Source organism: Hypanus sabinus, unplaced genomic scaffold, assembly GCF_030144855.1.
Source record: "Hypanus sabinus isolate sHypSab1 unplaced genomic scaffold, sHypSab1.hap1 scaffold_151, whole genome shotgun sequence".
NCBI lineage: Eukaryota > Metazoa > Chordata > Chondrichthyes > Myliobatiformes > Dasyatidae > Hypanus > Hypanus sabinus.
In genome coordinates, this window is record NW_026779585.1 from 587,126 (window position 1) to 650,101 (window position 62,976).

Below are 62,976 nucleotides of genomic sequence, written 5' to 3' on the forward strand. Positions count from 1 at the left end.
TTAGAAGGGATGGGCTGAAAGTAGAGAGGGGGTCGAAGGAGTTTGACGAAGATCATCCCAGGATTGTATGGCTTGCCGTATAAAGAGCGTCCGATAACTGTCACGGCGTCTGTAATCGATAGAATTCAGAAGAATTACGAATTACATTGAAACCCATCGAATGGTGAAACGTCCAGACCGAGTGGATGTGGAGAGGATGTCTCCTGTGATGGGAGAGTCTAAGATCAGGGGACACAGACTCAAAATAGACTTTAGAACGGAGGTGAGGAGGAAGGGCGTTTTTTTTTAAACCAGAGAATGTCAAGTGCGGAATATTTTGCCACAGGCAGCTCTGGGGGGGTGGGGAGGGGGGCAAGCCTTTAGGCGTATTTAAGTCAGAGATTCTTGATTGGTCAGAACATGAAGGGATACGGAGAGAAGGCGGGAGGTCGGGGCTGAGAGGAAAATTGGATCGGCCATGATGAAACGGCGTAGAAGTCTAGATGGGCCAAATGGCCTAATTCTGCTCCGATATCTTCTGATTTTTTTTTTGTTCTAATTCCAACAGATTTTTTTTTTAAGATAAGGGTCCTAAAACTGCTCACAATATTCCAAGTGCAGCCTGAGACCAGTGGGTTGCAAAACCTCAGCGTGACATCCCTGTTTTTGTCTTCTCTTCCTCGCTGACTGAATGCTAAACGTTGCGTTTACCTCTCTTACCACCGCCTCAACCTGCAAATTAATCTTTAGGGAATCCGGCACAAGGACTCCCAGGACCCCTCGCAGCTCCGTATCTTTGTGAGAATCCCCTCCCCACTATAATCAGTCTTCCCATTTCTCCCATCATGCACTTCCCGACATCGTATTACATCTACCACTCCCTCCACCCGTTGCCCTTGTCTGTCCAGGTCCTTCTCTATCCTCTCTGTCCTCAGCACTCCCTGCCCCTCCACCCTATCTTCCCGTCATCCGCAAGCATAGCCGAAAGGCCAGTAATAGTTCCATCCAATTTATTGACGTGCAAGGTGAAGAGAAACGCTCCCAACACGGCCAGTCAACGGCAGCCAACCGGAAAATGCCCCTTTTACTCCCACTCCTTGCCTCCTGCCTGCCCGTCAATCTTCTATCTGTGCTAGCGCCTTTCCTGTAACCCCGTTGCTCTTCCCCTCGTCAGCTGCTGCTTGAACCGAACCTCTCCTCTGTCCACCCAAGGCATCTCTCAGACTAGACATGGGTGCAACGTTCCTGTCTGGTTGGAGTGCAACTGATGATGTTTTCTTTTTCCTTCTCTTTACAGCAAATGCGAGCTTTTGGCTGCGGGTGTTTCCCAAGGGAATACCCGGGGGCAACAGGTTCCTCAAGGCCGGGATTCTCCTTCAGCTGCTCCTCTGCCTGATCCCGGTGGCCCTGTGGAGCAGAGAGAGGAGCGGCGGGAGCTTCCGGCCCCGCTGCCCCTCGCGGCTGAACGGCACCTCCTTCCTGACGCGGCCCGCCGGCCGGTGCGACGACAGCGCCCCCTTCCTGGTCCTCCTGGTGCCCAGCTCCCCGGATGAGTTCGAGGCTCGCTCGGTCATCCGCCAGACCTGGGGGAGCGAGCGGCGGTTTGGCGGGGCCAGGGCAGTCACCTATTTCCTTTTGGGACACGGGAGGGATCGGCAGGACTCGATCCGACGGGAGGCCGCAGAGCACCGGGACATCATCCAGGGTGATTTCTCTGACACGTACTACAACCTGACCCTCAAGGTGCTGCTGGGCTTGGAGTGGATCTGCTGTTACTGTCGCTCCCCCTCCTTCGTGATGAAGACGGACACCGACACGTTCGTCAACACCGACTACCTGCTGGAGCTCCTGTCCCGCGCTCCCCGCAGCAACCTCCTCACCGGTCTCATTCATAGAGGCGCCAAGCCATACCGCGGGACAAAGAACCGGTGGTACATCAGCAAGGAGGAGTACCCTGGGAAAACGTACCCACCTTACTGTGCCGGAAGCGGCTACGTCCTGTCCACGGACTTGGCTTGCCGCGTGTGGAACATCTCCGGGACGCCGCCCCTGTTCAGACTGGAGGACGTGTACGTGGGGATGCGCGTCGCGGAGCTGAAGGTGGAGCCGGTGCCCATCCACACCGAGCGCGTCTTCTCCAGCTACAGGGAGCCGTTCTCCATCTGCTCCTACCGGCGGCTCGTCACCTCGCACCACGTCAGAAACTTCGAGAAGCTGCTCTACTGGAAAGCGCTGCAGGACTCGGTCGGAGAGGGTTGCCCCGGAGACCCCTGACGGAAGCTGGCATACCGACAGTGGCATGCAAAAGTCTGGGCACCCCGATCGAAACTTCTGTTGCTGTGAATAGTTAAGTGAGTAGAAGATGAACTGATCTCCAAAAGTCATTAAGTTAAAGATGAAACATTATTTTCTACATTGTAAGCAAGATCAGTGTATTATTTTTGTTTTGTACAATTTTAGAGTGAAAAAAAGGAAAGGAGCAACATGCAGAAGTTTGGGCACCCCAAGAGATTTGAGCTCCTAGATAATTTTTACCAAGGTCTCAGACATTAATTAGCTTGTTAGGGCAATGGCTTGTTCACTGTCATCATTAGGAAAGGCCAGGTGATGCAAATTCCAAAGCTTTATAAATACCCTGACTCCTCAAACCTTGTCCCAACGATCAGCAGCCACGGGCTCCTCTAAGCAGCTGCCTAGAACTCTGAAAACTAAAATAAATGATGCCCACAAAGCAGGAGAAGGCTACAAGAAGATAGCAAAGCGTTTTCGCGTAGCCGTTTCCTCAGTTCGTCAGGTCATTAAGTAATGGCAATTCACAGGAACGGTGGAGGTCAAGTTGAGGTCCGGAAGACCAAGAAAACTTTCTGAGAAAACTGTTCGCAAGATTTCTAGAGAGGCAAATCAAAACCCCCGTTTGGAAAATCTGAAGATGAAAAGAGGATGGTTTCTACAACAGGATAATGATCCTAAGCACACCTCAAAATCCACAATGGACTACCCCAAGAGGCGCAAGCTGAAGGTTTTGCCATGGCCCTCACTGTCCCCCGACCTAAACATCATCTAAAATCTGTGGCTAGACCTCAAAAGAGCAGTGCATGCAAGACGGCCCAAGAATCTCACAGAACTAGAAGCCTTTTGCAAGGAAGAATGGGCGACAATCCCCCAAACAATAATTGAAGGACTCTTAGCTGGCTACAGAAAACGTTTACAAATTGTAATACTTGCCAAAGGGGGTGTTACTAAGAATTGACCTGACAATGTGCCCAAACTTTTGCTTCGGGCCCGTTTCCTTTCTTGTTATTTTGAAACTGTAAAAGATGGAAATTTTTTAAAAAAAGTAATCTTGCCGGAAATATTGAAGAAATGCGTCATCTTTAACTTTTTACCCTTTGGAAATCAGTTCATCTTTTACTCGCTTTGCTATTCACAGCAAAATAGATCTTGAGCGGGGTGCCCAAACTTTTGCATGCCACTGTATATCTTGATAACATTTTGTTCCATTCATTGAATTGATTTTGGTTAATCTCTATTGCTAGGGTCTGAAAGAGAAATAATGGTCTGCCCAGACCTTTGCGTGAGAGGGAGAGAGGGAGGAATATTTTGACGAGGTTCATAAGGATGAATCCAGGAATGAAGTGGTTAATAAAGAAGGGGAACCTGACAGCTTCGGGCCTGAACACACTGGGATTTAGAAGAATGCAGAAGGATCTCATTGAAAACTACGGAATGTTGAATGTATAGGCTGGATGTGGAGAGGATGTTTCCTATCACGGGGATATCCAGAACTAGAGGGCACAGCCTCAAAACTGAGGGGCGACCTTTTCTGGACAGAGGTCAGGATTTTTTTAGGGGTTACATAAGGGATGTTTACTGCTCCCAAGCCTTTTCAATGACAGTTATTGAAAAATAAATAATTGTAATATATATATTCCAGGATTAGGGTCGGGAGATTGATGAACGCGAAATTGAAAACAAATGACCTCACTGATCGTTCGAAGATATAATGATTTTAATAAATTTTTGGACGGGAAGTCTTCATTGGTTGGTTTTTTGAGATCGGCCGCAGAAACAAAGAAAAGAAAATCTGCCGTTGCCGGAAATACGAGCATCACGCACAGAATGCTGGGGGGACACCGCAGGTCAGGCCGCGTCTACAGAAAAGAGCTAACTGTCGACGGTCCGTCCACGAAACCCTGGCCCCCTGAGTTCCTCCAGCTTTTTGTGTGTGTGTTGCACGGTTACAGGCCTTTCCTGCCCAATTACACCCATCAGCCTCCAGCATGAACATTGATCTCTGGAACTTCCGGTAATAACTCCCTCATTCACCCTTCCCCATCCCCTTAAACTTCTCTCACCTTATCTCCTTGCCAACCCAATGCTTCCCGCTGGTGCTCCTACCCACCCACCCCCCCCCCCGCCACTTTTCGTTCTGCCGTGGCCTTCTGTCCTCTCCTATCAGAATCCCCCTTCTCCAGCCCTGTATCTCGTTCACCAATCACTTCCCAGCTCTTCTATCAGACTTCTGTCCTCTCCTATCAGAATCCCCCTTCTCCAGCCCTGTATCTCGTTCACCAGTCACTTCCCAGCTCTCCTATCAGACTTCTGTCCTCTCCTATCATACTCCCTTCTCCAGCCCTGTATCTCATTCACCAGTCACTTCCCAGCTCTCCTATCAGACTTCTGTCCTCTCCTATCAGACTCCCCCTTCTCCAGCCCTGTATCTCGTTCACCAATCACTTCCCAGCTCTCCTATCAGACTTCTGTCCTCTCCTATCAGACTCCCCCTTCTCCAGCCCTGTATCTCGTTCACCAATCACTTCCCAGCTCTCCTATCAGACTTCTGTCCTCTCCTATCAGAATCCCCCTTATCCAGCCCTGTATCTCGTTCACCAGTCACTTCCCAGCTCTCCTATCAGACTTCTGTCCTCTCCTATCATACTCCCTTCTCCAGCCCTGTATCTCATTCACCAATCACTTCCCAGCTCTCATATCATACTTCTGTCCTCTCCTATTAGACTCCCCCTTCTCCAGCCCTGTATCTCATTCACCAATCACTTCCCAGCTCTCATATCATACTTCTGTCCTCTCCTGTCAGACTCCTGCTTCTCCAGTCCTGTATCTCGTTCACCAATCACTTCCCAGCTCTCATATCATACTTCTGTCCTCTCCTATCAGACTCCCCCTCCTCCAGCCCTGTATCTCATTCACCAATCACTTCCCAGCTCTCATATCATACTTCTGTCCTCTCCTGTCAGACTCCCCCTTATCCAGTCCTGTATCTCATTCACCAATCACTTCCCAGCTCTCCTCTCAGACTTCTGTCCTCTCCTATCAGACTCCCCCTTCTGCAGCCCTGTATTTCATTCACCAATCACTTCCCAGCTCTCATATCATACTTCTGTCCTCTCCTATCAGACTCCCCCTTCTCCAGCCCTGTATCTCGTTCACCAATCACTTCCCAGCTCTCCTATCAGACTTCTGTCTTCTCCTATCAGACTCCCCCTTCTCCAGTCCCGTATCTCGTTCACCAATCACTTCCCAGCTCTGCTATCAGACTTCTGTCCTCTCCTATCAGACTCCCCCTTCTCCAGTCCTGTATCGCATTCACCAATCACTTCCCAGCTCTCATATCATACTTCTGTCCTCTCCTATCAGACAACTCCTTCTCCAGTCCTGTATCTCTTTCACCAATCACTTCCCAGCTCTCCTATCAGACTTCTGTCCTCTCCTATCAGACTCCCCCTTCTCCAGCCCTGTATATCATTCACCAATCATTTCCCAGCTCTCCTATCAGACTTCTGTCCTCTCCTATCAGACTCTCCCTTCTTCAGCCCTGTATCTCGTTTACCAATCACTTCCCAGCTCTCCTATCAGACTCCCCCTTCTCCAGCCCTATATCTCATTCACCAATCACTTCCCAGCTCTCCTATCAGACTCCCCCTTCTCCAGCCCTATATCTCATTCACCAATCACTTCCCAGCTCTTCACATCATCTCAACCAACCCCGCCACCGCCTCATCCCCCTCCCTGGATTCACCTATCAGCTTGTGTTTCTTCCTCCACTCTACCCCAACCCCCTCCCCAACTTTTAAATCTACTCTAGAGCTATGTTTCTGCTGAAGGGTCTCTGCCCGAAGAGTTCCCACGGATGCTGACTGGCCTGCTCAGTTCCTCCAGCAAGCATTTCGTGTGTCGCACCGAGTAGAAGGGAGAGGCTGGTTAAGGAAGTGATGGGGGGAGGCGGGAGGGAGGGAGGGAGGGACGGAGGGAGAGAGGGAGAGAGGGAGAGAGGGAGGGAGGGAGGGGGAGAGGGAGGGGGAGGGGGAGAGGGAGGGGGAGAGGGAGGGGGAGAGGGAGGGGGAGAGAGGGAGAGAGAGAGACAGACATTATCGCACATTTCCCAGCATTCTTTATTTTCATATCTCACCGCCCCCCCCCCGGTACGCACAATCCCACGGCTCTTATTGGTCTGCGGTGCTCAAAACTCCCCGACTGGCCCCGGGAGCTTCTTTGCAAATCTCGCTCCTGCTAGGCACAAAGCAATAGTTCACAGGCATATGCGGTGCATGGGATGCCCTCACTCCCCCACACCCCCTCCCGGGACACAACCCCCACCCCGGCGCTCTCGACTGCCACGCGCGATTCACCAACTCTCACCCGGCCGCGCCCGCTCGCTTCCCCAGAAAGTCTCGCTCCCCCCGCGCACATCTCGGCGCGATCTGCCGGGCGCAGAATTTCCGTCGCCGATCAGCGACGCAACAGCCGATCACGCGAATGGTCGGCGTCGCCCACCCGAGCGCAATCTCTCACCGTCTGGCGTTTGCTCGAGCCTCTGCAATCCGCAGGTCAGGGTTCCTCAGGGCCGCAGTTCCACCTCCTGAATCGCCTGGGGCGCTATCCCTCCAGTCTGAACCGGGAGGGGGAAAAGAAACCTGATTCAAATCCCCAGATCCACCAGGATATGAATCACATCACGCAGAGGCCGAGCAATTCATTCGATAAAGAAGTGTCGCTGCGTCGCCTGCAAGGTCGCCGCAATCTCAATCCCTGTCGTCTGGAAAACATTTGGCGTGCGCGGGAGTGCGTGCAAGTCTGGACGGAGTGTGGGGGGCGGGGAGGGAGGGGGTAGCATTCACCTGGAGTGGGAGAGTCACCCACCCGTGAGACATAGGAGCAGACTAACAACTCCCCACTCGAGCACTGGTCAACTCCCAGAATGGCCGCTCCGCTTCAGTCCAACTTTGTTTCATTGGCCATTGCCAAGGACTTAATTTCCACAGAACTCCTACGCCCAAAAGCCCAAAGGAGCGGAATAAGGCCATTCAGCCCATCGAGTCTGCTCCGCCACCCCTCAAACCCATACACCTACCTTCTCGTCATTTCCTTTCAGGCCGTAATCCGTTCAACTTCCGCCTTAATATACCCACGGATTGGGCCTCCAACGCAGTCTGTGGCGGAGCATTCCGCAGATTCACTACTCTCTGGGTTAAAAAAAAAATCATCCTTACCTCCGTCCTAAACGGGAGCCCTCAATTTTGAGGCAGTGCCCTCTAGTTCTGGATACCCCCACCAGTGGAAACATCCTCCCTACATCCAGAACATCTCGTAACCCACAACGAGGGGTGGGAAGAGGGACGGACTCGACAACCCCATTGCAGGATTGGGAGGGGAAAGGACACAGCGGACGGGGCACAAGAAAGAGTGTCATACCCACCCGGAGCCATGTTACGGTACTCTGGAGTTGCGGGAGGAGTGGAGAAAATGGTCAGGGCATCAAAGGACATGGCGAGAGGCAAGGTGCATGGGGTTGATTGGGAGCCGGGATGAGTCGTGATGGAAATGGGGGTGCGGATTCGATGGGCTGAATGGCCTAATTCTGTTCCTATGTCTCATAGACGGAGACAGACAGAGAAAGAGACCGAGACAGACAGAGACGGACAGGGAGAGCGAGAGAGAGACAGACAGACGGACAGACAGACAGACAGATAGATAGACAGAGAGAGACACAGAGATAGAGACAGACAGACAGATAGACAGAGAGAGACAGACAGACAGACAGATAGACAGAGAGAGAGAGACAGACAGACAGACAGAGAGAGACAGACAGACAGACAGAGACAGATAGAGAGAGAGTGAGACAGACAGACAGACAGACAGACGAATAGACAGAGAGAGACACAGAGATAGAGAGAGAGACAGACAGATAGACAGAGAGAGAGAGAGAGAGAGAGACAGAGATAGAGACAGACAGACAGACAGACAGATAGACAGAGAGAGAGAGAGAGAATGGTGGGTTGCTAAGTGATCACAGTTACACAGCAGAAGGGGGGGTGGGGTGTTGCCTCCGAAGAGGGAAATATTTTATGTTACCTCAACCCCTGGCACGTGTGCAGCCCGGGTCCCAGCCGGTGGATTCATTCACACTGAATGTGGCAGTTCTGCAGGTCGAGGAGTTTCATGGTATCTTAGCCCCCGACGGCATGAGACAGGACCGCGCAGTCTATCGGGGTCAGTCCCCGTCCACCGAATGAAAGCGCTGCCACAGGCCCCAGGCGAGGCCCGAGCCAGCCCCGGATTCAGAGACTTATCCAGGTCGCGCAATGTGCTCAGGGGTCTCATGGATCACGTGTCTTCCCCATTCCGGCGTTCGGGCTGAACAGCAACTGAACCTCTTGCCCATGTCACCGTGCATTCATGCACTGAGCTGCTGCCACATGCTGGGCCGATTAGATATTTGCATGAATGATCGGTGCGATCCCGTACCTATTAAAATCGCCATTTGTTGTTGTCCGTCCGCAGAGGTGGAGAGGGAGAAAATGAGCTTTCAGTATAAGTGAACCCGATAAAGCGGCAATGGAGTGTGTGCGTAATAAGCAGAAAGTTCTCGGACCCATGCACACTTTCAGATTTTACCGTCTCGTTTTCAAAGATTGAAATAGGATTTTAAGCTGCAAACCACTCTGCACCATTTCATATCAAAGATAAATTTGAAAACCTGTCTGCAATTCACTGACAACTGAGCATCATAAATTACGAGGCTCAAAGTGATTCGACCCCTTTCCAATTACTGGGTGCAATATGCCGCATTACCTTCACGACTCTGCAAAATTGGAGGAGCACGTGTTCTCAATAAATTCGCCAGAATAAATACCCCATCTCTGTGTGAGGTCCAACGATCTGGTGGATGTTCGACAGACCAAACCAAACTGAAGACAAAGGAGCATTTTAAACAAGTCAGGAAAATGATAAAATAGATTTTTTTTCTGCCGAGATGAGAAGACCTTATCAAAGGCATTGAGCACAGCAGTGCAGTCCATCGTGAAAATGTGGGGGGAGGGGGGGGAATACGAAACCACAGCCAGACTGCCGAAGGTCAGTCCCCCTCTCTGAACCCTGGACAGGAATGGTACGAGAGGCGACGGTGACGCCAACAGTCACGCTGAGTGAACTGCAGAAGTCCGTCACTGCCGCCGGCGATGAGGTCCGTGGCTCCACGACCTCTGAGGCCTTGCACAAGCAGGGTATTTCAGGAAGAGTGGCAAGCAAGAAGCCTTGGCCAAAAGAAAAACATGTCAGGACTTTGGAACACGTTAATTGGAAGAAAATACAGTAAAGAACCGGAAGAAGGTCTTGAGCTCGGATGAGACTAAAGTAGAACTTTGTGGCCTCGACACGAAGGGTACGTGTGCCGTAAATTTAATACTGTGCAACAGCCCGGTAAGACCATCCCTACTGTAAAGTACAGTGCAGGTATGGTGAGAACGCTTCTCGGCACCAGGGGCTGGAAATCTGGACAGGATAGATGGGAAGATAGACGCCCGCAATCAAGACAGAGAGATCCTGAATGTTGAAAATCTGCTTTCTTCTGCCAGAAAGCTCAAATTGGGGAGGAAGTTCGTCTTTCAGCAGGACAACGACCAGCACGCCGACAGAGCGACCATGGGCTGGCTTCAAATGAGGAACATTCCCGTTCAGAGACCTGACCTCGCCCCGATCGGAAAAAAACTTCAATACTGCCGTCCGCCACCGCCCTCCCAATTTTCCCAGGAGGAGTGGACAGACCTTGCTCCGCCACGTTTCGCGAAGCTGAGAGAGACTTATCCAATAGGTTTGTGCGTGTTATAAATGTCCTCAGGTGCGAACTGAAGAGACTGGGGAAGAGTCACCTGGCTCTCAAACAGAGAAAGATAGGAGACAGCGCGTGAGGGAGGATAGGCAGGTGAAAGAGCAGGGGCGCGCTCAGGCCGGAGGTTTGAGGTGCATCTATTTTAACGCGAGGCGTGCTGTGAACAAAGCGGATGAGCTTAGAGCGTGGATCAGTACTTGGGAGATATGACGTTGTGGCCATTACAGAGACCGGATGGCTCAGGGGCAGAAATAGATGCTTCAAGTGCCGGGTTATGTTTCAGAAAGGACAGGGAGGGAGGCAAAAGAGGGGGGGCATGGCACTGCTGCTCAGAGATAGTGTCACGGCTGCAGAAAAGACGGACGTCATGGAGAGATCGTCTACAGGGCCTCTGTGGGTGGAAGTTAGGAACAGGAATGGGTCAATAACTCTACTGGGTGTTTTTTATAGGCCGCCCAGTAGTAACAAGGACATCGACGAACCGATAGGGAGACAGATTCTGAGAAGGTGTAATAATAACAGGGTTGTCGTAGCAGGAGTTTTTAATTTCACAAATGTAGATCGGCATCTCCCTAGAGCAAGGGGTTTAGATGGGGTGGAGTTTGTTAGGATTGTTCAGGGGGGGGTTTCTTGCCACAATATGTAGATAAGCCGAAAGAGGAGAGGCTGTACTTGATCTGGTATTGGGAAACGAACCTGGTCAGGTGTCAGATCTCCAAGTGGGAGAACATTTTGGAGATAGTGATCATAATTCTATCTCATTTACCATAGCATTGGAGAGAGATAGGCACAGACAAGTGAGGAAAGCGTTTAATTGGCGTAAGGGGAATTCTGAGGCTGTCAGACAGGAAATTGGAAGCTTAAATTGGAAACAGATATTCTCAGGGAAAAGTACGGAAGAAATGTGGCAAATGTTCAGGGGATGTTTGTGTGGAGTTCTGCAGAGGAACGTTCCAATGAGACAGGAAAGTTATGGTAGGGTACAGGAACCGTGGAGTGCAAAGGCTGTAATGAATCTGGTCAAGAAGAAAAGAAAAATTTTCAAAAGTTTCAGAGAGCTAGGTAATGTCAGAGATCTAGAAGATTAAAAGGCTAACAGGAAGGAGCTTAAGAGTGAAATTAGGAGAGCCAGAAGGGGTGATGAGAAGTCCTTGTCGGGCAGGATTAAGGAAAACCCCAAGCCATTCTACACGTATGTGAAGAGCAAAAGGATAAGGTGTGAGAGAATAGGACCTATCAAGTGTGACAGTGGGAAAGTGTGTATGGAACCGGAAGAAATAGCAGAGGTACTTAATGAATACTTTTCTTCAGTATTCACGATGGAAAAAGATCTTGGTAATTGTGGTGATGACTAGCAACAAATTGAAAAGCTTGAGCATGTAGATATTAAGAAAGAGGATCTGCTGGAACTTTTGGAAAGCATCAAGTTGGATAAGTCGCCGGACCCGGATAAGATGTACCCCAGGCTACTGTGGGAGGCGAGGGAGGAGATTGCTGAACCTCTGGCGATTATCTTTGCATCATCAATGAGGACGGGAGAGTGTCCGGAGGATTGGAGGGTTGCGAATGTTGTTCCTTTATTCAAGAAAGGGGGCTGAGAGATAGAACAGGAAATTACAGACCAGTAAGTCTTACCTCAGTGGTTGATAAGTTGATGGAGAAGATTCTGAGAGGCAGGATTTATGAGAGAGGTATAATATGGTTAGGAATAGTCGGCATGGCTTTATCAAAGGTTGTAGCTAAACATATTGATGAAGGAAGAGTAGTAGATGTAGTGTATATGGATTTCAGCAAGGCATTTGATAAGGTACCCCATGCAAGGCTTAGTCAGAAAGTACGGAGACATGGGATCCAATGGGACCTTGCTTTGTGGATCCAGAACTGGCTTGCCCACAGAAGGCAAAGAGTGGTTGTAGACTGGTCATATTCTGCATGGAGGTCGGTGACCAGTGGTGTGCCTCAAGGTTCTGTTCTGGGACACTTACTCTTCGAGATTTTCATAAATGAACAGGATGAGGAAGTGGAGAGACGGGTTAGTAAGTTTGCTGATGCCACAAAGGTTGGAGGTGTTGTGGATAGTGTGGAGGGCTGTCAGAGGTTAACAGCGGGACATTGATAGGATGCAAAACTGGGCTTAGCAGTGCCAGATGGAGTTCAACACAGATAAGTGTGAACTGGTTCCTTTTGGTAGGTCAAATATGATGGCAGAATGTACTGTTAATGCTAAGACTCCTGGCAGTGTGGAGTATCAAAGGGAACTTCGGGACCGAGTCCATAGGAACTCAAAGCAGCTGTATAGGTTGACTGTGCATTGGCCTTCATCAATCGTACAATTTAATTTAGGAGTTCATGGGTTCAGGGTGAAAGGGGAAACGTTTAAAGGGAGAGTGGTGGGAGTGTGGAGTGAGCTGCCAGATGAAGTGGTGAATGCGGGCTCACTTTTAACATTTAACAAAAACCTGGACAGGTACAAGGATGGGAGGGGTGTGGAGGGATATGGACCAGGTGCAAGTCAGTGGGACTAGGCAGAAAAATGGTTCGGCACAGCCAAGAAGGGCCAAAAGGCCTGTTTCTGTGCTGTAATATTCTATGGTTCTATGGTAAGTTTTTTTTACACTGAGAGTGGTGAGTGAGTGGAATGGGCTGCCGGCAAAGGTGGTGGAGGCGGATACGATAGGGTCTTTTAAGAGGCTATTGGATAGGTACATGGAGCTTAGAAAAATAGTGGGCTCGGGACGTGTTCGGCACAACCTTGTGGGCCGAATGGCCTGCATTGTACTGCTGATTTTCTACGTTTCTATGTTTCTATGACTACTGACTGCCCTAGTGCGAGAGGCGGTTCAGGAAAGAGGGACGAATCCTTCTGAACCGCCGATTATTTTTTGTTTTGTAAATTTCTCACGCTTTACAATGTGCCCTCTTTTTGGAGCTCGACGTGTGAAAGAAGGAGCAAGCGATCCTCATTTAAGTGAACAGAGTGTTTTTTGGGGGGGGGAGGGAAGGTGCTGAATACTTTTACAGGGGCACTGTAGATCGGTCAAGTGTCCATAAAGTGGCGAGAAGCACGGGAGTTTCCGTACAGAAGACGCCAGACTGCAAAGAGAAGCGGTGGGTGCGGAGAGGGGGGGAAGGTGGTGCAGTGGGGGTGTGGATTGGCGGGTGGAAATATTGATCATCCTCACTGCTTGGAGAAAGTAAATGTTTTTCAGTGTGCTCGTCCTGCCGTGGATGTTTTCTCCCTTCCTCCCCCTCCTGACAGGACCGGGGGCAAACAGTCCATGAGCAGGGGGTAGGTGCTATTGGCTCCCTTCCTGAACCACACAGTCCCTAAGTTAAAATATCCCGCGCTTCATCTCTAAGTAGATCATAAGCACTTGTAATTATTATTTTTTTAAACTAAACTGGATGGGCAACAGGTTCGGATGCGTTTTTTTAAAAAAAAAAGCCTATCGAATAATTAAAGGAGCGGATGTTTCCTGCAGCTGGGGAGTGTAGTACCGGAGGACCTGGCCTCCGATTGGAAGGACACCTCTTCCGGGGCAGAAATGAGGAGGAGTTTTTGCAAACAGAAGGTGGTGATTCTGTAGAATTCATTGTCACCGACGGCTGGGGTGGTGAGGACATTGGCTATACTTAAAGCGGTAGTGAGGGCGTCAAAGATTACGGGCAGACGGCAGGAGAATGGGGTTAAGGAGGAATGACGAAGCGGCCATGACGGAGCGGCAGGGACCACTCGCCGGGCCGAATAGACTGTGCGTTACGGCCTTTACAAAAGGCCCGATGCCGCGATTAATATAAATGTACGGAGAGTGGGAACCTGCAGGGGGACGAATCCCAAAGTCAAGTGGGGAGCAAATTACGTTCAGGTCGGAGAGTTCATCGCCATTCCCCCCCCCCCAAGAGATTAACAGCGGACTGTGACTCTCGACAACTCAGCGGTTCAAAGTCTGTATGGAACTGATGTAAGTTATATGGCGGGCAATAAAACTCAGAACAGCGCACGAAACCCTAATCAGCTCGAACTTCGCCCAGGGTTCGTCAGAAGCGCGGGTGGACGGGCTGGGACAAGCTCAGCGAGTGTGTGCGGCTTGAATCCGTGCGTTGTCGTTGTTTTTTTTTGTCTTCTTTGCTTTGCGAACAATAATATTACTTGAATAAGAAGCGAGCAGTTTAAGTGAAAGAAGGCCAACACGTCAAGACAGGTGGGCGGAGGATTCGGCCGAGGAGAGCGGAGGTGCGGAGTTAGTTTGTTTTTCGCTCCGAGCGCGGTCTTTAACGCAAACTTGCTTGGAACTTCCCTACTCCGGTGGGGGGAGGGGGGGGGGTCTCAGCGCACGGTGAGTGTCTGGAATATTTTGAGGAATGTTACTGTGTTTCACCTCACCAGTTGCCTCCGGGAGTATTCGTAGCCCGAGTTCAAATTTATCGTCGTTCAACCGTAAAACCTTTAAACAGCTCAGCGAAGCAACGTTCGTCTGCGTCTGTGGTGGAAGACGCATGCGTGCAAGGGGTGATCGATAAGTTCGTAGCCTAACGGAGAAGGAGTCAATTTTAGAAACCCGCCTGGCACATTTACTTTCCTACGTTTACACACTGAGTCCAGCTGTCGTGGAGCGTACGGATCCCTTCTTTGTAGAAGTCGGCGTCTCGGGCCTCCAGAGGTGGTCCACAGGATGGTATGATTGATAAGGTCGTGGCCTAAGGCGGAAGGAGATGAGTTATTAACTTCAAACTCTCTACATGATCAATTCGAAGAGTTGAACTGCACGAGCACGTGACGAGAGCTGTATAATTCATCTCCTTCTAGCGTAGGCAATTAACTTATCGATCACCCCTGCTGTGGATGACCTGGAGGTCCAAGACGCTCTCACTGCACGCACCGTACAGCTCAACTCTTTGACTGATAATGCAGAAAGTCTGAAGTTAATAACTCATCTCCTTCTACCTTAGACAATAGACAATAGGTGCAGAAGTAGACCATTCGGCCCCTCGAGTATGCACCGCCATTCTGTGATCATGGCTGATCATTCACTATCAATACCCAGTCCCTGCCTTGTCCCCATATCCCTTGATTCCCCTATCCATCAGATATCTATCCAGCTCCTTCTTGAAAGCATCCAGAGAATTGGCCTCCACCGTCTTCCGAGGCAGTGCATTCCACACCTCCACAACTCTCTGGGAGAAGAAGCTCTTCCTCAACTCTGTTTTAAATAACTGACCTCTTATTCTCAATCCATGCCCTCTGGTACTGGACTCTCCCAACATCTGGAACATATTTCCTGCCTCAATCCTATCAAATCCTTTAATTATCTTAAACGTTTCAATCAGATCCCCTCTCAATCTCCTCAATTCCAGCGTGTACAAGCCCAATCTCTCCAATCTCTCTGCGTAAGACAGCCCTGCCATCCCAGGAATCAACCTAGTGAATCTACGCTGCACTTCCTTAATTGCCAGAATGTCCTTCCTTAAACCTGGAGACCAAAACTGTACACAATATTCCAGGTGTGGTCTCACCAGGGCCCTGTACAAATGCAAAAGAACATCCTTGCTCTTGTATTCAATTCCCCTTGTAACAAAGGCCAACATTCCATTTGCCCTCTTCACTGCCTGTTGCACTTGCTCATTCACCTTCATTGACTGGTGAACTAAGACTCCTAGGTCTCTTTGCATTTCTCCCTTACCTAACTCGACACCGTTCAAACAATACTCTGCCCTCTTGTTCCAGCTTCCAAAGTGGATAACTTCACATTTATTCACATTGAATGACATCTGCCAAGTATCTGCCCACTCACTCAGCCTATCCAAGTCTCCCTGTATTCTCCTAACGTCCTCTTCGCATGTCACACTGCCACCCAGTTTAGTATCGTCAGCTAACTTGCTGATATAGTTTTCAAAGCCCTCATCTAAATCGTTGACATAAATCGTATAGAGCTGTGATCCCAATACAGAGCCCTGTGGTACCCCACTAGTCACCTCCAGCCAGTCTGAGAAGCACCCATTCACTGCTACCCTTTGCTTTCTATCTGCCAACCAGTTTTCTATCCATGTTGAAACCCTGCCCCCAATGCCATGAGCTCTGATTTTACTCACCAATCTCCTATGTGGCACCTTATCGAATGCCTTCTGAAAATCTAGGTACACAACATCTACTGGCTTACCCTCGTCTAACATCCTTGTTACACCCTCAAAAAACTCCAACAGATTAGTCAAGCATGATTTGCCCTTGGTAAATCCATGCTGGCTCGGCCTAATCCTATTTCTGCCATCTAGATGTGACACTATTTCGTCCTTAATAATGGACTCAAGCATTTTCCCCACGACTGACGTTAGGCTAACAGGGCGATAGTTCTCCGTTTTCTCCTTCCCTCCCTTCTTGAAAAGTGGGACAACATTAGCCACTCTCCAATCTTCAGGAACTGATCCTGAATCTAAGGAACATTGGAAAATGATTACCAATGCATCCGCAATTTCCTGAGCCACCTCTTTTAGAACCCTCAGATGCAGACCATCTGGACCCGGGGATTTATTAGCCTTCAGTCCTACCAGTCTACTCATCACAATTTCTTTCCTAATGTCAATCTGTCCATCCATACATCTGGGAGATTGCTTGTGTCCTCCCTGGTGAAGACAGATCTAAAGTATGCATTAAATTCTGTTGCCATTTCCCTGTTTCCCATAACAATTTCTCCCAACTCATTCTTCAAGGGGCCAACATTGTTCTTAACTATCTTCTTTCTCTTCACATAGCTAAAAAAAAGCTTTTGCTATCCCCTTTTATATTCCTGGCTAGACTGAGCTCATACCTGATTTTTTTCTCTCCGTATTGTTTTTTTAGTTAAGATCTGCTGTTCCTTAAAACTTTCCCAATCATCTGTATTCCCACTCATCTTAGCCCTGTCATACTTCTTTTTCTTTAATGCTATACAATCTCTGACTTCCTTTGTCAACCACTGTGGCCCCTTCCCCCTCTTTGAATCCTTCCTTCTCATTGGAATGAACTGCATTTGCATCTTTTGTATTATGCCCAAGAATATCTGCCACTGCTGGTCCACTGTCTTTCCTGTCTTTAGGACAGGAACGTATCAATGACCCCGGCTGCGGACCACTTCTACAAAGGAGGGATCCGTATTCTCCACGACGGCTGGACTAAGTGTGTAAATGTTTGTTGAAAATTTAACGTGCTAGGTTTTCTAAAATTGACTCCTTCTGTCTTAGGCCACGAACTTATCAATCACGCACCTGGAAAAGTAATATTATCCATTTTAAATAAAGGTAATTTGACATAAATGTTTACAGATAAAAGGGGTATTTTGGCTTAAATATTAGCAGATTTTTTTTTTAAAAAAAAGGAAGTTCGACATTAACGTGTGTAGCATCCGTTAGTCTCGCGAGACCGTGGACCTTCGCCTGGGAAGTCTCGGCGTGTCCTCTCCAGGGCGCAGGCCTGGGTGGGGTTTGTATGGGAGACCGGCAGTTGCCCATGCTGCTCCTCTCCCCTCTCCACGCCACCGATGTTGTCTAAGGGAAGGGCATTAGGGCCGATACAGCTTGGCACCAGTGTCATCGCAGGAGGTGCCTGAACGAGGCTGAAGGCAACGTAGAACTGCCTTAGGGACTCAGGGTTCACTCCCGAAGCCTTTCCCATGAGTGGGTACGGCCGCAAGGCAGCGGAGGTTTTCCCTCTCCTAGATGGACTGCCTTCCCAGGCTGACGAGCTCCATCTACCCGAAACACTGGTTTTAAGGCGCCGGGACCCGCCTTCGCCGCTCCTCCTGTCGGTAGAAACAGTTCCGCCGGGCTTAGAGGCGAAGCCACGCAAGAAGGCCAGGAGTTGGACTTGGTTGTCAGAGGCTATTTGAGGCGCATGCCGTGAGGAACACTTCTCAGTAGTGGCAGCTGGTCCCCACCACCACTCCTCGGCTTGACAACTTGACATGAATATCAACAGCAGAAGAAGTAATTTGACATAAATGTTAACAGATTATAAAAGGTAATTAGGCTTAAATATTAACAGATATAAAAGGTAATTTGACATAAATATAAACAGATTAAAAGTTAATTTGATATAAATATTAACAGGTAAAAAGGGTATGTTGACATGAATATTAAGAGTTAGAAAAGGTATTTTGACATAAATTTCAACAGATGGAAAACGTATTTTGAAATAAATTAAGAGATAAAAAGGCTATTTTAACATAAATATTAACAGATAAAAAGGTAATTTGGCAAAAATATTAACAGATAAAAAGGTATTTTGACATAAATTTTAACAGATGGAAGACGTATTTTGACATTAATGTTAACAGATAAAGTGGGTTTTGACATAAATATTAACAGATTATAAAAGGTAATTTGACATAAATATGAACAGATTAAAAGTTAGTTTGACATAAATTTCAACAGATGGAAAACGTATTTTGAAATAAATTAAGAGATAAAAGGGTATTTTGACATATATATTAACAGATAAAAAAGGTATTTTGACTTAAATTTTAACAGATGGAAGACGTATTCTGACATTAATGTTAACAGATAAAGTGGGTTTTGACATAAAATTATAGATAAAAAAGGCATTTTGACATAAATATTAACAGATATAGAAGGTATACACAAGGAAATCTGCAGATGCTGGAAATTCAAGCAACACACTCAAAATGCTGGTGGAACACAGCAGGCCAGGCAGCGTCTATAGGGAGAAGCGCTGTCGACGTTTCGGGCCGAGACCCTTCATCAGGACTAACTGAAAGAAAAGATGTTAAGAGAGTTGAAAGTAGGAGGGAGAGGTGGAAATCCGAAATGATTGGAGAAGACTGGAGGGGTTGGGATGAAGCTAAGAGCTGGAAAAGTGATTGGCAAAAGGGATACAGAGCTGGAGAAGGGAAAGGATCATGGGACGGGAGGCCTCGGGACAAAAAAAGGGGGGGGGCACCAGAGGGAGATGGAGAACAGGCAGAGTGATTGTAAGAAGGGCAGAGAGAGAAAAAAGGGAGGGGAATAAATAAATAAATATGGGGTAAGAAGGGGAGGAGGGGCATAAACTAAAGTTAGAAAAGTCAATGTTCATGCCATCAGGTTGGCAGACGGTATATAAGATGTTGTTCCTCCAACCTGAGTTTGGATTCATTTTGATAGTAAAGGAGGCCATGGATGGACATATCAGAATGGGAATGGGACGTGGAATTAAAATGTGTGGCCACTGGGAGATCCTGCTTTCTCTTTCTCTGGTGGTTTCTATCCATGGCCTCTTCTACTGTCAAGATGAAGCCACATTCAGGTTGGAGGAACAACAACTTATATACCGGCTGGGTAGCCTCCAACCTGATGGCATGAACATTGACTTCTCTAACTTCCGTTAATGCCCCTCCTTCTCCTTCTTACCCCATCCTCTATCTATCTATCTATCTATCTATCTATCTATCTATCTATCTATCTATCTATCTATCTATCTATTATTCTCATTAACAAACACACACGCACGCACAGACAGACAAAACGTTGGAGGAACTCAGCAGGTCTAACAGCATCCGAACAAACAGTCTCGGTTCGAAACGTCGGATCTTATTCCTCTCCGAGGATGCTGCCTGACCTGCTGAGCTCCTCCATCATTTCGTGCTGGAAGGCCTCGTCCGTCTGTATTCGAGTGATATTTCACTCCCTCAGGATAGAAAGTGAATGGCGCCCCCTCTGTTCATACTCATCTCAACTATAGACTGGACTGGGGAGCATGCCCTATGAGAACAGGCTGAGTGAACTCGGCCTTTTCTCCTTGGAGCGACGGAGGATGAGAGGTGACCTGATAGAGGTGTACAAGATGATGAGAGGCATTCATCGTGTGGGTAGTCAGAGGCATTTTCCCAGGGCTGAGATGGTTGCCACAAGAGGGCACAGGTTTAAGTTGCTGGGGAGTAGGTACAGAGGAGATGTCAGGGGTAGGTTATTTACACAGAGAGTGGTGAGTGCGAGGAATGGGCTGCCGGCGGCGGTGGTGGAGGCGGATACGATAGGGTCTTTTAAGAGACTTTTGGATAGGTACCTGGAGTTTAGAAAAATAGAGGGGTATGAGTAAGCCTGGGTAATTTCTAAGGTAGGGGCATGTGCGGCCCAGCTTTGTGGGCCGAAGGGCCTGTACTGCGCTGTGGGTTTTCTATGCTTTTGCCATCTCTTCATTCCTGTCTTTTTGCTGTCTGTGTCGGCCTCCCGCCTGACAGGGACGACCTTGGCAAATTGTGGGGCTGGGGGGTGGGGAAGGGGTGGCAATGCCAGAACTTCCGTTTCCCCTAAGAGCCCCGGACGTGCGAGCAACGTTAGTCCCGTCGGGTCTGCTCGGCCATTCCGTCGTGGCTGATTTATCCTCCCTCTCAAACCACTTCCCCTGACTTCTCCCCGTACCCGAATCGACGACCCACCAAACCCCGCTCTAATTGTACCCAGTGACGTCTGTGGCGATGAATCCACAGGTTCACCCCTCTCTGGATGAACAAATTCCTCCTCATCTCTGTTCTAGAGGGACCTCGTCCTAATCTGAGGCGGTGTCCTCCTGTCAAGACTCCCCACGTCCACTCTACATCGGCCTTTCAAAGGTCGGCCCGTTCCGATGAGACCCGCCCTCGTTCCCCTGAACTCCGGCGAGGGCAGCCTCGGGAGCGTCAAAGGCCCCGGAATCCTGGTATGGAAACCGAAGAGCCCCCTCCGGTTCAGTACGCTCCCCTGCTTGAACCCAGTGAACCTCGGCCCATTCTGCAGTTTATTCCCAGATAACGGACCGAAGGCGAAGTCAGCAATGAAACCTTCCAGAATTCATGGCCAGATAATAACGAGCCGTCGACGAGAGTCAACAGTGACATGTTAAGTGAGGGGCGCGGGAGCCCGGGACGTGGTTCCCCGCTGGGAGTGTGTGACCCGAAGGGGGGGAGGGGTGGAGCCAGGGGGGAGGGGAGAGGGTTGGCGGGGTGGGGGGCGGGGTAGGAAGATAGTCACTGTTATTCAGTACGCTGCAACTTGTGTGAAAACCCAACCAATCAGAATGTCGTCATTACGATGATGCGCTTCAGCGCGCGATGGATGGTCAGGATTGCGCGATGTCGTTACAGGTCGCTTTTATGGCACCGATATTCCACGTCAGACAGCGCGTTGCGGTAACGGGAGCCCCCGGAGAAGGAGACAAACGGAGAACACACCGGGCATAATTCAATGTGGATCCTACTGATGCACCATCAGTAACTCCCCGAGACGTGAGGCGAGATATCGGCTTTTATTAGCCGGAAGAAGGAACAAGCAGCAATTGACCACCATGCTGCATCCTGGAGACTGAGGCCGGGGCTCAGGCTCCAATCGCCTTTATACCGGGGTCCGTGGGAGGAGCCACTGTCTGTGGGAGGAGTCACAGTCAGTGGGAGGAGCCACAGGAGCAGTCAGCGGGGGGGGGGGGGGCGTCCAGACAGGAATACCTAGTTCAGCACACCTACAATAGTAAGTCCCAAGTGTTTACCGCTGGAAATATGTCTGAGTACGCTACGCTGTGAGGGGTATAGACGCTGTAGACACAAACACCCTCTTTTTTTTATTTCCACCGAGGTTGGGTGAGACCAGAACTGGAGGGCGTGGGTTAAAAGGGAAAGGTGAAATGTTTTAAGGGGGGGGGGGCGTGAGGGGCAAAGCTCTCCGTCCGGCCGGTGCTGCAGCGGAAGTGGCGGACTGGGGTTCGATCGCGACGTTTCAGGGAAGGTTGCCACCGGACACAGACGGGGTGCAGAGCTGGGCTGACGAGTGTCGGATGGAGTTCAGCACCTCCTGCCTCGTACACGGGGTTGAAGCGTGAGGAGCGTTTGCTGGCTGCGGGCTACGTGACCCACCGGCCGCATGCGCGCTGGCCGCACTCTCGTGAAGGATCCCGGACGGTTGACCCGCTCCCTTGTCCTCACAGACAGTCGGGAACAGCGGGCAATGGGGACTCCTTGGTAATATTCTCGTTGTCGTCCGCTTGCCCTTTCTCCTGGCTAAGAAGCGCTTGCATATCATGTTTCCTTCCAGAACTTCAAGATCCGTGACCGCTCTTGGCAAAATTAGCTGATCGTGCCATCGGGGGGAACAGCGGGGAATTTCGGGGAGCGAACATGGCCACAGGTACGACGGCGCATTTCTGTAAACGCACAGTGCCCGTTCTTGCTGGCACTTAGGAGAGGGAGTGGAGATCTCACTGAAAACTGTGGGACTCTGTAAAGCCGAGACGGAGTGGATATGGTGAGGACGTGGCGCCTGGAGGGTGAAACAGAGGGCAAAGAGTAGAGGGTCCTCCCTTTACAGCAGATATGAGGGATTTCTTAAGCCAAAGGAGGGGGTGGGGTGAATCTGTGAACTTCGTTGTCACGGACGGCTGTAGATTGACATGTCATTCGGAATGTGTAACGCTGAGATCCACAGATTCTTGATTAGTTAAACGCGCCAAATGTTTCGGGGGAGGGGGTAGGAGAGGGATAATAAATGATCCGTGGTGAAACGGCGGAACGGGCTTGAAGGGCCGAACGGCCCACCTCTGCTCCAAATGGCTGCTGGTCTGTTAATCATAAAAGACCATGACACCATAGACATAGGAGCAGAATAAGGCCATTCAGCCCATCGACACTGCTCCGCCAATCCACTCTGGCTGATCCCAAATTCCAAGTCAGCCCGGTGCACCTGCCTTCCCGCCATTTCCTTTGATACCCGGACCGATCAGGAAACTGTCAATTTCCGCTTTAAATATGCCCACGGGGTTGGCCTCCACCGCAGGAGAGCATTCCACAGATGCATTGCTCTCTGCAATTTGAGGTTGTGCCCTCTAGTTGTGGATACCGCCACCAGGGGAAACATCCTGTCCATATCCACCCGATCACTCAGTGGGTTTCAATGAGATCCGCGCACGCAGTCTTCTAAATTCCAGCGAGTCCAGGCCCAAAGCTGCCAAGCCTTCTTCTAATGTTAACCCCTTCTTTCCCGCAAACATCCTCGGGAACCTCCCCTGGACCCCCTCCAATGGCAACACATCCTTGCAAGGATATGGGGCCCAAAACTATTAGCAATACCCGAACTGCAGCCTGACTAGTGTCTTATAAAGTCTCAGCTGTGTCTCTTTGCCTTTACACTCCATTTCTCTTGAAATGACAGCCAACATTGCATTTGCTTTCTTTACCACAGACTCATCCTGTGAATTAACCTTCTGAGGATCCTGCACGAGGACTCCTAAGTCCCTCCGCACCTGTGACGTTAGCACCTCCCCCCCCCCCCCCACTGTTTAGATAACAGTCCGCACTATTGTTCCTCCAGCCAAAAGGCACCGTCAGACATCTCACACCGCTGCATTCCAATGTCTGATGGATTTATAATACTATAAAACGCGTTGGAAGACGAGTTTCAGGCGGGTATCTGGATTTGTCAAGGGAGTTTCGGAAAGCAGCCTAGGACCTTGGGGTTCCCGTAGCTGGTCAATCTCGCAGCGTGATTGCGTCATTACAGAGCCACACGGGTCACGTTATGGTGAGATTGTATGAGACATTGGTGAGGCCGAGTTTGGAGTATTGTGTGCAGTTTTGGTCACCGAATTACAGGAAGGATATTAATAAGATTGAAAGAGTGCAGAGGTTTACAAGGATGTAGCCGGGACTTGAGAAACTCAGTTACATAGAAAGGTTGAATCGGTTAGGACTTTATTCCCTGGAGCGTAGAAGAATGAGGAGAGATTTGGTATATAACTGCGGTATATAAAATGATATAAAATTACGATGGGTATAGTTAGAGTGAAAGCAAGCAGGCTTTTTCCACTGAGGATAGGGGAGAGAAAAAAAAACAGAGGACATGAGTCAAGGGTGAAGGGGGAAATAGTTTAAAGGGAACATTAGGAGGGGCTTCTTCACACAGAGAGTGGTGGAAGTGTGGAATGAGCTGCCAGATGAAGTGGTAAATGCGGGCTCACGTTGAACAGTTAAGACAAACTTGGACAGGTACGTGGATGAGAGGGGTATGGAGGGATATGGTCCGGGTGCAGGTCAGTGGGACGAGGCAGAAGAATCGGCACAGCCAAGAAGGGCCGATGGGCCTGTTTCTGTGCTGTGATGATCTATGGTTCTATAAGACACGTTGTAATACGAGTTTCAGGTGGGTGTCTGGGTTTGTTATGGGACTTTCGGAAAGCAGCCGAGGACTGCTGGTGAGTTAACGACTTCAATCGGCAGTCGCTGATACATTTCTTCCGCATTTATCCCAAAGACTCAAAAACGGCAATCGCGGAGCTCCTGTCGAAATGGGACGGCCGTCAGTTGTTGCGGTTGTCGAAGTTTTACCGGGAGAGGCTGGAGCGGGCGATTGAGGGCGAGGTGGAAGGAGTCAGCTTCTTGCTGACCTACAAGAGGCACATCAGCAGGCAAGAACACCGGGTGAGTGGCAGGAGGGGGGGGGGGGAGAGGTGATGTTCCTTGAATGACATAAACCCAGCAGCGCAACACATGCACTGAGCAAACATGAGCAACACATGAGCTCTGAGCAAATCAGCTTCAAGGCGGGCGTAGCCTTTGTCGCGGCGCCTCAGCGCCTCCCGTTTGTATGTTCTGACTGTGACCGCGTAACAGGTTAGTGTGTGTGCGTGTGTGTGTGTGTGTGTGTGTGTGTGTGTGTGTGTGTGTGTCTGTGTGTGTGTGTCTGTGTGTGTCTGTGTGTGTGTGTCTGTGTGTGTGTCTGTCTGTCTGCATGTGTGTGTGTCTGTGTGTGTGTGTGTGTACTTGTGTGTGTGTGTGTGTCTGCATATGTGTGTGTCTGTGTGTGTGTGTGTGTGTGTGTGTGCGTGTGCCTGTCTGTCTGCGTGTGTGTGTGTGTGTCTGTCTGTCTGTCTGCATGTGTGCGTGTGTGTGCGTGTGTGTGTGTGTGTGTGTGTGTGTGTGTGTGTGTGTGTCTGTCTGTCTACATGTGTGTGTGTGTGTGTGTGTGTGTCTGTGTGTGTGTGTGTGTGTGTGTGTCTGTGTGTGTCTGTGTGTGTGTCTGTGTGTCTGTGTGTGTGTGTCTGTGTGTCTGTGTGTGTCTGTGTGTGTGTCTGTGTGTGTGTGTGTGTGTGTCTGTGTGTCTGTGTGTGTCTGTGTGTGTGTCTGTGTGTCTGTGTGTGTGTGTGTGTGTGTCTGTGTGTCTGTGTGTGTGTCTGTGTGTGTGTCTGTGTGTGTGTGTGTGTGTGTGTCTGTGTGTCTGTGTGTGTCTGTGTGTGTGTCTGTGTGTGTGTGTGTGTGTGTGTGTGTGTTCTACGACGGCGTCTCGTGCTAGCCATTTCAGCCCTGGGAAAAAGCCTCTGACTATCCACACGATCAATGCCTCTCATCATCTTGTACACCTCTATCAGGTCACCTCTCACCCTCCGTCGCTCCAAGGAGAAAAGGCCGAGTTCACTCAACCTGTTCTCATAAGGCATGTTCCCCAATCCAGTCTATAGTTGAGATGAGTATGAACAGAGGGGGCGCCATTCACTTTCTATCCTGGGGGAGTGAAATATCACTCGAATACGGACGGACGAGGCCTTCCAGCACGAAATGATGGAGGAGCTCAGCAGGTCAGGCAGCACCCTTGGAGAGGAATAAGATCCGAAGTTTCGAACCGAGACTGTTTGTTCGGATGCTGTTAGACCTGTTGAGTTCAGCCCTGGGAAAAAGCCTCTGACTATCCACACGATCACCGCCCCTCATCATCTTGTACACCTCCATCAGGTCGCCTCTCATCCTCTGTCGCTCCAAGGAGAAAGGGCCGAGTTCACTCAACCTTTTCTCATAAGGCACGCTCCCCAATCCAGGCAACATCCTGGTAAATCTCCTCTGCACCCTTTCTATGGTCTCCACATCCTTCCTGTAGTGAGGCGACCAGAACTGAGCACAGTACTCCAAGTGGGGTCTGACCCGGGTCCTATATAGCTGCAAGATTACCGCTCGGCTCCTAAACTCAATCCCACGATTGATGAAGGCCAATACACCGTATGTCTCTTAACCACAGAGTCCAGCTACACAGCAGTTTTGAGTGTCCAAGATCCCTCTGATCCTCCACACTGCCAAGAGTCTTACCATTAATGCTATATTCTGCCATCCTATTGGACCTACCAAAATAAACCACCTCACACTTCTCTGGGTTGAACTCCATCTGCCACTTCTTAGCCCAGTTTTGCATCCAATCAATGCGTCGCTGAAACCTCTGACAGCCCTCCACACGATCCACAACACCCACGAACTTTTGTGTCATCAGCAAACTTTCGAAGTAGAGACAAGGAGGAGTCCCCTGCCCGGCCACGACGCCGCTTTCACGAAAAGGCCCTTGAACTTCCCGGGCCCTCAGTTCTATCACACTCCCCGGTGACGCGCTATTCAACGGATCAGTCCAACGGGTGGGTGGACTTTCCAGAATACGTCACCTCACCCTTACTTGTATTGAAATCCGTTCGCCAGATTGCCTCCCAACTTCCCGGAATACGAGGAGTGATGTATAGGTTCGTGGGGTAAGGTAGATGGAGATGAGTTATTAACTTCAAACTTTCCGCATAATCACTCAAACAGTTGAACTGCATGTGCGTGTATCGAGAGCACCTTCTGCCTTAGGCCACGAACTTATCAATCACCCCTGCCGTGGGCACTTTCTGGAGGTCCATGACCGCTGGACTAAGGGTGTAAATGTAGGAGGGGACTGTTTTGAAAAATAAATGTGCTAGCTTTTCTAAAACGGACTCCTTCTACGTTTGGCCACGAATTTATCAATCCCCCCCCCCCCCCCCGGTATGTAGGCATCCGTTAGTCTAGCGAGACCATAGATTTGCACCTTGGAAGGTTTTTCCAGGGCGTATGGGAGTATGGGAGACCGGCAGTTGCCCCAAGCTGCAGGCCTTCCCCTCTCCACGCCACCGATGTTGTCCAAGGGAAGGGCACTGGGACCCATACAGCTTGGCACCGGTGACGTCAGGAGCAACGTGTTGTTCAGTGCCTTGCTCAAGGATACAAACACACCGCCTCAGCTGAGGCTCGAACCAGTGACCTTAAGACAACTAGACCAACGCCATATCCACTAGGCCACGCACCAACATATATTCCCCGTATATCTTCCGTATTTTGCTATTTCTGCACTAATATTTTTTTTTACAAATTATATGTATATATATATTAATATATACTGAATGTATTTTATTGTACATGGAATGTACATATTCTATAGGGGATTCCAGGACAAGTGGGCCCGACATCAGGATTGAAGGGTGTCCTTTTGGAATAGAGACGCGGAGAAATTACTTTAGTCAGAGGGCGGTAAATCTGCGGAATTTCTTGCCACCACCGGCTGTGGAGACCAAGTCATTGGGTGCACTGAACGCAGAGATAGGTTCTGTGAGACAGTTAAAGGTTAGAACCCCAAAGTCACCCCCCCCCGCAGCTACACCACCCACGCGTATGTAGCAGCAGAGCAACAAACCTCCCCGCTCCTCCACACACCAGGGGGATAAAAGAAGCCCCCCCACCTCACCGAGCCCTCAACCGTGCAGCAGATTCTATTCCCTATCGTCCCGAAAGAGCGAACGTGGCTGATAATGATCAGCATCGGGACTATAATCACGACACGTGTCGTGAAATCTGTCGCTTTACGGCAGCCGCAGGACGCAATGCATACACAGGTCGCTATAATCTACAGTAGGAAGCGCATAACGAAGAAGTAAGCAATGGACGGAGAGGGCGAAGCAACGGGGCGGGGTTCATGGCAGAAAAGAGAAAAAAATAATTCCAAATGCTGGAAATCCAAAAGAAAAGAACGCTGGGGGAACTCGGGAGGTGAGGCAGCCTCTGTGGACAGTCGACGTTGCGGGCCGTGACCCTTCATCGGGACGGGTAGTGTTCACGAGCTCATGGACCCCTTCGAGATCTGATGGTGGAGTGGGGTGGGGTTGGGGTTGGGGAAGGGGGGGGGAAGAAGCGGCTCCCGAAGCGCTGAGCGAGTTTCTACCCTTTGCAGGAGGTCGTTAAATCCCGGGAGGAAGGGGGCCGACGGGCCGCCTCGGAACTCCTCCTCGGCCTAGCGATGGCGAAGGAGCCCCGCGCCCACAAGCGGATATGGGGGTCCCTCTTGAAACTGCACCACATGTCGCCAGAGCTGGAGGCCCTGCTGAAGGAGCTGCAAGAACTCGGTACGTAAAAAAAAATCAAGCAGAGGGTTCAATACCGGATCCGATTTCGGCTCCTGTCCCCTAAAGGTCGCGCTGGCCTGATTTTAATCCCCCTCGAAGGGCAGTTTCAAAATGCTGTGGGCATAATCCAACATGCCCCTTACTCTGGCAGCCTGGGAGGCAACATCACATTTGGGTGTCCCGTTCACGTCCACGGAATCTCCTGCCTGTTCCCCTGACTATTGAGTCCCCTATCACTTTTGTTCCCTCTTTACCTTCTGCACCGCGGGCCCATGCTCGGTGCCGGTAACCCGGTCTCCGTGACATTCCCCTAAGACATAGGTGTCAAACTCAAGGCCCGCGGGCCATATCCGGCCCGGCGTACAATTATACCCGGCCCGCGAGATCATTTTAGATAGATCTATTATTTTACTTATCAATGGCCCGGCGATACGAAGCCTATGTTAATACCAATCATAAAAATAATGCTTGCTCAGCAGTCTTCTTCATAAGAAACGGCATTTGCGAAGTGAAACACTTTGTAGTTACAGCAGAGACTGAGACACATGAGAACAGGCTGGAAAAAACGGAGGCAAAGAAAGCCGCGTTCGCCCGCGTCCGACTGATCCGCCCCGCGTGAAGCTGCATTTTGCCCCATCCGGCCCGTGACCTGAAATGAGTTTGACACCCCTGCCCCCCACGACAGTATCCAAAACTTAACCGGCAGCAGGGCGTTAAGACGTGGGACATCCCGGGAGAAGGAACTGTCGCCAACACGTACTCGAATCATTGATCTCCTTGTCGGTTGCATTCTAAGAATGGATGGGGGACGGGCGCTGGCCTTGGCATGGCTGGGGATTGATATGGCGCTGGCCGATGGTTACCCTTCGTCCGTCTGTGTGCACAGTTCCCGGTCCCGCCATCTCCGAGCTCCTGGCGCAGTGCGGCGACTACCAGCTGCTGCAGCTGACGAACTTCTACCGGGAGCGGCTGAAGCCCGCGATCGAGGAGGGGCTGGAAGGGCTGAGCGGGGCGCTGAAGGAGAAGGGGCAGCTCAGCGGCCGGGAGCATGAGGTGAGCGGGAGGAACAGGGTGAATGGGGCCGGTGATCCGCTGAGGAGAGATCAATCTCATATCCGTGCGAGTTTAGGAGTGACCCGGTTGAAACGCACTAGCATCCAAAGAGGCCTTGATCAGGCAGAGGTGGAAAAGAGGTTCTCCTTTAAAAGGCGACATTCAGAACCAGGCGGCACTGACTAAAGTTAGGAGGGAGGGCGTCGCCTTTTGGGTGGCGGGAAGGAGAAACGTCTCCGCCAAAGGAATTGAAAGGAGCCCCTTCCGTCCGCCAGCCTGCAGGCCACCCTTGGGCAAGGCGCAACGCGACTTCACCCCAACCCACCCCGCCCCCGCGGATCAGGGTCACGTGAGGTCACGGGGTGAGGTGGCGGATGGTCGCATGCACATCACAAGTCCTGGTTATGCGACCACTGACGCAGACAATCTCTGAGGTGTATTAATCTCGGCGGGGGTCACCCATCTTGTTAAGGACCCCACCCAGCAAAAGACAATGGCAAATCAGCTCTGCAGAAAAAGTTTTTTTGAAAATTATTTTTATTGAACAAAAACGGAAACTCTAAACTTGTGCTAACAAAGCCAGGGAATCACACATAAGCAACAACAAATATATAACTATTAACTTTAAATATACAAATAAACAAGAAAATTCCACTCTAAATACTGTTGGACAGAAGGAACTATACCTAAAAGGAGTCGCAAAATAGACACATTTACAGAGATGTTGCTGAGAGCGATCTTGGTCATAGACAGGATCGCCTACGTCATAACTCACGTCACGTAATGAGGGTGACGATGAGGCCCTTTCAAAACAGCGGTGGGATCAATCATTCCTCTCGCCGTGTGATCAGTCATTTGGATTCTCTTCCTCAAACATAGAACACAGAAGAACATAGAACAGTACAACACAGTACAGGCCCTTCGGCCCACAATGTTGTGCCAACCCTCATACCCTGCCTCCCATATAACCCCCACCTTAAAGTTCCTCCATATACCTGTCTAGTAGTCTCTTAAACTTCACTTGTGTATCTGCCTCCACCACTGACCCAGGCAGTGCATTCCACGCACCAACCACTCTCTGAGTGAAAAACCTTCCTCTAATATCCCCCTTGAACTTCCCTCCCCTTACCTTAAAGCCATGTCCTCTTGTACTGAGCAGTGGTGCCCTGGGGAAGAGGCGCTGGCTGTCCCCTCTGTCAATTCCTCTTACTATCTTGTACACCTCTATCATGTCTCCTCTCATCTTCCTTCTCGCCGGAGAGTAAAGCCCCAGCTCCTAGCCCTGACTCAAAGGGCGATCAAAGAGGAGATTGGTCCGTTGTTAAGTCAGAAGGACACAGGATTTTGATAAGCAAGTGACTACTGTGAAACAGACAGGAATGTGAAATGCAATCGGACCAACCCGTCCTGAACCAGTGAACGTCTTGCGCCTGCCCCCTTGTGGAAACAGCGAGCAAATCCGACACAAACAAAATGCTGGAGAAACTCGGCAGGGCAGACTGAGTCAATAGACAATAGACAATAGGTGCGGAAGTAGACCATTCGGCCCTTCGAGCCTGCACCGCCATTTTGAGATCATGGCTGCTCATCTACTATCAATACCTGGTTCCTGCCTTGTCCCCATATCCCTTGATTCCCCTATCCATAAGATACCTATCTAGCTTCTTCTTGAAAGCATCAAGAGAATTGGCCTCCACTGCCTTCCGAGGCAGTGCATTCCAGACCCCCACAACTCTCTGGGAGAAGAAGTTTTTCCTTAACTCTGTCCTAAATGACCTACCCCTTATTCTCAAACCATGCCCTCTGGTACTGGACTCTCCCAGCATCTGGAACATATTTCCTGCCTCTATCTTGTCCAATCCCTTAATAATCCTATATGTTTCAATCAGATCCCCTCTCAGTCTCCTTAATTCCAGTGTGTACAAGCCCAGTCTCTCTAACCTCTCTGCGTAAGACAGTCCAGGCATCCCAGGAATTAACCTCGTGAATCTACGGGGCACTTCCTCTACAGCCAGGATGTCCTTCCTTGACCCTGGAGACCAAAACTGTACACAATACTCCAGGTGTGGTCTCACCAGGGCCCTGTACAAATGCAAGAGGATTTCCTTGCTCTTGTACTCAATTCCCTTTGTAATAAAGGCCAACATTCCATTAGCCTTCTTCACAGACTGCTGCACTGCCTGTGGAAAGGAAGAAAGAGTCGGCGTTGTGGGCCGAGAAAGGAAGAGGGGAGAGGCTAGAATAAGAGCGGAGGGGTGAGGGGCAAAAGGGGTACAAGCCCAGAAGGCGATAGGTGAAGCCAGGTGAGGGGGGGGGGGAAAGCGGTGTGTGGTAAAGGGAGAGGGTGGGGCGAGAAGATAGGAGGTGAAGCGTGAAAAGGGTAAAGAGCTGGTGGACAGTGAATCCGACATGAGAGAAGAGTGGACCATGGGAGAACGGAAAGGGGGAGGGGCACAGGAGGGAGGTGATAGGCCGGCGAAGAGAAGAGGTATGAGGGGTGGCAGAATGTGGGGATGGAGTAGGTCTTGTCCTGCCCATACTGCACCAACCTCCGCCACTGGGCGAGGAAACGTGCAGGGGGAGTGTGCGGTTAAGTGCCTAGCTCAAGGACACACACACGCTGCGGCTCGAACAGGCGACCTTCCGACCGCCAGCCCAACGCCTTCACCACTTGGCCACGGGCCAACGCGTGGAAAGGTGGAAGGGGGAGAAATGTTCGCCATCGGCACTTACACGTGCTGGGAATTTGCTGCGGTTCGTCAGCGCGACCTGCGCCAAAATAAACACGATCCAACAACGCTAAAGAATAATGAATTACACAAAAGTAGGGTAGAGGTTGCAGTGTAAATATGGAATACAGTGTACATATATACATCAATGCCACCAATCCACTCATAATGTGAAGAGCGCGATAAAAAGTGAGGGAGGTGATTGATAAAGAGGGGAGGGGAGGGTTAACTGGAATGGTTTACCAGATTTACTGACTGCGGGAAGGAACTTTTAAGATGCCGTGAAGTTCTTGTTTTAAAAGCCCCGTAGCCTTTCCATAAAGGAGATTTCGGGTCGGGGGTGGGGGGTGGGGGTGGGATAGAGTTTAAAAAAAAAGTTGTTTGCTGGTTGGGTAGTGTCATGGTTTCTTGAAATAACCAGGAGACGCAGAAGATTCTTCGAGAAATTTGAGCCTTTATTTGCAAGCAAAAACTGAGACAATTAATGAACGTGTCACTAATTGCCCGCCGAACCTAGTAAACAGTATTCTTTATAGTAATTTCTTATCGTACTTTCATTAGCATACCCCGTCTCCTATCTCAGTTGCGTTAGCACACCCTATCCGCTTGCAACACTTATCAACAGCACATTAGCTTCTCCATTCGCCACCAATATTTCTGCTCAGTAGCCCATACTTGCTCTAGTCTACTCCCTGCAACCCGCGTCCCCCTGCCCGGCCTTGACTGGTCCCCATACCATCACACAACCCCATAGCCCATACTCGCTCTAGTCTACTCCCTGGAACCCGCGTCCCCCTTCCCGGCCTTGACTGGTCGCCATACCATCACCCCACTCCATAGCCCATACTCGCTCTAGTCTACTCCCTGGAACCCGCGTCCCCCTTCCCGGCCTTGACTGGTCCCCATACCATCACACCACTCCATAGCCCATACTTGCTGTGGTCTACTCTCTGGAACACGCGTCCCCCTTCCCGGCCTTGACTGGTCCCCATACCATCACACCACCCCATAGCCCATACTCGCTCTAGTCTACTCCCTGGAACCCGCGTCCCCCTTCCCGGCCTTGACTGGTCCCCATACCATCACCCCACTCCATAGCCCATACTCGCTCTAGTCTACTCTCTGGAACACGCGTCCCCTTCCCGGCCTTGACTGGTCCCCATACCATCACACCACTCCATAGCCCATACTTGCTCTAGTCTACTCTCTGGAACACGCGTCCCCCTTCCCGGCCTTGACTGGTCCCCATACCATCACACCACTCCATAGCCCATACTTGCTCCAGTCTACTCTCTGGAACACGCGTCCCCCTTCCCGGCCTTGACTGGTCCCCATACCATCACACAACCCCATAGCCCATACTCGCTCTAGTCTACTCCCTGGAACCCGCGTCCCCCTTCCCGGCCTTGACTGGTCCCCATACCATCACACCACTCCATAGCCCATACTCGCTCTAGTCTACTCCCTGGAACCCGCGTCCCCCTTCCCGGCCTTGACTGGTCCCCATACCATCACACCACTCCATAGCCCATAATTACTCTAGTCTACTCCCTGGAACACGCGTCCCCTTCCCGGCCTTGACTGGTCCCCATACCATCACCCCACTCCATAGCCCATACTCGCTCTAGTCTACTCCCTGGAACACGCGTCCCCCTTCCCGGCCTTGACTGGTCCCCACACCATCACCCCACTCCATAGCCCATACTTGCTCTAGTCTACTCTCTGGAACACGCGTCCCCCTTCCCGGCCTTGACTGGTCCCCATACCATCACACCACTCCATAGCCCATACTTGCACTAGTCAACTCTCTGGAACACGCGTCCCCCTTCCCGGCCTTGACTGATCCCCATACCATCACACCACTCCATAGCCCATAATTACTCTAGTCTACTCTCTGCAACACGCGTCCCCTTCCCGGCCTTGACTGGTCCCCATACCATCACCCCACTCCATAGCCCATACTCGCTCTAGTCTACTCCCTGGAACACGCGTCCCCCTTCCCGGCCTTGACTGGTCCCCACACCATCACCCCACTCCATAGCCCATACTTGCTCTAGTCAACTCTCTGGAACACGCGTCCCCTTCCCGGCCTTGACTGATCCCCATACCATCACACCACTCCATAGCCCATACTTGCTCTAGTCTACTCCCTGCAACCCGCGTCCCCCTGCCCGGCCTTGACTGGTCCCCATACCATCACACAACCCCATAGCCCATACTCGCTCTAGTCTACTCTCTGGAACACGCGTCCCCTTCCCGGCCTTGACTGGTCCCCATACCATCACCCCACTCCATAGCCCAACTTGCTCTAGTCTACTCCCTGCAACCCGCGTCCCCCTGCCAGGCCTTGACTGGTCCCCATACCATCACACAACCCCATAGCCCATACTCGCTCTAGTCTACTCCCTGGAACCCGCGTCCCCCTTCCCGGCCTTGACTGGTCGCCATACCATCACCCCACTCCATAGCCCATAATTACTCTAGTCTACTCTCTGCAACACGCGTCCCCTTCCCGGCCTTGACTGGTCCCCATACCATCACCCCACTCCATAGCCTATACTCGCTCTAGTCTACTCCCTGGAACACGCGTCCCCCTTCCCGGCCTTGACTGGTCCCCACACCATCACCCCACTCCATAGCCCATACTTGCTCTAGTCTACTCTCTGGAACACGCGTCCCCCTTCCCGGCCTTGACTGGTCCCCATACCATCACACCACCTCATAGCCCATACTCGCTCCAGTCTACTCCCTGGAACCCGCGTCCCCTTCCCGGCCTTGACTGGTCCCCATACCATCACCCCACTCCATAGCCCATACTTGCTCTAGTCTACTCCCTGCAACCCGCGTCCCCCTGCCCGGCCTTGACTGGTCCCCATACCATCACACAACCCCATAGCCCATACTCGCTCTAGTCTACTCCCTGGAACCCGCGTCCCCCTTCCCGGCCTTGACTGGTCGCCATACCATCACCCCACTCCATAGCCCATACTCGCTCTAGTCTACTCCCTGGAACCCGCGTCCCCCTTCCCGGCCTTGACTGGTCCCCATACCATCACACCACTCCATAGCCCATACTTGCTGTGGTCTACTCTCTGGAACACGCGTCCCCCTTCCCGGCCTTGACTGGTCCCCATACCATCACACCACCCCATAGCCCATACTCGCTCTAGTCTACTCCCTGGAACCCGCGTCCCCCTTCCCGGCCTTGACTGGTCCCCATACCATCACCCCACTCCATAGCCCATACTCGCTCTAGTCTACTCTCTGGAACACGCGTCCCCTTCCCGGCCTTGACTGGTCCCCATACCATCACACCACTCCATAGCCCATACTTGCTCTAGTCTACTCTCTGGAACACGCGTCCCCCTTCCCGGCCTTGACTGGTCCCCATACCATCACACAACCCCATAGCCCATACTCGCTCTAGTCTACTCCCTGGAACCCGCGTCCCCCTTCCCGGCCTTGACTGGTCCCCATACCATCACACCACTCCATAGCCCATAATTGCTCTAGTCTACTCTCTGGAACACGCGTCCCCTTCCAGGCCTTGACTGGTCCCCATACCATCACCCCACTCCATAGCCCATACTCGCTCTAGTCTACTCCCTGGAACACGCGTCCCCCTTCCCGGCCTTGACTGGTCCCCACACCATCACCCCACTCCATAGCCCATACTCGCTCTAGTCTACTCCCTGGAACCCGCGTCCCCCTTCCCGGCCTTGACTGGTCCCCATACCATCACACCACTCCATAGCCCATAATTACTCTAGTCTACTCTCTGGAACACGCGTCCCCTTCCCGGCCTTGACTGGTCCCCATACCATCACCCCACTCCATAGCCCATACTCGCTCTAGTCTACTCCCTGGAACACGCGTCCCCCTTCCCGGCCTTGACTGGTCCCCACACCATCACCCCACTCCATAGCCCATACTTGCTCTAGTCTACTCTCTGGAACACGCGTCCCCCTTCCCGGCCTTGACTGGTCCCCATACCATCACACCACTCCATAGCCCATACTTGCACTAGTCAACTCTCTGGAACACGCGTCCCCCTTCCCGGCCTTGACTGATCCCCATACCATCACACCACTCCATAGCCCATACTTGCTCTAGTCTACTCTCTGGAACACGCGTCCCCTTCCCGGCCTTGACTGGTCCCCATACCATCACACCACCCCATAGCCCATACTCGCTCTAGTCTACTCCCTGGAACCCGCGTCCCCCTTCCCGGCCTTGCCTGGTCCCCATACCATCACACCACCCCATAGCCCATACTTGCTCTAGTCTACTCCCTAGAATACGCGTCCCCATACCCGGCCTTGACTGGTCCCCATACCACCATCCCACTCCATAGCCCATACTCGCTCTAGTCTACTCCCTGGAACACGCGTCCCCCTTCCCGGCCTTGACTGGTCCCCACACCATCACCCCACTCCATAGCCCATACTCGCTCTAGTCTACTCCCTGGAACACGCGTCCCCCTTCCCGGCCTTGACTGGTCCCCACACCATCACCCCACTCCATAGCCCATACTTGCTCTAGTCTACTCTCTGGAACACGCGTCCCCCTTCCCGGCCTTGACTGGTCCCCATACCATCACACAACCCCATAGCCCATACTCGCTCTAGTCTACTCCCTGGAATCCGCGTCCCCCTTCCCGGCCTTGACTGGTCCCCATACCATCACACCACTCCATAGCCCATACTCGCTCTAGTCTACTCCCTGGAACCCGCGTCCCCCTTCCCGGCCTTGACTGGTCCCCATACCATCACACCACTCCATAGCCCATAATTACTCTAGTCTACTCTCTGCAACACGCGTCCCCTTCCCGGCCTTGACTGGTCCCCATACCATCACCCCACTCCATAGCCCATACTCGCTCTAGTCTACTCCCTGGAACACGCGTCCCCCTTCCCGGCCTTGACTGGTCCCCACACCATCACCCCACTCCATAGCCCATACTTGCTCTAGTCTACTCTCTGGAACACGCGTCCCCCTTCCCGGCCTTGACTGGTCCCCATACCATCACACCACCTCATAGCCCATACTCGCTCCAGTCTACTCCCTGGAACCCGCGTCCCCCTTCCCGGCCTTGACTGGTCCCCATACCATCACACCACTCCATAGCCCATACTTGCTCTAGTCAACTCTCTGGAACACGCGTCCCCCTTCCCGGCCTTGACTGATCCCCATACCATCACACCACTCCATAGCCCATACTTGCTCTAGTCTACTCTCTGGAACACGCGTCCCCTTCCCGGCCTTGACTGGTCCCCATACCATCACCCCACTCCATAGCCCATACTCGCTCTAGTCTACTCCCTGGAACACGCGTCCCCCTTCCCGGCCTTGACTGGTCCCCACACCATCACCCCACTCCATAGCCCATACTTGCTCTAGTCTACTCTCTGGAACACGCGTCCCCCTTCCCGGCCTTGACTGGTCCCCATACCATCACACCACCTCATAGCCCATACTCGCTCCAGTCTACTCCCTGGAACCCGCGTCCCCCTTCCCGGCCTTGACTGGTCCCCATACCATCACACCACTCCATAGCCCATACTTGCTCTAGTCAACTCTCTGGAACACGCGTCCCCCTTCCCGGCCTTGACTGATCCCCATACCATCACCCCACTCCATAGCCCATACTTGCTCTAGTCAACTCTCTGGAACACGCGTCCCCCTTCCCGGCCTTGACTGGTCCCCATACCATCACACCACTCCATAGCCCATACTTGCTCTAGTCTACTCTCTGGAACACGCGTCCCCTTCCCGGCCTTGACTGGTCCCCATACCATCACACCACCCCATAGCCCATACTTGCTCTAGTCTACTCTCTGGAACACGCGTCCCCTTCCCGGCCTTGACTGGTCCCCATACCTTCACCACCCCATAGCCCATACTCGCTCTAGTCTACTCCCTGGAACCCGCGTCCCCCTTCCCGGCCTTGCCTGGTCCCCATACCATCACACCACCCCATAGCCCATACTTGCTCTAGTCTACTCCCTAGAATACGCGTCCCCATACCCGGCCTTGACTGGTCCCCATACCACCATCCCACTCCATAGCCCATACTCGCTCTAGTCTACTCCCTGGAACACGCGTCCCCCTTCCCGGCCTTGACTGGTCCCCACACCATCACCCCACTCCATAGCCCATACTCGCTCTAGTCTACTCCCTGGAACACGCGTCCCCCTTCCCGGCCTTGACTGGTCCCCATACCATCACACAACCCCATAGCCCATACTCGCTCTGGTCTACTCCCTGGAACACGCGTCCCCCTTCCCGGCCTTGACTGGTCCCCATACCATCACACCACCTCATAGCCCATACTCGCTCCAGTCTACTCCCTGGAACCCGCGTCCCCCTTCCCGGCCTTGACTGGTCCCCATACCATCACACCACTCCATAGCCCATACTTGCTCTAGTCAACTCTCTGGAACACGCGTCCCCCTTCCCGGCCTTGACTGATCCCCATACCATCACACCACTCCATAGCCCATACTTGCTCTAGTCTACTCTCTGGAACACGCGTCCCCTTCCCGGCCTTGACTGGTCCCCATACCATCACCCCACTCCATAGCCCATACTCCCTCTAGTCTACTCCCTGGAACACGCGTCCCCCTTCCCGGCCTTGACTGGTCCCCACACCATCACCCCACTCCATAGCCCATACTTGCTCTAGTCTACTCTCTGGAACACGCGTCCCCCTTCCCGGCCTTGACTGGTCCCCATACCATCACACCACCTCATAGCCCATACTCGCTCCAGTCTACTCCCTGGAACCCGCGTCCCCCTTCCCGGCCTTGACTGGTCCCCATACCATCACACCACTCCATAGCCCATACTTGCTCTAGTCAACTCTCTGGAACACGCGTCCCCCTTCCCGGCCTTGACTGATCCCCATACCATCACCCCACTCCATAGCCCATACTTGCTCTAGTCAACTCTCTGGAACACGCGTCCCCCTTCCCGGCCTTGACTGGTCCCCATACCATCACACCACTCCATAGCCCATACTTGCTCTAGTCTACTCTCTGGAACACGCGTCCCCTTCCCGGCCTTGACTGGTCCCCATACCATCACCCCACTCCATAGCCCATACTCGCTCTAGTCTACTCCCTAGAATACGCGTCCCGCTACCCGGCCATGACTGGTCCCCATACCATCACCCCACTCCATAGCCCATACTTGCTCTAGTCTACTCCCTGGAACACGCGTCCCCCTTCCCGGCCTTGACTGGTCCCCATACCATCACACCAACCCATAGCCCATACTTGCTCCGGTCTACTCTCTGGAACACGCGTCCCCCTACCCGGCCTTGACTGGTCCCCATACCATCACACCACCCCATAGCCCATACTCGCTCTAGTCTACTCACTGGAACCCGCGTCCCCCTTCCCGGCCTTGACTGGTCCCCATACCATCACACCACTCCATAGCCCATACTCGCTCTAGTCTACTCCCTGGAACACGCGTCCCCTTCCCGGCCTTGACTGGTCCCCATACAATCACCCCACTCCATAGCCCATACTTGCTCTAGTCTACTCTCTGGAACACGCGTCCCCTTCCCGGCCTTGACTGGTCCCCATACCATCACACCACCCCATAGCCCATACTTGCTCTAGTCTACTCTCTGGAACACGCGTTCCCCTTCCCGGCCTTGACTGGTCCCCATACCATCACACCACCCCATAGCTCATACTTGCTCCAGTCTACTCTCTGGAACACGCGTCCCCCTACCCGGCCTTGACTGGTCCCCATACCATCACACCAACCCATAGCTCATACTCGCTCTAGTCTACTCCCTGGAACCCGCGTCCCCCTTCCCGGCCTTGACTGGTCCCCATACCATCACACCACTCCATAGCCCATACTCGCTCTAGTCTACTCCCTGGAACACGCGTCCCCTTCCCGGCCTTGACTGGTCCCCATACAATCACCCCACTCCATAGCCCATACTTGCTCTAGTCTACTCTCTGGAACACGCGTCCCCTTTCCGGCCTTGACTGGTCCCCATACCATCACACCACTCCATAGCCCATACTTGCTCTAGTCTACTCTCTGGAACACGCGTCCCCCTTCCCGGCCTTGACTGGTCCCCATACCATCACACCACCCCATAGCCCATACTTGCTCCAGTCTACTCTCTGGAACACGCGTCCCCCTACCCGGCCTTGACTGGTCCCCATACCATCACCCCACTCCATAGCCCATACTCGCTCTGGTCTACTCTCTGGAACACGCGTCCCCTTCCCGGCCTTGACTGGTCCCCATACCATCACCCCACTCCATAGCCCATACTTGCTCTAGTCTACTCTCTGGAACACGCGTCCCCCTTCCCGGCCTTGACTGGTCCCCATACCATCACACAACCCCATAGCCCATACTCGCTCTAGTCTACTCCCTGGAACCCGCGTCCCCCTTCCCGGCCTTGACTGGTCCCCATACCATCACACCACTCCATAGCCCATACTCGCTCTAGTCTACTCCCTGGAACACGCGTCCCCTTCCCGGCCTTGACTGGTCCCCATACCATCACACCACTCCATAGCCCATAATTGCTCTAGTCTACTCTCTGGAACACGCGTCCCCTTCCCGGCCTTGACTGGTCCCCATACCATCACCCCACTCCATAGCCCATACTCGCTCTAGTCTACTCTCTGGAACACGCGTCCCCCTTCCCGGCCTTGACTGGTCCCCATACCATCACACCACCCCATAGCCCATACTTGCTCCAGTCTACTCTCTGGAACACGCGTCCCCCTTCCCGGCCTTGACTGGTCCCCATACCATCACACCACTCCATAGCCCATACTCGCTCTAGTCTAATCCCTGGAACACGCGTCCCCATACCCGGCCTTGACTGGTCCCCATACCATCATCCCACTCCATAGCCCATAATCGCTCTAGTCTAATCCCTGGAACACGCGTCCCCCTTCCCGGCCTTGACTGGTCCCCATACCATCACCCCACTCCATAGCCCATACTTGCTCTAGTCTACTCTCTGGAACACGCGTCCCCTTCCCGGCCTTGACTGGTCCCCATACAATCACCCCACTCCATAGCCCATACTCGCTCTAGTCTAATCCCTGGAACACGCGTCCGCCTTCCCGGCCTTGACTGGTCCCCATACCATCACCCCACTCCATAGCCCATACTTGCTCTAGTCTACTCTCTGGAACACGCGTCCCCTTCCCGGCCTTGACTGGTCCCCATACCATCACACCACTCCATAGCCCATACTCGCTCTAGTCTACTCCCTAGAATACGCGTCCCCATACCCGGCCTTGAATGGTCCCCATACCATCACCCCACTCCATAGCCCATACTCGCTCTAGTCTACTCCCTGGAATACGTGTCCCCCTTCCCGGCCTTGACTGGTCCCCATACCATCACACCACCCCATAGCCCATACTCGCTCTAGTCTACTCTCTGGAACAGGCGTCGCCCTTCCCGGCCTTGACTGGTCCCCATACCATCACCCCACTCCATAGCCCATACTCGCTCTAGTCTACTCCCTGGACTACGTTTCCCCCTTCCCGGCCTTGACTGGTCCCCATAGCATCACACCACCCCATAGCCCATACTCACTCTAGTCTACTCCCTGGAATACGTGTCCCCCTTCCCGGCCTTGACTGGTCCCCATACCATCACACCACCTCATAGCCCATACTCGCTCTAGTCTACTCTCTGGAACACGCGTCCCCCTTCCCGGCCTTGACTGGTCCCCACACCATCACCCCACTCCACGATCCCGTCTACCCCCGTTATCTCTACATGCTTACTTTCACTGTTAGCTACATTCTCAGGGCACTGATGCGTTCAATAGTACAGAGACAATACAGAGATTACATTCTGGCCAATAAATTGGACACATAGCAAACACAAGGCTGGCCGCATAGTTCTGGCCACACGGCAAACGTTGCAACTTTATTCTCCAATAGTAGTACCCGCAATGATTTCTTTGAAAGTTTATTTATTGAGACACAGGGCAGCATCGGCCCTCTCGAGCCGCGCCACCCAGCAACCCCCACGATTTAATCCTTAGTGTAATGCTGGGACAATTTTACGACGGTCAATTTAACCTTTTAACTGGTGGGTCATTGGACTGCGGCGGGGGGGGGGGGCGTGAAGAAGGTGCATCCGGAGGAGACCCACGCAGTCACTGGGAGAGCGATCGAACCCTTTACAGGCAGCGACGGGGAACGCAACCCGGGTCGCCCGTACTGCTAACCGCGCCGCGCCGACCCGCTTCCTTGTCCGAGGCACCCGCCAAGTATTGAAGTGATGGCCGACTGTAGCCAGCGACCTTTTCTCTGCGGACCTGAGGATTCAGTGCCGTTTTAGTGCACCCAGAGCAAACCACAGTCACTTTAGATACGTCCTCTAAGTTTAGAGGTTCCTCACCAGGGCCCAAGATAGACGAGGGGGCCGGTGGCTGCGCAACTCGCGGCTGGGACGTCCCATTACCGGGAGGGTATTTTTTTCCCCGCCTGCTGGACTGTGCCTCGATATATTCACAATCGTTCTTCGCAGAGAGTCACCGAACTCGCCGAGAGGGGGCGCCGGGCCGAGGGCTCAGCTCTGCTCCTCAGTCTGGTGACGGAGAAAGGGGCGCCGGCCCGCCGGGTGATGTGGGAATCCTTCGGGGAAATCCGCTACGGGCTGCCCAAGCTGGAGAAGATTCTGAAAGAGATCCACGAACTCGGTAGGTCCGATTTCCCCCCCCCCCCCCAACGGTCACTCACTGTCGGAGGGGTCATTGAGTGCGGCGGCGCCGAAACGGGAGGCTCTTCGGCCCATTTAGTCCGTGCCGCACTGCTTTTGCCGATCCCCATCGAGCCGCAGCCCTTCGTGATTCCCCCCCCCCCCGCGCCCCCTCCCCCCGTCCATGTACTTATCTACACCTCTCTTCAATGTTGCAACGTAACTCACACGCCCACCACAGTCTCAGTGGGTGGGGACGGGGGACACCTGTTTGCGTTCATGCCATCTATGCCACCTTACAGTTTTGCATATGCCCCTATCGAATTTCCCTGTTCATCGAAATGCTATTCAATTCTGCCCCTGCGATTAGCTTCCAATGACGTATGCACTATCGACAGGGTCAGTGACCGAATTGAAATCTCCCTGCTTATTCTCGGACCTCATCTTGATCAAACAGACAACGTCATCTATCCTCCAATCCTCCAGCACCGCACCCGTGGTTAAAGACGCGTTAGATATAGAACCATAGAAAATTACAGCACAGAAACAGGCCCTTCGGCCCTTCTTGGCTGTGCCGAACCACTTTTCTGCCTCGTCCCACTGACCTGCACCCGGACCATATCCCTCCATACCCCTCTCATCCATGTACCTGTCCAAGTTTTTCTTAAATGTTAAAAGTGAGCCCACATTCACCACTTCATCCGGCAGCTCATTCCACACTCCCACCACTCTCTGTGTGAAGAAGCCCCCCCCCCCATGTTCCCTTTAAACTTTTCCCCCTTCACCCTTAACTAACCCATGTCCTCTGTTTTTTTTTCTCCCCTGGCCTCAGTGGAAAAAGCCTGCTTGCATTCACTCTATCTATACCCATCATAATTTTATATACCTCTGTCAAATCTCCCCTCATTCTTCTACGCCCCAGGGAATAAAGTCCTAACCTATTCAACCTTTCTATGTAATTCAGTTTCTCAAGTCCCGGCAACATCCTAGTAAACCTTCTCTGCAATCTTTCAACCAAAACTGCACACAATACTCCAAATTCGGCCTCACCAATGCCTTATACAACCTCACCATAACATTCCAACTCTTATACTCAATACTTAGATTTATAAAGGCCAATGTACCAGAAGCTCTCTTTACTACCCTGTCTACCCGTGACACCACTTTTAGGGAATTATGTATCTGTACTCCCAGATCCCTCTGTTCTACTGCACTCCTCAGTGCCCTACCATTTACCTTGAATGTTCTACCCTGGTTTTTCCTTCCAAAGTGCAATACCTCACACTTGTCCACATTAAACTCCATCTGCCATTTGTCAGCCCATTTCTCCAGCTGGTCCAGATCCCTCTGCAAGCTTTGAAAACCTTCCTCACTGTCCACTACACCTCCAATCTTTGTATCATCAGCAAATCTGCTGATCCAATTTACCACATTATCATCCAGATCATTGATATCGATAACAAATAACAATGGACCCAGCACTGATCCCTGTGGCACACCACTAGTCACAGGCCTCCATTCAGAGTAGCAATCCTCCAATACCACTCTCTGGCTTCTTCCATTGAGCCAACGTCTAATCCAATTTACTACCTCACCATGTATACCTAGTGACTGAATCTTCCGAACTAACCTCCCATGTGGGACCTTGTCAACGGCCTTACTGACGTCCATGTAGACAACATCCACTGCCTTCCCTTCATCCACTTTCCTGGTAACCTCCTCGATAAACTCTAATCGACTGGTTAAACATGACCTACCACGCACGAAGCAGTGTTGACTCTCCCTAATAAGTCCCCACCTATCTAAATACTTGTAGATCCTATCTTTTAGTATTCCTTCCAATAATTTACCTACTGCTGACGTCAAACCTACCGGCCTATAATTCCCTGGATTACTTTTAGAGTCTTTTTTAAACAACAGAACTACATGAGCTATCCTCCAATCCTCTGGCAACTCACCCGCAGACACCGACATTTTAAATAGATCTGCCAGGGCCCCTGCAATTTCAATACTCGTCTCCTTCAAGGTCCGAGGGAATACCCTGTCAGGTCCTGGGGATTTATCCACTCTGATTTGCCTCAAGATAGCAAACACCTCCTCCTATTTAATCTGTATAAGTTTCATGACCTCCCTACTTGTTTGCCTTGTTTCCATAGACTCCATTCCAGTTTCCTTCATAAATACAGACGCGAAAAAAACCATTTAAGATTTCCACCATTTCTTTTGGTTCCATACATAGCCGACCTCTCTGATCTTCAAGAGGACCAATTTTATTCCTTACTATCCTCTTTGCTCTTAATATACCTGTAGAAACTCTTTGGATTATCCTTTGCTATCCTCTTGGTATTCTCCTTCACCTTGCTTGCTTGAGCAAACTCACCCTTTCTTCTGGACCGTCTCCATTCTCTCAACTGTTCTCTTGCATTCCTGCCTACTCTTCAAGCACCTCGTGTGTTCCTCACTTCCTACACGCGCTATTCCCCTCCTTCTTCCTCTTACCCAGGGCCTCGATACCCCGGAAACCATTCAATGTGATCATGGCTGATCACCCACCATCAGTAACCCGTTCCTGCCCTCTCCCCATATCCCTTGACTCCGCTATCTTTAAGAGCTCTATCTAACTCTCTCTTGAACGCAACCAGAGAATTGACCTCCACTGCCTTCTGGGGCAGAGCATTCCACATATCCGCCACTCTCTGGGTGAATAAGTTTTTCCTCAACTCCGTTCTAAATGGCCGACCCCTTATTCTTAAACTGTGGCCTCTGGATCGGGACTCACCCATCAGCGGGAGCATGTTTCCTGCCTCCAGCGTGTCCAATCCCTTAATAATCTTATATGTCTCAATCAGATCACCTCTCATCCTTCTAAATTCCAGTGTGTACAAGCCCAGTCGCCCCAATCTTTCAACATATGACAGTCCCGCCATTCCGGGAATTAACCTTGTGAACCAACGCTGCACTCCCTCAATAGCAAGAATGTCCCTCCTCAAATCCAGCTAAGCGCTCTGTGAGAAATTGTAGGTGGATGCTCTTCTTGCCGATGTGATCACCAGGACCACGCGGGCCGCAACGCAATCCATTGCCCTGACTGCGCGGACCTGCCGGAAGCTGCCTCTGGCCTCGTCAACTCTCCGCTGCGCTTGAATCCCATTTCCTATTTCTGACCCTTCCCAAGTCCCCCCGACGGAAGCCAGCAATCTCCAGCCTGCCAGAGGCCCCGACCGGCCCCGTGATCTTGTCAGCTCGCTCAGCGCGCAAGCACCGGCTCTCGCGATATCGAGCCCGCCGACCGGCCCCGCCCGCGGTCTGTCTCAAATCCCGCGCTCACCGACGCGTCCGCTGGCCCGTCCTGCCTCCAGCAACGGTTCTGCGATCTGAAACAGGTCCCGATCCGTATGAACACATGAACATCGCCCGGGGTTTATGCAGACAATCGTCGCAGCTGAAGGGTGAGTGCCGATCTTCATTCAATTGGCTCATGGAATTTGCTGTTGGACTCCAGTTCGGCAGAATCCAGGAGCCCAAGGGACGAGGGTCAGAGTGTGGCCGGATCTGGGAGCCCACGTGCCAATGGATTTATCTTGGAATTCAAGATAATTTCACTGAATCTGATCTCCGATGCATTCAAATTCCAACTCAGTGCAGTGTTCCGGCTCAGTGAGTCGTGACTTCCACGCCTGACATAAGACCATAAGGCAAAGGAGCAGAAGTCGGCCATTCGGCCCATCGAATCGATTCTATCGTTTTATCATGAGCTGATCCATTCTAGCATGGATAGAGGATTAGATGCTGGCCGGAGGCAGCGGGAATAAAGGGGGGGGGGGGCTGGATTTTCTGTTGTCTGCGGGTGACTAATGGTGCTCCGCAGGAGTCGGTGTTGGGACCACGTTGTGTCAGTGGTTTGCCCGACCGAATGGATGCCATTGAGGCCGTGGATAGAAAGGTCGCGTTGAAGAATCAAGGTGTCTGCAGAAGGACTTAGTCCGACCGGACGAATGGGCAAAGTGGTGGCAGATGGAAATACAGTGTGGAGAAGGGTAGGGTCATGAACATTGTTAGCAGAGGTAAAGGCGTGCACTGTCGTCTAAATAGAGAGAGAGAGAGAGAGAGAGAGAGAGAGAGAGAGAGAGAGAGAGAGAGAGAGAGAGAGAGAGAGAGAGAGACTTCAAAACTCGGGGGTGAAAAGGAACTTGGGAGTCCTCGTGTGGAATTCCCTGAAGGGTTAGCTAGCCGCTTGGGTCGATGGTAGAGGAAAGCAAATACGTTCGAGAGACGGAAACCTAGGAAGGTACAGCACGTTACAGGCCCTTCGGCCCACAATGCTGTGCTGACCGTGTGACCCACTCTCGAACCTGCCTGGAATTTCCCTACCGCCCAGCCCTCTACTTTCCCCAGCTCCACGTACCCAACAGAGAGTCTTTTAAAAAGACCCTATTGTTTCCGCCTCGAACGCCGTCGCCGGCAGTGCATTCCACGCACCCGCCAACCTCTGCGCGGAAAAAAATTTGCCTCTGACATCCCCCTTGTGCCTACTTCCCAGCACCATCCAACTATGCCTCCATCTCAGCCCCGGCTATCCTCACGATCGACGCCTCTCACCGCCTTTTCAGCCTCTGTCGGGTCAGCAGTCGTCCTCCGTCGCTCCAAGGCCGAGTTAACGCACGCGATTCTAACAAGGCAGCATCCTTGTAAATCTCCACCGTGTCCGCTAGATCTGGAATAGAGGAGCGAGGAGGCATTGGGGGAGGCTTTAACGAGACAGTGGCCGGACAGCGCTTGGAGGATTGAGAGCCGTTTGGGACCCACTGTCTCAGAGAGGACGTGCTGGGCTTTGGGGCGGGGCTAGAGAAGGTTCGTGAGAATGATTCCGGAAACAAAAAGGTTATTGCAGGAGGAGCATTTAAAGGATCTGGGCTTGTACTCATTGGAGATTAGAAGAACGGGGAGGGGGTGGGTGGTGTGGAATCTTATTTAAACCTATCGAATATTGAACAGCCTAGATAGAGTGTATGTGGGGAGGATGTTTTCTACAGAGTGTGAGTCTCGGGCCAGAGGTCACAAGTGAGGAGGGAGCCAGAGGATAGCGGATCTGTGGAATTCATGGCCGCGGAGGGCGTCATTATTTGCAGTAGAGGGTGCCGGGATCTTCTCTAGTCAGGACCTCAAAGGTTACGGGGAGCTAGCAGGAGAATGGGATTGAAAGGGATGTAACGTCAGCCTTAATGGAATGGCGCAGACTCGATGGGCTGAATGGCCGAATTCTGCTTCTGTGTCTTGTGGTCCTAAGCTAGCAAGCTGCCAACGAGCTGTGTGCCGGGCCGGTCTCTCCACCTGTCCCCAGGTGTCGCCCATCGTCAAAGATCCTTCCGCTCCCAGGGATGACGTCTGTGGAGTTCTGCATCTCTGGGTTTTTTTTTAAGGGATGGCGTTACTTGCCCCATGTGCGAACCCCCTCCTCCTTTCGCCACAGGGATTGGGAAAACACCCGTGGCGGCTTTTGGTGTCGGGAAATGTTGGCACTTTATTCAATCTCCATTGACGCTGCCGGACCTGCTCAGAATCTCCAGCATTGTTTGTATGTGTGTGTGTGTGTGTGTGTGTGTGTATGTGTGTGTGTGTGTGTGTGTGTGTGTGTGTGTGTGTGTGTCTGTCTGTCTGTCTGTCTGTCTATCTGTCTATGTGTATGTGTGTGTGTGTGTGTGTGTGTCTGTCTGTCTGTCTATCTGTCTATGTGTATGTGTGTGTGTGTGTGTCTGTCTGTCTGTCTATCTGTCTATGTGTATGTGTGTGTGTCTGTCTGTGTGTGTGTGTGTGTGTGTGTGTGTGTCTGTCTGTCTGCATGTGTGTGTGTCTGTGTGTGTGAGTGTGTATGTGTGTGTGTCTGTCTGTGTGTGTGTGTGTGTGTGTGTGTGTGTGTGTGTGTGTGTGTGTATGTGTGTGTGTGTGTGTGTGTGTGTGTGTGTGTGTCTGTCTGTCTGCGTGTGTGCGCGTGCGTGTGTACGTTTCGAAGTATCATATTAACTCTCTTAAGCTTAATTCGAGAGTAGGAAGTTGGATATTTCCAGTTGGTTGCATGTTCCAAGACGACTTCCCGTCTGTCCCCATGGCAGATATTCAGCAGGAACACAGGAAGACACTGCGGGCGCAGACCGAGACGCTGAGAGTGGACACGATCCTGATGAGGGAGAAGGAGAAGGTTTTCCAGCTGGTTGATCGATACGCCGAGCTCACGGTCATTTCTACTGTTCGGGATCGGAGACTGGTGGAACATGAGCTGCTGGCCAGAGGCCGAGACCACGAGGAGTTGAGGGAGAAACATCTCCGCGGAGAGCTGGAAAAGATTCGGACTGATCAGTTGTTCCAGAGCAGCTTTTCCCGGAGTAAATCCAAATCTGGGAATTCGGCAGCAGTGGCCGGAGTCCCGGGGATCGGGAAAACAACAATGGTACAAAAGATTGTTCACGACTGGGCCACGGGGAAAATATTCCAGCAATTCCAATTTGTCTTCAGTTTCAAATTCCGCGATCTGAACCACATTAATTGCAGGGTAAGTCTGAGGGAACTGATTCTGGATCAGTATCCTTACTTGAGGAATGTTCTGCCAGAGTTGTGGAAGAGCCCAGAAGGATTGCTGTTCACACTGGATGGCTTGGATGAATTTAAGAACAAAATCGATTTTGCTGACAGTCGGGGATGTACAGAAGGTCAGTCCACATGCACAGATCCCGAATTCCAGTGTACGGTGTCGGACATTGTGCACAGTTTAATCCAGCACAAGCTGCTCCCAGGGTGTTCCGTGCTGGTGACCACCCGCCCCACTGCGTTGCATTTATTGGAAAAGGCTGACATCAGTGTCTGGGCTGAAATCCTGGGATTTGTTGGTGAGGAACGGAAGGAATATTTCATCAGGCATTTTGATGATCAGACGGTGGCGGAAGCTGTTTTCAAACACGTGAAGGAGAACGAGATCTTGTACACCATGAGCTACAACCCCTCCTACTGCTGGATCCTTGCTCTGGCACTGGGCCCCTTCTTCACACAAAGAGTCAAGGACCCGCAGCGAGTTCCCAAGACCATCACCCAACTGTACTCCTACTATATTTACAACATCCTGAAAAACCACTGTCGTGAGATTGAGAACCCCCGTGATGTGTTACTCAGGCTTGGTCAGATGGCCTTCAGAGGGGTGTCCGAGAGGAAGATCGTGTTTACAGATGGAGATTTGATCAGCTACAATCTGCAGCTTTCCCAGTTCCTGTCCGGTTTCCTGGTGGAGCTTTTGGAGAGAGAGGATTCTGCCCGGAGCGTGGTGTACACATTCCCACACCTCACCATCCAAGAGTTTGCGGCCGCACTCGCACTATTCCTGACCCCAGGTCGCGGGGACATCCTGGAACTCCTCACTGAAGCCCGCGGCGAGGAGGACGGGCGGTTTGAGGTGTTTCTCCGTTTTGTCGCTGGCCTCTCCTCCCCGGCGACAGCTCAGGGCCTGGAGGAGTTTCTGGGTCCGTTTCCGCACGAAACGACCCGCCGCGTCCTCGACTGGGTGACGGAGGAGGTGAGAAGCCATGTTGCGGACGAGCGGAATGAGGCGGGTAAAAGGAGCCTGCTGAACGCGTTGCACTACCTGTTTGAGTCCCAGAATAGTGCACTGGCTCAGGCCACCCTGGGGTCGGCGGGAGAGCTATCGCTCCGTGGGTTGCGGCTGACCCCCGTTGACTGTGCCGTCCTGTCGCATGCCATCGGGCTCTGTGACGCCATGAGACACGTCGACCTGTGGCGCTGCCGCGTTCAGAGCGAAGGACTCCAGCGGCTGGGCCCCGGGCTGCACCAGTGTCAAGAGCTCGGGTAAGTGTTGCTCCGTCCCGCCCTTGTTTTAAAATCGCAGTCAGGTGGTTCTTGTCACCGTGAGGGAAAGGAAGTAGTTCGGATTAAGTTCTGAAGAGCTGTGATAAATAACAACACACACACACACACACACACACACACACACACGTGCACACGTACACACGTACACACACATACTCACACACCTCTCTCTCTCTCTCTCTCTCTCTCTCTCTCTCTCTCTCTCTCTCTCTCTCTCTCTCTCTCCTCCCCCCCCCCCCCCCCCACACACACACACACACCGTCTTCTTCTGATTCCCCTTCTTCACCATAGACCCATAGAATACTACGGCACAGTACAGGCCCTTCAGCCCTCCATGTTGTGCCAACCCTTATAATCCATTAAAAAACGCACTAAATCCGCACTACCCCATAACCCTCCATTTTTATCTCATCCTCGTGCCTGTCCAAGAGGCTCTTAAATACCCCTAATGTTTTAGCCTCCACACCATCCCTGGCAAGTCATTCCAGGCACTCATAACCCTCTGTGTAAAAACACTTACCCCTGATGTCTCCCCTAAACTTCCCTCCCTTAATTCTGTACATATGCCCTCTAGAGTTTGCTATTGGTGCCCTGGGAAACAGGTACTGACTATCCACCCTACCTATGCCTCTCATAATCTTGTAGACCTCTATCAAGTCCCCTCTCATTCTCCTACGCTCCAAAGAGAGAAGTCCCAGCTCTGCTAACCTTGCCTCATATGACTTGTTCTCCAATCCAGGCGATATCCTGGTAAATCTCCCCTGCGCCCTCCCCGTAGCTTCCACATCCTTCCTACAATGAGGTGGCCAGAATTGAACACAATATCTCCCACACCGTCTCCAACCGTATTAACTCTGGGGGTCTCCCATCCACCGCCACCAACATCGGGACTGGATAAACGAGATGAAGGGTCAGAGCAAGAATTTGGGAGGTGGTGATCCTGGTGACTTGCTTAATTTAAGCTATTACGAGCCCCCGTAACTGGGTCACTTACCAGCAAAGATAGAGAGGCCCGTTGAAGTCTGATGGTACTATTTTTAACCGTATTTATTGATAAAGATACACAAAAATAATATCAATGCAAGCATACTGATAATATACGTCGTCAATACGAAATCTAAAAGCGCGGGTATAATAATAATCAATAAGAAATAGCTCTATCTTTGTCAAGGGGATAATGTATTGTCCGATGGAAATATAAAAGTCACTGTTAGTTCGTTCAAGCTGCAGCGTTTTGGTTTGAGAGAGAGACGGGTTAAAACTTGCCCCAGTCCTTTTCTGATGTCAATCCTTCGAGAGTCGTTGGGAGTTGGTTTCCCCGTTGTTAGCTAAAAACCGTTCTTCCGTGGTAAAGGCCACCGGTTCCGGGGCAAAATGGAACTGAACGCACGTGGCCTCCTCCCACCGGCTTCCGCTATTACGGGATCGCTGGCGTTTCTTCTGGTGCGTCTGAAGGGGGCTGTTCCTACAGACCCTCTTTTATCCTGACTCACAGGGTCTCAGGTGTCAATCGGGTTGGGGGTGATGCAATCCCTCCCTCAACCAGCCCACTTTGCCTGAGGGCTTCCACGTAGCACAGTATTGCAATGCACGTCCGTCTCCAAGAGGCAATGGCCGTTTCCCGTAGCTTTATATTGCCAGGGGAGGGGAGCAAGACATTCCGCACGTCTCTCTCTCATTTCCTGGGTCTCCTGACCCAAATCAATAGCGATCTTGCGATTCTCACAAAGGAGGGGGCTACCCCGCACCCTTCAGCCCCTCAGAGCTGGGGTACATTCATAACAAAGCCTACTAATTGCAGCTTTTAATTCAACTTCAGTTATGTCAGCAGTCATCGTTCTATTTTGTTCTTCGCTTAAAGTGGGTAACTCTGGAGAATTCAGGAAGGTGTCAGTTTGGGTTATGCTTTCCCCCCGGGACTTTGGAATATAGAGTTTCATAGGTAGATTGGATTGTGAACGGCGTTCTTGGCAGACGGCCCTCCGTAACTCCGAGCACCGAATATGCAATTCGCGATGGTGTGCTGATGTTGTATAAGACGTTAGTGAGGTTCGGGGGAGGGGTGGGTGGTCGGGCAGTGTTTGGACTATTGTGTGCCCTTCTACCTGCAGGGAGTATATCACGAAGTTCGAAGGAGTACGGTCAAGATGTACAAAGTTGTCGCTGGGGCTTAAGGGCCTGAGTTGTAGAGAAAGTTTGAGAAGGTCAGGACATGATTCCCGAGAGCGCGGGAGAGTGAGAGGGGTATTAAATGGAGCGTTGCAAAATTGTGGAGGGGGAGGGGGCATCGGCAGGGTAGATCCGTGCCGGTGGTTTCCGCGGAGAATGGGTGAGACTAAAATTAGAAGTCCTGGGGTGAAAGGTGAAAGGCCGATGGGGAACTCTGAGGAGGAGCCTCGTCGCTCAGAGGGGACGGTGTGAGCGCGGATTGAGCTGGCAGCGGGCTCGAGTTCAACATTGGAGGGGTTTGGACGCGCCCGTGAACGAGGAGGGGCGTGGAAGCCCGTGGTCTGGGGGCGGGTAGTTGGGACCGGAGGGAAAAGGTTTGGCGCGGACCAGATGCGCTGCAGCACCCGATGACAGACTCCTCCCTCCACCGCCCTGCGGCTGAACCTTCTCCTCCCACGGCGCCCTAGCGGAGCAGACCCCTCCCACCATCCCGCGTGTCAGCGACCCCCGCCTTCTCCTCCCCCCGGCGTCCCAGCGAGTCAGTTCCTTCCCGCCTCCTAAACTTCAAAAGGAAAAAATTTATATCGGTGGAAATACATCCAAACCCGAGATTCTGTTTTTTTCCCCCCTCCCGGCACGCTCGGCAAATCTAGCGAATAGTAACTGTAAGCAGCACAGGGAAGGGGACAATTTGCGCAAACGCAATTAAATCGCAACAAATGACGAGAGCATGAGTCCTGAAAGTGAGGTCGGTGTTTGTGGGGACACCTCACTAGAATGCGTGTAGTTGTGCTCTTCCGTCCCAGAGCCTGATGTCTGTGGGGTAGTGACTTGTTCTTGAACCTGGTAGTGCGAGTCCTGAGGCTGTTTTGCCTTCGACCTGACGGTAACCATGAGAGAAGAGCACACGGCCTGGGTGGGGTTGGTGTGAGGATCTTTGATGGTGGGCGCTGATTTCTTGACCAGGTCTCACGTAGGTGTGCTCAAACCCGACTTGGGCGCATCGACGCCGGGCGCCCCACCCCCCACCCCCGCCGCTCAAGTCCCGTCCCCACCACCCCCGCCTCCGGGGATTGGCGCCTCCGCTCCAATCCTTCTCTTACCACTGACAGCGGGGAAGCGTGGCCAAGCAGTGGGGTGGAAGGAGGAATGTTTCCGGGTTTCAACACCGACAGCGCTTCCTCCCTGCGCAGCGAAAACACGAGCGTCAGGGTGTTCCTCGTCGACCACGGCTCAGCGTTCAAAAGTACTCCCCACCGGCGAGCACGTCTACAAGGGAGCAGCATTCCTCATCGAGAACCAGCCCACCACCACCCCCACCCCGACCACCACCACCACCACCAACATCACACAGGTCATGACCTCTGCCACCGGGAAGGGGGTACACGAGCCTCCGAGCCCACACCGCCGGGTTAATTAACAGTTGCTTCCCTTCAGCCAAAAGGCACCTGAAAATTCACTCACCTGAACTCTGAACTGATTCTGCAACCTGCAGACCCGCTCTCCGCCTATCCGATTTACTACCTATCACCCTAGATACCTATCCATCTAACTGATGATCTACCTATCCATCTAGCCAATTTTCCATCGATCCAGTCATCTAACTATCCACCTATATAATTATCTATCCATCTACCTAATTATCTATCGATCTATCTATCCATCTATCTGTCCATCTGTCCAAATATCAATTTAACTATTTATCTATCCATCTATCTAAACATCTATTTATCCATGCATCTATCTACCTATCCACCTATATAATTATATATCCATCTTTCTAATTATCCATCTATAGATCTATTTCTCTATCTATCTATCTATCCATGCGATTGTCTGTCGAATTTTCCATCTATCCATTTATCTAACCATTTACCTATCCACCCATATAATTATATATCCATCTTTCTTATTATCCATCTATAGATCTATTTCTCTATCTATCTATCTATCCATGCGATTGTCTGTCGAATTTTCCATCTATCCATTTATCTAACCATTTACCTATCCACCTATATAATTATCTGTCCACCTTTCTAATTACCGATCTATCTATCTATCTATCTATCTATCTATCTATCTATCTATCTATCTATATGTCTGTCTGTCTATCTATCTATCTATCTATCTATCTATCTGTCTGTCTGTCTGTCTGTCTATCTGTCTATCTGTCTGTCTATCTATCTATCTATCTAACTATTAAACTATCTGTCTGTCTATCTATCTATCTGTCTATCGGTCTATTTATCTATCTATCCATCTATCTATCTATCTGTCTGTATGTATGTCTGTCTATCTGTCTGTCTATCTATCAATCTATCTATCTGTCTGTCTCTCTATAGGTAGTGTTCACGGGTTCAATGTCCATTCAGGAATTTGGACGGTAGAGGGGAAGAGGCTGTTCCTGAATCGCTGAGTGTGTGCCTTCAGGCTTCTGTACCTCCTCCCTGATGGCAGAGGAGAAGAGGCTGTTCCTGAATCGCTGAGTCTGTGCCTTCAGGCTCCTGTACCTCCTACCCGACGGTAACAATGAGAAAAGGGCATGTCCTGGGTGCTGGAGGTCCTTAATAATGGATGCTGCCTTTCTGAGACACCACTCCCTGAAGATGTCCCTCCATCTACCCATTTATCTAATTGCCTGTCTATCCATCTATTGAATCATTTATCTAGCCATTCACCATCCATCCATCTATCTACTTACATAATAATCATTATTTTGAAGTTATTATTTGGCTCATTCTGTATTTGCACAGATTTTTTTTCTTTTCAATATTGGCTGTTTTACATGTATGTAGTCTTCATTTGCGTGTAGTTTCGCATTGATTCTAATATATTTCGTAGTTCTACTGAGAATTGCCGCAATAAAATGAACTCGGGTGGTATATGGCGGCAGACACGTTTGTAATGAACTTACTGCGGGCTTTGGCATTCCACGAATGATCGGGAGAGCTGCGTCGTGAGCGTCAATCGTAGCGGGAGGGGGTCGGGAACTGGTCATCGATTTCCCGAAGGTTTTAAACTTCCATACGACACCCGGTTGAGAGTAATTCCATCCTGCCCAGAGACTGACTCGGTTTTGTTTCTTGTTCCGTTCGCTCCTGTCTAGCCTGGGGGAGAATAGCTTGGGAGATTCAGGAGTGAAGCTGGTGTCATCGGCTCTGCAGCATCCGGAGTGTAAAATACGGAGACTGGAGTAAGTCGCAGATTGTGAGATTGTGTTCACCGCGTCCCTGACCCGGCGTAAACACTTGGGATTTGCACCGTCCCCTGTTCCTCCGTCTCCTTCACCCTCCCTCCCTCTCTCTCTCTGATCTCCAGACTGAAATATAATGATCTCACGGTGTCCTGCGCCGAGGGTCTCGCCTGCGCTCTCGGTGCAAACCGATCGCTGACAGAGCTGAACCTGAGTGACAACGATCTGGGAGATCTCGGAGTGAAACTGGTGTGCGTGGCTCTGGGTAATTCGGAGTGTAGAGTCCAGAAACTGTGGTAAGTACCAGGCTGCGTAAAAGTTGCAATAGCTCTTTTCAAGGAGCAAGACGGTGGGAGATTGTCTCGAGGGTCACTGGGTGTCTGACACTGAACATTAACGCAATCAGTCAGGGTATTACTGATAAGCTACAGGGATGCGTATCCTTTCTCTGTCTATCGTTCACTCTCACTCTCTCGCGTCTCCAGGCTATGGAGGACGGGGCTCACCGGATCCTCCCCCGAAGATGTCCTCTCCGCCCTCGGTAAGGTCCGCTCCCTGACTGAGCTGGAGCTGGGCACGAACTCGTTCACGGACCGCTCTGTCCCCGCTCTCCGCCGCCTCATCGTGGCCCTCCCGGTGCTGGAGCGGATCGGGTGAGTGCCTGTCGATGCCGAATGGACGAGCGGACCAGAGCACCCGCCTGCCGCTTTCCCCTGTCCTTTCTTGGCCGCTCGATCAGGCGCGCCTGTGCGCCGGGCCGGTGACGCAGGCATCCGATTAGCCAATCGCGTGGCAGCAGTCCGAAGCGGGCGAGCACGCAGACATTTCTTGTTGAAATAGTCGCCCCCCACCCCCCTCGTCCCCGGCGACTGCACTATCCACGCTCAGCGGCTACCTTATGAATTACCTCCTGCCCCCAATAAAGTGGCTACTAAGCGGCCCGCCGCAGTAGCCCATCTGCTTCAAGGTCGATGTGTTGCTAGTCCAGAGATGCTCTTCCGCGCTCCGCTCTAATTTCGCGTGGTTATTCAAACAACAACACACACAAAATGCCGGTGGGACGCGGCAGGCCGGGCAGCGTCTACAGGGAGAAGCGCCGTCGACGTTTCGGGCCGAGACCCTTCGTCAGGACTGACTGAAAGAAGAGATAGCAAGAGATTTGAAAGTGGGAGGGGGGAGGGTTGAAATGCGAAATGATAGGAGAAGACCGGGGGGGGGGGGGGTTGAAGCTGAGAGCCGGAAAGGTGATTGAGGTGATTGGCAAAGGGGATACAGAGCTGGAGAAGGGAAAGGATCATGGGACGGGAGAAAGGAAGGTTGAGGGGAGCGCCAGAGGGAGAAGGAGAACAGGCAAAGAGTGATTGTGAGAGGGGCAGGGAGAAAGAAACAAGGGAGAGAGAAATAAAATGGAATAAATAAATAAATGCAGATAGATAGATAGATAGATAGATAAGGAATGGAGTAAAACTGGGAGGAGGGGCATCAACAAAAGTTAGAGAAGTCGATGTTCATGTCATCAGGTTGGAGGCTACCCAGCCGGTATATAAGTTGTTGTTCCTCCAACCTGAGTGTGGCTTCATTTTGGCAGTAGAGGAGGTCATGGATAGACATATCGGAATGGGACGTGGAACGTGGAATTAAAATGTGTGGCCACTGGGAGATCCTGCTTTCTCTGGCGGACAGATCGTAGGTGTTCGGCGAAACGGTCTCCCAGTCTGAGTCGGGTCTCACCAATATATAAAAGGCCACACCGGGAGCACCGGACGCAGTGTACCACACCTGTTGCCTTACCTTGAAGGACTTTATCAAGTCTTTATTCTTTGGAGCGTAGAAGGTTGAGGGGGGACTTGATAGAGGTATTTAAAATTATGAGGGGGATAGACAGAGTTGACGTGGATAGGCTTTTTCCATTGAGAGTAGGGGAGATTCAAACAAGAGGACATGAGTTGAGAGTTAGGTGGCAAAAGTTTAGGGGTAACACGAGGGGGAATTTCTCTACTCAGAGAGTGGTAGCTGTGTGGAACGAGCTTCCAGTAGAAGTGGTAGAGGCAGGTTCGGTATTGTCATTTAAAGTAAAATTGGATAGGTATATGGACAGGAAAGGAGTGGAGGGTTATGGGCTGTGCAGGTCGGTGGGACGAGGGGAGAGTAAGCGTTCGGCACGGACTAGAAGGGCTGAGATGGCCTGTTTCCGTGCTGTAATTTGTTATATGGTTATTATATGGACTACCTGGGGCCCTGAATGGTGGTGAGGGAGGAAGTGTAGGGGCAGGTGTCGCACTTGTTCCGCTTCCAAGGATAAGTGCCGGGAGGGAGATCGGTGGGAAGGGATGGGGGGGGGGTGTATGAATGGACAAGGGAGTCACGTAGGAGTTATTTAAGTTACTGTCGCCTTCCTGTCAGCTTTAACCAGTCTGGCCGTTCTCCTCTGAACTCTCTCATAAACTCAAGGCGTTTTTGCTAGCAGAACCGCATCGTTTTCTTCTTTCTTTTTCACGCCATTTTCTGTAAATCTAAAGCAGGGGTTCCCGACCTTTTTTTTTGAATCCCACGGACTGCAACCATTAACCCGGGGGTCCGTGGACTCCAAGCTGAGATATCCCAGCTCTGGAGGCTGAAAAATCCCAGGGGATCAGCAGTTTCTGAGACCCTCGTACCACCCCCCCCCCCCCGGCACCACCATCCGTCCCGCGGCCAAAATCACTCAGACCAAATTTCGTCCCCAAACTCTGATGTTTGGCTTTGAACGGCAACTGGACCTCCTTGACCACGTCTGCCTGCTCTGATTCATTGATTGGCTGATCAGACACTGGCGTCACCGAGCCGGTGTGCGGGTGTATCCCACGGACTGGGGCTCTGACCGTGTCCATTTCGTCCGCTGTGTTTCAGGCTCGGAGGCAACCAGTTCAGTTCGGAAGGTCGGAATCAGCTGAGATCGCTGCGGGGGTCCAAACCGGGGCTGAAGGTGCAACTCTGAACGATTTATCGACCTCCTGCCCTTTTGAACGTTGCCCCCCCCCCCCCCACCGCCCCCACAAACCCCCGCCCCGCCGGTTTGCAGATGGCCGTCTCCAACTCTGCCCTGTGCTGTGACGTCAGGGGAATCCCCGTTGGCACGTGACTCGGCCACCCTCTCGCTGTTGTCTGAAGGAGCGGCCCAGCACTGGCTGAGCCCGAGAAGCGCAGTCAGTGCCCCGGACGCGGAGTTATCCGTGGAGGAAATCCTCGGGGCGCGGTTGCCCGGGATGATGCAGCCGGGAACAGGTAATTCGGTCATTCGGCGGCCTCGCCGTAAGCCCGTCGCGTACCCCGACGTCTCCTCGTTCCGCCGGGAGCTGGGACGCTGCCCTGAAGTGCGATTTTACAGTCCTGTGGGCGGACCTGATGAAGAGCGGCCTGGTGTGTGCACGCACCAATGCCCGGGAAACCCCAGTCCGTAACAGGCAATGTCCTCACTGGGCACATCTACACCGTAGGCTGCCACAAGAGGGCAGCATCCGCCATCAAGCGTCCCCGCCACACGGGTCACGCCCTCTTCTCCCTCCTACCGCCGGGCAGGAGGTACAGGAGCCTCAGCAAGTTATCTCCCCACAACCATCACCTCAGCCCTGAAGGTGGCTACGCAGCCTGTAGATTCACTTTCAAGGACTTTACAACTCGTCTTCTCTGTATCATATATCGTCCATTATTTAATTACCGTTCGCACGATTTGCCAGCTGTTTTGCATGCTGGGTATTCGTCTGTTTTCGTTATGTGCGATGTTTTCATGACTTCTACTCTATCTTTATTTTTGTAAATACCTACAAGAAAAAAATATGAAGCTCGAGATCTTTTATGAGGTCGGATAATGAATCTACTTTGAACTTGAGTGATGCTGGTAAACCGGAGGGGGTGGGGGGGGGGGGAGGTTAAGATGTCGCTGACTCTCTCTCACGTCTGTATAATTGCAATCGGACCCGAAACGACTTGAATTGGCCCCCGTGCGTTAGCAAGCCGCTCGATGCCGAACTGGCAACCGGGAGGGTGAAGTCAGTAACCGGCCGTCACCGTCTCGCCTGGCGTGGGGTTGCTGGTGACGTCAGAAGAGCACGTGACCTCCTTCGCTTCCGGCCCTGTGTGGAAATGGGGAGCGGTGGTGGTGGGGCGGCGGGGACGAAGGGAAGGAGAATGTGCGGGAAATGTGGCAGGAGAGGGGGATGAGGAGGCGGGTTGAATGGCTTATCACATGACCGGCGTTTGATGGCTCTGGGCCTCTGTTCACATTCAGGAGAATGAGGGACGACTCTCATCGAATGCCGAGAGGCCTTGCTGGAGCGGGCGAGGGAGATGTTTCCTGCGGTGGAAACGTCTAAGACGAGAGGGCACAGCCTCAGAGAGCGACAATGAGGAGGAGTGCCTTTGGCAAGAGAGTGGTGAATCTGTAGAGTTCTTTGCCACGGGCAGCTATGGGGTCCAAGTCTTTCTGTGTATTTCCGGCAGACGTCGATAGATTCTTGATTGGTCAGGGCACGAAGGGATGCCGGGAGGAGGCCGGGAGATCGGGGGCTGGGAAGGAAATTGGATCCGCCGCGATGGAACGGCGGAACGGGCTCGATGGGGCAATTGTCATAACTCTGCTCCGATATCTGATGATCTTATGGATGAAGGCTTGGCGATGGGGGGGAATTAAGTGGGGGTGGGGGGGAATGACGGTGAGCGGAAGGAGGAGGTGGGCGAAGTGCGGTGAGTGGGGGATTCGGGAACGACGAGGATGATGAGGGGGGATGTGGGGTGGGAGAAAGACGATGGGGTGGGATGAGAGGGGAATGGGAAATGAGGATGGGGTGAACGTGGAGGGATAGATAGGAAGGGGGGACAGGGAGCCGGAAGGAGGTGGGAACAGGAGAGAGGGAGAGGGGACAAGTGAGGGAGGGGGAGGGAGCAGGGGAGAGGGAGTGAGAGAGGCGGATGGAAGCTGAGACATGAGTTGCGAGGCATGCCGTGTTGAATAAACTCCTGGTACACTCCGCTCAGTGTATTTGTTGACCAACGGTGAGCAGTGACGATCGACAAGATGGTCTCTAGTCCCTTCACTTCCACCCACAGGCGGGATGATGCCGCTGATCAGAACCAAGTTTACGAGGACGCTTCGTACACTTTCACCTGTTATGAATGTACCCCAGCTCTGAGGGGCCGAAGGGTGCGGGGTAGTCCCCTCCTTTGTGAGAATCGCAAGACCCAGAGGACCCAGGAAATGAGAGAGAGAGACCTGGCCATTGTCTCCTGGAGACCACGTTTGTGGATTGGGGACTATGCTACGTGCAAGCCCTCGGTCAAAGTGGGCTGGTTGAGAGAGAGATGGCATCACCCCGACCTGATTGACATCTGAGACCCTGCGAGTTAAGATAAAAGAGGGGGGGGGCTGTGGGGACAGCCCCTCAGACGCACCAGAAGAAACGCCAGCGACCCCATAATAGCGGGAAGTCATTTGAAGGAAGCCACCTGCGTTCGGTTCCCTTGCCTGGGGCTGGTGGCTGGAACCACGGAAAACGACTTGGAACTAACAACGGGGAAGCAACTCCCCCGACGCAACGGATTGGCCTCATAAAAGTCCCGGGCAAGTTTAAAACCGTCTCTCTTAAACCCACAGAGCTGCAGCTTGAAGGGACAGTGACTTTGATCTTTCCATCGGACAATACAATATCCCCTGGCCTAGACAAACGATAGAGCTATTGCTTATTGATGATTATTATTATACCCGCGTTTTTAGATTGAGTATTGACGACGTATATTACCTGAATGTCTGTATTAATCTTATTTTTGTGCCCCTTTATAAATAAAGACTTTTAAACATAGTACCATCAGACTTCAACGGACCTCTCTATCTTTGCTGGTAAGTGACCCAGTTACGGGAATTTCGTAACACACGTAAGACCGTGAGAAAGACACACACACACACACACGATAATACAAACCCACAGACTCTCTCTCTCTCACACACACACACACACGTACTACACACACACACACACGCACACGATATTACAAACCCACAGACTCTCTCTCTCTCACACACACGTACTACACACACACACACACGATATTACAAACCCACAGACTCACACACACACACACGCACGATATTACAAACCCACAGACTCTCACAGACACACACACACACACACACGATATTACAAACCCACAGACTCTCACACACACACACACGATATTACAAACCCACAGACTCTCACACACACACACACACACATTACAAACCCACAGACTCTCACACACACACACACGCACACACACACGATATTACAAACCCACAGACTCTCTCACACACACACACACACACGCACACACACACGATATTACAAACCCACAGACTCTCTCACACACACACACGCACACACACACGATATTACAAACCCACAGACTCTCTCTCTCTCTCTCACACACACACACACGATATTACAAACCCACAGACACACACACGATATTACAAACCCACAGACTCTCACACACACACACACACGCACGATATTACAAACCCACAGACTCTCTCTCACACACACACACACACACACGATATTACAAACCCACAGACACACACACACACACACGATATTACAAACCCACAGACTCTCTCTCTCACACACACACACACACACACACACACGATATTACAAACCCACAGACTCTCACAGCTACCTGGACTGTTCCTCTTCCCACCCTGTCAGCTGTAAAAACGCCATCCTCTTCTCTCACTCCCTCCGCCTCCGCCGCCTCTGCTCTCGGGACGAGGCTTCTCACGCCGGGTCGAAAGAGAAGGCCTCCTTCTTCGAAGAAAGGGGCTTCCCCCCCCCTCCAAAAATGGACGCGGCCCTCATCCGCACCTCTCCCATTTCGCGCACCCGCCCCACCAGGGATAGGGTTTCCCTCGTCCTCGCCTACCACCCCACCGGCCGCCGCGCCCAGCACGTAACTCCCCGTCGCTTCTGCCATCTC

General features: G+C 51.9%; 2 protein-coding genes across 2 annotated transcripts in view; both read left to right on the forward strand.

The window, feature by feature from the left end:
- Nucleotides 1-2,253, forward strand: part of LOC132387080 (beta-1,3-galactosyltransferase 5-like) — a 9,215-nt gene extending 6,962 nt beyond the window's left edge. The window contains exon 2 of the mRNA XM_059959435.1: nucleotides 1,277-2,253. Within this exon, the coding sequence (XP_059815418.1) occupies nucleotides 1,277-2,253 (977 nt within the window). The remainder of the gene's footprint in view (nucleotides 1-1,276) is intronic.
- A 25,953-nt stretch (nucleotides 2,254-28,206) lies between these two features.
- LOC132387081 (NACHT, LRR and PYD domains-containing protein 3-like) lies at nucleotides 28,207-59,426 on the forward strand. Its single transcript, XM_059959437.1, has 10 exons — nucleotides 28,207-28,262; nucleotides 29,149-29,315; nucleotides 42,584-42,755; nucleotides 46,138-46,203; nucleotides 48,865-50,602; nucleotides 55,900-55,986; nucleotides 56,112-56,282; nucleotides 56,472-56,639; nucleotides 58,876-58,953; nucleotides 59,048-59,426. The coding sequence occupies exons 1-10, from the start codon at nucleotides 28,217-28,219 to the stop codon at nucleotides 59,424-59,426; spliced, it is 3,072 nt and encodes a 1,023-aa protein (XP_059815420.1). The 5' UTR covers nucleotides 28,207-28,216.
- Nucleotides 59,427-62,976: the final 3,550 nt, after the last annotated feature.

Coding starts and splice junctions, on each gene's coding strand:
- LOC132387081 (XM_059959437.1), top strand. CDS start 28,217: ATGTCGCCAGAGCTGGAGGCCCTGCTGAAGGAGCTGCAAGAACTCG. Junction 50,603..55,899: donor CACCAGTGTCAAGAGCTCGG/GTAAGTGTTGCT, acceptor GCTCCTGTCTAG/CCTGGGGGAGAATAGCTTGG. Junction 56,283..56,471: donor TGTAGAGTCCAGAAACTGTG/GTAAGTACCAGG, acceptor TCGCGTCTCCAG/GCTATGGAGGACGGGGCTCA.